This window comes from Coregonus lavaretus (genome assembly GCF_964263955.1).
Source record: "Coregonus lavaretus genome assembly, chromosome: 35".
NCBI classification, from domain to species: Eukaryota; Metazoa; Chordata; class Actinopteri; order Salmoniformes; family Salmonidae; genus Coregonus; species Coregonus lavaretus.
The window spans coordinates 6,349,573-6,421,661 of NC_140022.1; the positions used below are offsets into that span (position 1 = coordinate 6,349,573).

A 72,089-nucleotide genomic window follows, 5' to 3' on the forward strand; every position below is an offset into this window, starting at 1 on the left:
ATTAACAACCATGGCTATAAATGCAAAAAATCCCACTTTACTGAAGCACATGTTCTTCCCATCACTCTCTCTTGGTCTCTGCCTACTCACATGAATCCTCTCAGGATCCCTCACCCGGTACCAATCTTCCTCTACCACTCTCTTCACTGCTTCCCCATACAACACTTCCTGTACTACTCTAACCCTGGCAACCTCAATCTGCCTTCAGTCACCGGACACACACACACAACTTTCTGCACTGATACCACACTTTCCTTCATCTCATGCCCTCCTGCACACTTCTCACATCTATGCATCTCCCTCCTACACACTGCTGCAATATGCCCACAACCTTGACACCTAAAACATTGTCATATTTTCAGAACATAAGCTCTCATGGGATAACTGACACGTCCTACCTTGACCTTATCTGGTAACGACTCTGCATCAAAACTCAGCATAACAGATGTCTTCTCCGTTTCCCCACCGGATCTACGGCTCACCAAACGTTGGGCGTCACAGACACCGGGAATCTTCCATTTCAACTGCTCCTCCTCAACACTTAATGCTACCCCCGTAATCACTCCTTTCAACGGCACCCTGCTCCGGAGAGCAAAGCACGTCACAATTCTTGTCCCTAATCTCGTAATCCGGAGCGCCCTCTCCCTCTGGGCGGAGGAAACATAATAAATCATCATGAATCCACTCCGAGTTACCTTCACCAACTCAACAGTCCTCAACCTCTCCTCCACCCAACCTGACACCACATATGGATTAACCAAAACGCCAGGATCCATTATCTCTGCAAATCTCACTCCCACTGGGCCAAAATCATCCTTATCATCCTTGGGACGAGGCCCGAACTTGGTGGTCCTCGCCGCAGGTACTACACCCTCACTCTCAACAAGTTCCATCTCTGAACTACTGGAGCACGTATCTCTATTTGCAGATGTTGTACCTCAGACCCTAGTCCACATCATCTGAGTTTTTTGTGTTGTGCCTGCCATCGGTTGAGACACAACATGCTCTTGAATACAGGGTGGGTGCTATTTCATTTGGGTGTTAGGTAGCCTAGTGGATAAAGCGTTGGGACAGTAACAGGAAGGTCGCTGGTTTGAATACCTGAGCCGACATGTTGAAAACTCTGTCGATGTGTTCTTGAGCAAGGCACTTAATCCTCATTTTCTCAAAGGAGCGCCGTACTACTATGGCTGACCCTGTAAATCAACACATTTCACTGCACCTATCCAGTGTATTTGACAATAAAACAAAACCTTAGATCATGTAAAATGGGGTCTAAGCTACAACATATGCGATTGTGAATATGAAATAAAACGGAGTTCATTTACGTTAACGTTTAAAACCTTACATTTCAAAATATAATAATACTTTTCCCCCCAGAAATTATAGAATAGTTTCACAACCCTGGTTCTAAGCTTTTAGAAGCTCCTTAGATTCATGAACAGCACCAACAAGCGATGTGACACACTGGACCAAAGTTTATGGTACAGTGCTCAAAGACAATGTGCTGCTGGATTAAGAATGTAAATTATCTCTCCTAGATGACTTACTTGATTTACCTCTTGACTCCCTTGGTAGCATAAGGTGTCCACCATGACTCTCTCCACCTCTTTTCTGCGCTATGGCTTTTGCCTCTTGCCTGGTTTCTGTTGGTTATTTTGTTGGGTTGCCAGGATACAGTGTGGGAACACCTGCAGTGCTTACTATTTTCAGTAGATGGTCATGTTCAACCAGTTAAAATGTACCCAGTCAAAATGTGTAGTACTGTGTGTATCACTGAAAATCATGATGACACATAAGGACTAAAAAGTGCAGGTTATATTACACAGATTATATTAACGTTAGATTATATTGATGTGGTACTTGAGATGTTATAGAGACGTTGCTGAGATGTTTGTGTACACTGCCTCACCTCAAATCCCTGACTACAGTTTGTTTGTTTACAGCACTCCTAACTGAAATGAGAGGATGATGTCACAGGGGGTATTTGGAATCCCAGTAGAGTCCCTGTAGATGGAGCCATTTCCCTGATATGTAAACCCCATAGCACCAGGCCCTGGAACCTGCCTTAACTAACACCTATAGCCTGTCATAACACACACACACACACACCTTGCCATGCCATAACCGGGAAAATGAAGTGTCATCAAGGACAGACCATCTGAAGAGTTTTGTGATTATTGCATCATTGGTCCAGAAACTATGGCTAAATCATTATACATTATTTACTGGACATGTGTAGGCTATACCTTATCTCAAAGTTTTGTTTTTTTGTTGTTGGTTTAAGACAACTTTGGCAGGGTAACAATTCCTGTGAAGGCATTCATTATAAAAGTGTATTGCAAAAGACAACCTCTTGCCAGACAAATTCTTGCACAAGCATTACAGGCACAAATACCGTTATAAAATCACAGCCTGTGACAATTTACATGTGCTATTTTCCACTGTGCTTTTATTTTTTTATTTTTGTTGAGCTCTTTCTCACATCTGCTGTTCTACTTTACTTTCAACTGAGTGGGCCATGAGTCATACCTACTGTTCTACTTTACCTTCAACTGAGTGGGCCATGAGTCATACCTACTGCTCTACTTTACCTTCAATTGAGTGGGCCATGAGTCATACCTACTGCTCTACTTTACCTTCAACTGAGTGGGCCATGAGTCATACCTACTGTTCTACTTTACCTTCAACTGAGTGGGCCATGAGTCATACCTACTGTTCTACTTTACCTTCAACTGAGTGGGCCATGAGTCATACCTACTGCTATACCTTACCTTCAATTGAGTGGGCCATGAGTCATACCTACTGCTCTACTTTACCTTCAACTGAGTGGGCCATGAGTCATACCTACTGCTCTACTTTACCTTCAACTGAGTGGGCCATGAGTCATACCTACTGCTCTACTTTACCTTCAACTGAGTGGGCCATGAGTCATACCTACTGTTCTACTTTACCTTCAACTGAGTGGGCCATGAGTCATACCTACTGTTCTACTTTACTTTCAACTGAGTGGGCCATGAGTCATACCTACTGCTCTACTTTACCTTCAACTGAGTGGGCCATGAGTCATACCTACTGTTCTACTTTAACTTCAACTGAGTGGGCCATGAGTCATACCTACTGCTCTACTTTACCTTCAACTGAGTGGGCCATGAGTCATACCTACTGTTCTACTTTACTTTCAACTGAGTGGGCCATGAGTCATACCTACTGCTCTACTTGACCTTCAACTGAGTGGGCCATGAGTCATACCTACTGCTCTACTTGACCTTCAACTGAGTGGGCCATGAGTCATACCTACTGCTCTACTTTACCTTCAACTGAGTGGGCCATGAGTCATACCTACTGCTCTACTTTACCTTCAACTGAGTGGGCCATGAGTCATACCTACTGCTCTACTTTACCTTCAACTGAGTGGTCCATAAGTATTCCTACTGTTCTACTTTAACTTCAACTGAGTGGGCCATGAGTCATACCTACTGTTCTACTTTACCTTCAACTGAGTGGGCCATGAGTCATACCTACTGTTCTACTTTACCTTCAACTGAGTGGGCCATGAGTCATACCTACTGCTCTACTTTACCTTAAACTGAGTGGGCCATGAGTCATACCTACTGCTCTACTTTACCTTCAACTGAGTGGGCCATGAGTCATACCTACTGCTCTACTTTACCTTCAACTGAGTGGGCCATGAGTCATACATTTATTTTGTTCCTGTGATTTTCACTGCAATTTCATTGAACATTTCCACAGAAGTCACAGCTTTAGAACAAAAAGGAAGTTCAGCAGCTGAATACTGTAATCATGACATTTTACTAGAAGATAGTTACACTAATGGATTGACCAGAGGAGCAACTTTCACTGGGGACGGGGAGGGACATGTCCCACCACCATTCTGAAATTGTGTCAAAAAGGTCGGGTAGGCTGTTTGGAGAGTTTATGTCCCCCACTTCTAAAACCAAAGTTGCGCCCCTGGGATTGACCATTCATGTATATAATAACACACTAGGCCTAGCTGGAGTTGTTAGCTTGCACTTGTGGCAGCATGCATTATACTGCAATAGTAATTATTGATACAAGTTCAGAATGTAATCCTCTTGATGGTGCTGTGAGCTGTTGATTTCATTAAAAAACAAACAATGCAATTCATATTTTACAAAGACCATAGCTACAGTCAAAGTTATGTAATGATATGTTGTATGCTTTTCAGTATTTGATACTGTTAAGTTTCATCAATTGGTCCGGGAGAATTCTGCAACTGTTCAGGTGCTCTACAAAAAGTATCTTACCTCTGGTCTGCATCTTGAGGTGGTCTTAGTTTTATAAGACAGTTTTTGTTCTGACATGACAAGGTCACGATATGTACTGAAATATGAACCAACAACATAGGATATGTCAATATCAACATTACACAAACAACATCTACATTGTCAGCATACAACATTAAAATGTTAAACTATTTAAAACGTTTACATTTAGATGTAAATCTAGTACAGTATATAGAAATATGTATATTCATAGAGTTGATTTACATTATCCACCAAAGTAATATCCTAATTATTGTATGGCATCACAATAGCCTCAACCTTGTCTGGGTATTAGTCTTTTTAGCTAACATTCCACTCCTTGCCACTCCTGTCTTTGGCAAATAACAGGAGTGGCAAGGAGTGGAATTATAGCTAAAGAGACTGGTACCCAGGTAAGGAGTGGAATTATAGCTAAAGAGACTGGTACCCAGGTAAGGAGTGGAATTATAGCTAAAAGAGACTGGTACCCAGACTTTGCCCAGGTATGATTTGAAAAGGAAGGGTATATGCAGATTTGGCACCTTATTAAGCACTAGTTGTGAGTTCAGGATTTGGAAACTGGACTCTGGAGTAAATAGTTGAGGCTATGCGGTCTGGCCTTGGTCCTCTTGGTGGAGGTACCAGCTGTATCACTTCATACTGAAAAACAATGTGGATATGAGTGTAAACCACCTGTCCCTCATAAATGTAGACATGTTATGATATCCATATTCCCACTACAGATACTGACCTCTGGCCCGTCTGCCCTTTCAGGTGGTTCAGAGGTTGGAGGAGAGTCATGGTTCTTCTGGCAAGCAGCTCTCTTCCCCAGCACTGAAATGGTTAAAATTAGGCCTAACCACATAAATATGGAATTAGTAGGTACAGTACGTAAAAGCTGTTGTATGCATGTCACTGAGTACATCTTAAACATTGCAGTGCCTCCACACAAAATTACAGGCATATGCAAAATTACATGTAAAGGCAGGAAAGAAAGAACTTTAGAAAGAGCTATATCTGTATTAAACTATACATAAATGTTCCTAAACACACCTGACACCAATAACATCCGAACTTCATTCAAGACCCCAGATCCAATGAGAATACATTTTAGCCACGTTGTGTCCATGGATTGCTCTGAAGTTTCAGATTCAACTGAAATTGATAAACATACTATAATCAAAATGACTGCATTTTATTTAAACAAAATGTGATGAACTAAATACATTTTGTATAATTAAGACACCTTGAAGACTATTGAAATCACTATTAAATCAGTAGACAAATTGCAAACATGTTATCACTTACTAGGTCTACTTACTTCTGTTTGTTGTTTTTATTGATTGATTCGCAATCACATGATGTCCTACTACATGGTTATAGAAAATCACTTACTCAAAGTCAATGTATACGATCATAAAGAAAGGTGGACCAAGGCCCTCTTCATATATTTAAAATGTCTTTATTTATATGCCAAGTTCAATGGAAGAAAGATTTAAAAACTCTGACCCTACTACAGCCGAAACGCGTCAGAGTTTTGAAAATATTTGTTCCATTGAACATGGCATTCAAATAAAGGCATTTTAATTATATGAAGAGGGCCTTGATCCTCCTTTCTTTGTGATGACCAGTTGACCCCTTTTACCAAAGAAAGAGCACCTTCTAGACCTACTATAGTGTACACTAGCAGCGCTTCCTTTCCTTAGTTTTCCTCGATGTATACCATTTCTTGTCACTACAATTTCAATGTGTTATAACAATTATGTCACCGCATCATCAATTGACGAGGAAAATAGTCCACACAGTCCTTGCTGGGTTGTGTGTGTTATAAACATGAAAAAGGGCCTATTAAAAATATTTTACAGACAAAATGTTATCATTGAATACTATGTGCGCTTACTAGAGCGTGATGCCATTGCTGAACATGAATTGGTAGTTTTCTTTCTTTGCACAGTAGAACACTCCACAATCATCTACTGTTACATTCTGTATGACCACTCTAAATTCTGTTAGTAATAAATATTTCGGCTTTAACATACTGTATCATGTAAATAAGTAGCATGAGAACTCACACGGAGTATGGCCAGTGGAGGCTGTGGTTGGCTCTGTATGTACCAGTATGTATTCTCTGCACTAGTGGGTGGAAAAGTACAATTTATAGTCACATTGTGCCCAAGTTCCACCAGTGTGTCTGTCAAAGCCTCAGCTCCAACAGTTTTAAGACACCTAAGAACAGAAGAATCCATGAGAAACACTTCACTTAATATGTTAAATAAACAAGTAATGATCTTACAGAACAGACAGGAAACAATCTGTGACATCCTCAGAGCTGTGATCTTTGAGACAGAACTGACTTCCTCCTAAGGCAGACGTCTGACTGAACACACTGTGCCAGTGCTAACCACATGACCTAACCACATGATCTAACCACTGATTATGGATGTGTAGTGTGTGTGTGTCTGATTGACACTGGTGTGACCCTTGTACAGTATGTGGGGGGTGCATGGAGAATGAAGGAATGCAATGCCAGAGCTTTAGTGCTAAAGGTATTTATTTAAAATACTTATATGTAACAATAAAGAACGAAGGTGGGAGTTCAAAAAGTGTGGCACCAACAAATGCGTTAACATTGGAGCAATGACATTTTCACAGGCATGTACTGTAGCTTACTTGATTCCTATGATACAGTGTATATGTCGCGGTAGGGATTTGAATCCTGGTGTCCAACGTCTTGACCATTAGACCAAGAGGAAATTCCCTCTTGGGCCGAGGGTAACGCTGACTTTGAAATCGCAGGCAGGGCTCTCACATCCCCAGAACTTGAGCCAGACTCACGTCCGCTACATATGTATTGCTCAAGGAATGATATTCCACTTCTTCTAAACATCTATGCAGACACAGAGTGCTCCTTTTTCTTTATTTTTCAGGGACATGTCACATGTTGAAGTGTCAAATCCAATCAAATCCAAGATTATTTGTCATATGCAGGATACAGGATACAGCAGGGTGTAAACCATGATTTTTTAAAAAAAACTATCGATAAAGAAAATGTTGAAAAACGTTTTTACAGTAGGTATTATTTATATAAGTGGGAAAATACAGTGGGGAAAAAAAGTATTTAGTCAGCCACCAATTGTGCAAGTTCTCCCACTTAAAAAGATGAGAGAGGCCTGTAATTTTCATCATAGGTACACGTCAACTATGACAGACAAAATGAGAAAAAAAAATCCAGAAAATCACATTGTAGGATTTTTAATGAATTTATTTGCAAATTATGGTGGAAAATAAGTATTTGGTCAATAACAAAAGTTTCTCAATACTTTGTTATATACCCTTTGTTGGCAATGACACAGGTCAAACGTTTTCTGTAAGTCTTCACAAGGTTTTCACACACTGTTGTTGGTATTTTGGCCCATTCCTCCATGCAGATCTCCTCTAGAGCAATGATGTTTTGGGGCTGTCGCTGGGCAACACAGACTTTCAACTCCCTCCAAAGATTTTCTATGGGGTTGAGATCTGGAGACTGGCTAGGCCACTCCAGGACCTTGAAATGCTTCTTACGAAGCCACTCCTTCGTTGCCCGGGCGGTGTGTTTGGGATCATTGTCATGCTGAAAGACCCAGCCACGTTTCATCTTCAATGCCCTTGCTGATGGAAGGAGGTTTTCACTCAAAATCTCACGATACATGGCCCCATTCATTCTTTCCTTTACACGGATCAGTCGTCCTGGTCCCTTTGCAGAAAAACAGCCCCAAAGCATGATGTTTCCACCCCCATGCTTCACAGTAGGTATGGTGTTCTTTGGAATCAACTCAGCATTCTTTGTCCTCCAAACACGACGAGTTGAGTTTTTACCAAAAAGTTATATTTTGGTTTCATCTGACCATATGACATTCTCCCAATCCTCTTCTGGATCATCCAAATGCACTCTAGCAAACTTCAGACGGGCCTGGACATGTACTGGCTTAAGCAGGGGGACACGTCTCGCACTGCAGGATTTGAGTCCCTGGCGGCGTAGTGTGTTACTGATGGTAGGCTTTGTTACTTTGGTCCCAGCTCTCTGCAGGTCATTCACTAGGTCCCCCCGTGTGGTTCTGGGATTTTTGCTCACCGTTCTTGTGATCATTTTGACCCCACGGGGTGAGATCTTGCGTGGAGCCCCAGATCGAGGGAGATTATCAGTGGTCTTGTATGTCTTCCATTTCCTAATAATTGCTCCCACAGTTGATTTCTTCAAACCAAGCTGCTTACCTATTGCAGATTCAGTCTTCCCAGCCTGGTGCAGGTCTACAATTTTGTTTCTGGTGTCCTTTGACGGCTCTTTGGTCTTGGCCATAGTGGAGTTTGGAGTGTGACTGTTTGAGGTTGTGGACAGGTGTCTTTTATACTGATAACAAGTTCAAACAGGTGCCATTAATACAGGTAACGAGTGGAGGACAGAGGAGCCTCTTAAATAAGAAGTTACAGGTCTGTGAGAGCCAGAAATCTTGCTTGTTTGTAGGTGACCAAATACTTATTTTCCACCATAATTTGCAAATAAATTCATAAAAAATCCTACAATGTGATTTTCTGGATTTTTTTTCCTCAATTTGTCTGGCATAGTTGACGTGCACCTATGATGAAAATTACAGGCCTCTCTCATCTTTTTAAGTGGGAGAACTTGCACAATTGGTGGCTGACTAAATACTTTTTTTCCCCACTGTATATAAAGTGGGATAAGGGGTAGCTAGAATTCCTTCCAGACCTGGGCAGGAAATAGTTGTATTTTGTAGTTTATTTGAAAATACCAACTTTTCACTTGAGGTTAGAGTTTCAACTAGAAGGCAACCATTTTCTTTGATATTCAAATACAGGTCTCAGAAAACCAAATAATGTTTGAAAGTATTTGAATATATGCAAGTTATTTGAAAACAAAACAAAAAGTATTTGATGGCTGCCAAATATTTGATGAAGAACCCACAACTACAACAGATAGCTGAATTAGTCTAACTATATTATCATAAGCAAGTTTTAGAATGCTCTTAATCCTTGTTCACATTGGCAGTTTGAAGTGATTCAAATCCTATTTATTTGCATATCCGATCAGGAGTAATTGCCAGTTGGCTTGTCATAGCCGAGCATTCAGAGGTCGAGACAGCAGGTGCGGTAGAGAGTGTCGAAAACAGCAGGTCCAGGACAAGGTAGCACGTCCGGTGAACAGGTCAGGGTTCCATAGCCGCAGGCAGAACAGTTGAAACTGGAGCAGCAGCACGACCAGGTGGACTGGGGACAGCCAGGAGTCATCAGGCCAGGTAGTCTTGAGGCATGGTCCTAGGGCTCAGGTCCTCCGGGAGAGGAGGGAGAGAGGGATCACAACTGTTGCTCGCACAAATAAATCCACATTTGATACATTTCTTCTTAACCTTTCGTATACGACAGGTTCTAGATGCTAAATTATCTAGTAGTTACTGATTTTGTTAGCTATTTGTTGTAACATTATTTACAGCACATAGCTAGATACGGAAGTCTTGCACTGCACAACCATAGCATTACGCTGTCCCAATTTACTAGTATATTCGATTGTGCATTGTACACATTTGCAATTCATAAACCTCTTATGTATCACCAAACACCACAGTTGATCCAGAAATTATGTTTTTGTGGCGTAATTGGCTTTGCCTACACATAACACACCACTTATAGGCCTAGTAATAAACCTACCAGACTTGGTTTGCGCACCAAGAGTGCAAACAGGTTGGGCGTGAACACGCTTTCACCAATTTCCTGTTAACGCTGGAGGCGCCTCTGTTGTTGCTGGCTTCCTGCTGCTAGATTGATGTAGCAGTTTACTGAAAGCAGTTATCCCTGGCTTGCTAGCCAATATGAGAACATTGAATTGGTTGCAAATGAAAACGTAATGGCTTCTTTACAATGCTTCTTGTTTTAGTTCTTTAGCCATCTTTCCATCTGATTCAGCACCTTTGACAGTCAAGTAAGTTGGCTTGCTAGCTACTGTAGCATATATCTTAGCTAGCTAGCTATATTGGCTAACCAACTGGCTTTTAATATTGCAGGTAGCTAGCTAACTATCTCACATCCTCCAAAACAGCCTAAACAACAATGCACAGGTTCACTTGATTAGGAGGTGATGGAACATAGCTAGCTCTGGTCAAGTAACGTTAGTGGACGGACGCGCACTAACGACCTGGACCAGAGCTACAACATAGCTAGCTACAAGCTGGTCAGCGTAATTGGCAGCTCAGTAATACAGTAATTCTTCATTTCAGATGGCAGCTCCCTTCAAAATCCCCAAGAGAAAACAGCCACCAGAAGCTGACAGCATGCACATGCAGTCACCTCTCTCACGAGTCCAGGATACCTCCAGGCCATTCGAGGTATCCCATACCATTTCCATCTGAAGTGGACAGAGCCCCAATGAGCTGCATTTTCACACAAAGTGACTCATTATTTGTTAATGAATGTTGTGTTTATATTTGATCATGGTGATAAGTGAGATCGACATAGCTAGAAGGTATACACTGAGTGTACAAAACATTAGGAACACTTGTTCTTTCCATGACAGACTGACCACGTGAATGCAGGTGAAAGCTATAATCCCTTATTGATGTCACTTGTTAAATCCACTTCAGTGTGGATGAAAGGAATGAGACGAGTTAAAGAAGGATTTTTAAGCCTTGAGACAATTAGGACATGGATTGTGTATGTGTGCCATTCAGAGGGTGAATGGCAAGACAAAATATTTAAGTGCCTTTGAACGGGGTATGGTAGTAGGTGCCAGGGGCACCGGTTTGAGTGTGTGGAACTGCAACGCTGCTGGATTTTTCACGCTCAACAGTTTCCCTAGTACATCAAGAATGGTCCACCACCCAAAAGACATCCAGCCAACTTGACCCAACTGTGGGATGCATTGGAGTCAACATGGACCAGCACCCCTGTGGAACGCTTTCGACACCTTATAGAGTCCATACCCTGACAAATTGAGGCTGTTCTGAGGGCAAAAGGAGGTGTAACTCAATAATAGGTGTTCCTAATGTTTTGTACACTGTGTAACTAAAATACTCATGCTAATGAAACCTTTTGAGTTGGACATTGTTGCTCACACACACGTCTCCCAAAGTGCCTCCCAAATGACACCCTATTTCCTATATAATCTATGTACTACTTTTGATCAAAGCCCACAGGACGGCTTTGGTCAAATAGTACACCACAGGGAATAGGGCAGAGGAGGCTGGTGGGAGGAGCTATAGGAGGACAGGCTCATTGTAATGGCTCGAATGGAATCAATGGAACGGTATCAAACATATGAAAACCAAATATTTGGCTCCGTTCTATTACTCTGTTCTATTACTTCCATTCCAGCCATTACAATGATCCCGTCCTCCTATAGCTCCTCCCACCAGCCTCCTCTGGAACAGGGTGCAATTTGCGATGCAACCCCAGACTCTCTAATTTAAACCTAGCACTCTCAAGACACTTTAAAAGCTGTAGGTCAATGTACTATTTAGCCTATGAGTTAATACTTATGCTGAAACAACACTGTGTGTCATTTATCAGACAAGCTGGTGCAATGGCTCTTCCAATGGAAAAAAGCCTGAACAGGTTGGCTCTCTGAATGGACACATCTCCAGAGCTGGGAAAGTGAGGTATGTATAGAGATGGTCTGTACATAGCTCTGGTCCATAGCGTTCATGCTGTTGAGCTTAATGAACAGCATCAACAAGTGACGCGACTCACTGGACCAGAGCTTATTTGTACAGTGCTCAAAGACAATGTGCTGCTGGATTAAGAATGTCAATTATCTCTCCTAGATGACTTACTTGATTTACCTGTCCTAGATGACTTACTTTGATTTGGTGTCCATCATGACTCTCTCTCCACCACTTTTCTGCGCTTTTGCCTCTTGCCTGGTTTCTGTTGGTGATTTTGTTGACAGGATGCAGTGGTCATGGATACCTGCAGTGCTTACTAATTTCAGTAGATGGAGCTGTTCAACCAGTTAAATTTACCTGGTCAAAATGTCTAGTACAGTGTGTATAACTGGAAATCATGATGACAAAAAAAGTCCAGGTTATATTACACAGATTATATTACCGTTATATGGTATTGATGTGGTTCCTGAGATGTGAGATAGACTTTGCTGAGACTTTGACCACTGTTTACTTGTTTGCAGCGCTCATAACCGGCTAGTTCTGAGGGATGTATGTAAAGCGCGTCTTGGACCTAGCCATCCAGACAAAGGGAACTCCAGCCAGTCAACAGGCTTCCAGAGACCAGCTCAGACCCCAGAACACCGTCCAGTTACCAGCCAGAGAGGGGATTCCTCCGAGCACAGCAAATGGAGAGAGGCACACAGGTCCAGCACGCTGTGGAGATCACCCCCTCGCTTTCAGCTAGCAGTCAACAGAACACCTAGGAAGCAGATGGAGTCTCTGACACATGAGAAGCCACCTCACCTATCAAGCCCTGTGGCATCAACACATGAAGCTGAACAAAGACTCCCAGCAGCCTCTCCTTCCTGCTTAAAAAACGGGTATGTCATCAGGGCGGCAGGTAGCCTAGTGGTTAAGAGCGTTGGGCCAGTAACTGAAAGGTTGCTGGTTTGAATCACAGAGCCGACTACGTGAAAAATCTGTCTTTGCCCTTGAGCAAGGCACTTAACCCTAATTGCTCTTGTAAGTCACTCTGGATAAGAGCGTCTGCTAAATGACTATATAATATAATATAATATGCCATTTAGCAGACGCTTTTATCCAAAGCGACTTACAGTCATGTGTGCATATATTTTTACGTATGGGTGGTCCCGGGGATCGAACCCACTACCCTGGCGTTACAAGCGCCATGCTCTACCAATTGAGCTACAGTGGACCACGTAATGTAATAGATCTTGAAAAACTGATAAAACTCTAGGAATTAGAACCTAGTTTCTTTTTTTTATGTGAATTCACGTATGATTCTGCTTGTTCAGTTCACACTTGTTCTAGAAGTGACACCGACCATAGAAATCAATGCTTGGAATCATTTGGCCTGACTGTACCGTTGTCCTCCACTAGATGGCGCCCTAAGAGGGCATCAGACACGCTGTGCCGGGACAAGAATCAAGCGTCGCCACTGCTCAAGATGCGCCGTGCAGAGTTCACTGGTCAGTGTCACACACACATACCATATTTGAAGGACATGGCTCAAGTTCATATTTGAGGTGAAATCCTATCCTACCATACAATCTTTCTCACACATTCCAAAACAATCCCTAGACAATGCTCAGATTAGCCTGATGAAGACAATTTACCATTGTGGATGCTACACTGTTTTTGTGAAAATGTATTATTTGTCTTAAAACACATCTTTCTTTAATCTTGGTGCTCAGTCTAGGCTGTAGATCCACAGCAGTTGGAGGCCGCTTATATCTACATAGACCTAACCAATTTAGGTTCAAACATTATTGTGTAATCAGGAGTTTTCCTCGTTAAGTGTTTTGCTGGTGTTTCATGGAGCAGTGGGGTTAACATTTAGCAGGTGTTTCTGTGTCTAACCACCCCTTGTGTTTCCCCTCCTCTTCTACATTGTGTTGGCAAGCCTGACCATTTTCCTGGTTGGATAAACAAATGCTTAACTTTATGGCCTTGTTAAAAATGCGTTTGACTGCTTTTCTTTGAACTCTTTCTCGTTCAAGACGTGTCACATTTAGCTGTGTGCTTTAGCCGACTCGTCTGGGTATCGTTGTCATGTCATACATGTGGACAACCAGGCTACTGTCTCTTCAGCAAGGGTCAAAATGGAACTGTTGTGTTTTACTAGCTTATTTCGTTGGTTCGATTCCCGCTGGAGCCACCCACACCAAAATGTTTATCAAAGTCACTTTGGATAAAAGTGTCTGCTAAATATCATATATTTTATTATAATTTTTACATCTTCCCCAGGAGATTCACAACTGTCTGTGAGATGCAGCCCAGTGGAGTCGTCGGAGGATTCTGCATCAGAACCGTCTCCAGAAAGAGAGGCGGACAGTTCCTCAAAGATGGGTGACAGGCCCTCTGTCCCCCCGGGAGACCCAACATGGAGGAGACGTGACTCTGGGGTGAATGGATCTCCACCACAAAACACAGAGGTAGGGACAATGGCTGCGTCTCAAGTGGGACCCTGTTCCCTAGATAGTGCACTATAGTTAATAGGGGACCATTTGGGACGGATACACAGTTGACTGGCCTCAGGACTCACATAAAGATATGTCTAGTTGAAAACAATTGCTTGTACTTACTAGTCTGGTACATTAGTTATTGCGTTGGTCATAACCATACTTGTTAGCTAGCTAGGTTGTGCGTCGGCTAGCTTTTTCAGGCATTGTTTGTAAGTGTTGGCTAACTCAGTGTTGCTCTGTTTATTCACAACAGTGAACAGCCAAGTTGCTTAACTTCCGCCCTATACAGATAGTCCTGATTCAGCTGAGCTGGTATCTCCATGTCTTGCTACAGGATAACACCCCAGGGTAGCTTATTCTATAGAATAGTATAGACTCTTGTAAAGTGTGGCCATTGAAAACAAACTATATCAAACTATATGAGAACAAGTAGGTTACTGTAGGGGCAGATGCAGGCACACACATTTTCTTTTAGGAAATGAACCTTTTTTCTAGTTGATTGTAATAATTTCTGTTAGGTTAACCCCTGTGACTAGTAGTCCTACCTGGTGTGCTTTCAGAAGGAGAGGACGGGAAGCTCAGGATCACTGCAGGACAGGATCAAGAGGAGTAGTGGTTCATCAGGGACGCACCCCAGGGGAAGTGTCCCTGTCCCAGCAGGCCACCGTAGCCAGAGCTCAGAGAGTGACGACCCTCCCGACCGCCCGTTGACATCAGGGGCCAGAGGTGCATCCACAGGTTCCCCTAGACACTCCCCTTCCGCTGTGGCCTCAGTGACCCGGGCCACACAAGAGAAGCGGTTGTCCCTCAGCAGGTCTCCCCTCCCGGCTAACCCCAACCTCACAGACAGAGAGAGGAGGCCTCCAACCAAGTGTCTCTCCCTCCATCTCAGGCTGAGGAGGCCCAAGCCCACCTCCACAGAACCTAGTAAGTTGAACCACTGTTGAACCCTTCATAGCATATTGATAAGAACATGCAACATAAATCACGCATAGACTGGCGGTTTGACGTCACATACGACTCTGTAATATGAGTGTTGTCATACTGAACAAACATTATACACGAAGCAAAATACCCTCCTCACCCAATGTCGTCAGAATAGAATATCGTCCTCCACCAATGGCGAGGAAGCAGTTTTCAGCTGTATGTCTTAGTGGGGTTCAGGCCCATTACTTAACAGGCTGGCTAGTAGAAAGCAGAGCCTCAGGCCTGGCACCAGTGAATGGTCACAGAGTAGACTGCTGGAGTGGGACACACAAAGTCAGCCATCCTGTCTGTCAGTCAGTTGGTCTCCGTAAGAGCTGGGCACAGGCTTCTAGTTTGACTCTTATTGTTTGGCTGCTGCAGTGTTGTCACGATACCAGGATTTTGACTTCGATACCGATACCAGGTTTAGTATCACGATACTCGATACTAAAATGATACCACAACAACAAAAAGAAGGCGTATTAGCCAAAGTCACAGAATGGCACTTGATCCAGACAGATAAACTCAGCTGCTGCTCTGTTCAATCGTTGGGCATCTTTTGAGTTCAATATCATTGCATTTGAACATTTTTATGTCCATTTTTTAGTGACAGCCATGTATACATTAATAAATCAATTATACAATCATGCAATCAATTTGACTTTGTTTTTACCAATCTAACTACAAAACAACATAATGGTAATCATTTGTTTGAAGGGTAAATCTCTATTGATAAACTGGGGAAATCAAGATGTAGCCTAGGCCTATCCACAATACAGGCGAATCCATATTATTCAATAGGAGTGTGAGCATGCATTGAGTTATGGAGCTTATTTTAGCTGATATCATGGGGCTACAGATGACAAACAATCCTTTCCATTTAGGACTTATTTTATTGGCAACTGCTAGAACATATTATTTTATTGTACTGATCAACATTTGCATAGAAGAAGCAATATCTTATTTGATCAAAGTGTGCGGTGTCTCTTTAAGAAAGTAATGATGTCATTTGCAAGGCAGAATGTGGCTGTGGAATGTGACTTTGTGGCTATGGAAACTAGACCGGAGGCGAGGGAGACTAAGGGTGCGTTCGTAAATTCACTCTGGCTACTTCGATTTCAGAGCACTCTCGTCTGAGTATGCCAGAGCGCAGGATAACCGATGAATTTACAAACGCGCAACACCTGTTGAATATGACCGGTGTCACTCAACGTTGGCAAAAAAACACCATTAAATTGTTGCCAGCAGCACAGTTAGTCACCAACTCTCTAGACAACATGAAAACAGCCTAACCAGCTCTGCTAGGGCGAGTAAGATGGTCAGAGTGAGCTGTTCTCTCATTTGCGTCTGGAAGTAGCTAGCAAGCTAGCCAAATTTAGCCAGTTAGCTTGGGTGCTTGACTGCCGTTGTGAGGTCAGAACGCTTGGATCAACCCTTCTCCTCGGCCAGAGCGTCCAGTGTGCGCTCTGAACGCTCAGAGAGCGAAACACTCTGAATTTACGAACAGATAATCTGACAACGCTCTGAATTTACGAACAACCCAGAGCACACTCTGACACACTGGAGGCAATTTGAAGGGAAACTCCCTCTGTGGGCATGGTGCACCACCACCGTGGACGTTAGAATGGCTCCTCTGGAAGGACCTAAGCTCCACCCCTATAACCAACCCTAACCTTAACTTCTATGTGATATAAGCCACGTCCATAGCCATTGATTGGATCTGTGGTGTGCTGCATCCTTAGCGAGGATGTGTTCTAGCAGAGACCCATGGCCTTCCTCTCTCTAGCGGAGTCTTGGCCCTTCAAATCCCTAGTGATTAGGTAGTAACGAGTACAGGAGCCTCCATAATGATGACGCCATGGGGCGATAGGGAGCCAAGAAGCAGTTGGAAGAGAGAGGAAACTCAAGCTGGGTTTTGTAATTTTCAGTACAGGCAATATTTACCATAAATATATTTTTGTCAACATGGGGCTGGGACATCATCAGGGGAATGATGAGGACATGACATCCGATGAGGAGCCTCATCTGGTCCGCATTTGTTCCCTCTTCTCCTAATGGGTCCTAGTTACAGCTTTACAAGCTCTTTGGGGTCAAGAATGTGTAGCCAGAGGCAGACATGGGAAACTATCAGCTGTCAGCGGTGCTGAGAGATGAATGCCTGGCCTGCCTCCACCGCAGAGGGGTGGTTAACGTTTTTGAGGTGTGTGTGTGTGTTTGAAGATGTGTGTGTCTTTACGTGCACTCAAAGTGCTGACAAGGAAAAGACCATAGTGATAACGAGAGCAGACTTGGTTATTCTCAGTCCCCTTTGTCCCTCCATGTTAATGTACCATGCATGGTGGTAGAGAGAGGTAGAGTGAGGAGGAAGGAAGAGAGAGGGGGGGGGGAGGAGGGAGGAAGAGAGAGGAGGAGGGAGGAAGAGAGAGGGGGGAGGAGGAGGGAGGAAGAGAGAGGAGGGAGGAGGTAGAGAGAGGAGGGTTGTGAGGGTGGAGGGAGGGAGGAAGGGAGACAAGTAGTCACCCAGATTACTGTGGATAGCCAAAGCTCCTTATAAAGCCCATTAGTCCTGTGTCTGTCTACTGGCACCTGACCCACACTGAGCCAATCCCCTTCTGGCTCTGGCTCCCTCTGATGCTACCAGGAGCTCCTAGTCCCCCCTTAACCTAACCCATTGACTTTGCACTGAGCAGCTAACAGCCATCTCCAGCTAGGTCTCAATATTAGGAAGGTGTTCCTAATGTTTGGTATACTCAGTGTAAATGCAAAAAAAATACATGTTGGAGTTATTTTCATTAAATAAACAGACACAGTGATTTATTAGACATTCAGTGATTTAAAAATAACATTACAAAGACTACTTGAGAATTTTAAAAATGGTGAAAATGGCCCATTGCAATGTTCATCCTCCCTACAGTGTATTAGCTAATCATACATCAAAGGAGTCATCTAACATGCAAATAGATGCCACTCCAATCCCCTTAAGTCCTTCAATGACAGTCAGTGTGCCAGCAGCTCCTTCGTGAAGCCACCAATTGACACACTAATTAACACACTAATTTAAAAGTGACAGTCTCAGTAGGTGGTAGAGCATGGAAAGGAGCTCCAGCTCTCAACTTCAGTGACAGTCAGTGTGCCAGCAGCTCCTTCGTGAAGCCACCCATTGACACACTAACTAACAGTGTCTAGAATGTTCTGGGTGTAGCTACCTTTCACTTATCATTGAAGACCAACTTTTTCTTACATCCAGCTACTGCAACCGGCTCCTGGCCTGTAATATTCTCAGTTCCCATTGTTTGCATAACGACAGTGTATAATCACCATACTAAGTTGAGTGTCTCTGTTTGTCAGTTGTGCTATCCAGTGAGGATGAGGAGGGCCATGATGATGAAGAGGAGTGCCCCAGGCTGAAGACCCCACAACAGGGCCACAGCCCCAGGCAAAGCCAACCCACACCAGAGGAACATGTACCCAAACAGGTAGGAGGGATGCGGGGGCATTCCAGTACTTGCATATGTCTCCAATGATCATGGTACGTCATTACATGTCATAGGCCTATTCACTTTAATTGCATAGAATTCTAATTCTATGGTTGCCTGGACAAATAACATATTATATGGTTTTGAAAAATATTAGAGCATTTGACAGACAGAGAGCATCAAATTAGGCAAACAAATCAAGACAGACATTTTTATATGCAGTACTCAGAGAAGCCAGTACTCAGCGACGACAGTACTCAGCGACGACAGTACTCAGAGAAGCCAGTACTCAGAGAAGCCAGTACTCAGAGAAGCCAGTACTCAGAGAAGCCAGTACTCAGAGAAGCCAGTACTCAGAGAAGCCAGCTGTTTACAGACTTGAATTGAGAGGTCAGACTTGTAGAAGATAACATTGTAGCCTATATCACGACTTAGGTGAGGTTTGCCAGCTCTTGTCAGCTAACTGCCTATTTGTAACACGTGTAGAGGTTTAGCTAGCTAACAGACAGTGAGGATTGGGAAAGTGTTAGTAATAAAATAAACCAGTCTGGTGCTGTGAGATAATTAGTAGTAGAAAGCCTCATCTCAGTGGATGTTTTAGTAGAAGCAGATAACTCTGGTTAAGATCCAACATGTTTGTTATTGTGTTTAGAGGTGCAGTAGAGGAAGAGATGTAACCCCTGTTGTTGACCATCTTGAACAGAGCTTCTCATCTCTGTTCAAGGATTTCTATGTTGCTCAGTGCAGTGTAGATGAATGGCCTCCACCTTAAACTCCATCCAGCGTAACTTGTTGCACATGAAAGACAAGACATCACCAATTGAAAACATTCTAGGAAATCGTGGTGGATTAAAGCATTTGCTTCCAGGAGGGTCTTTTTTTCATGCCTGGGAAGAAATCTATTTAAGCAGTTGAGGTGAATATGAGGTGTTTTATGCAATGCTGTGAATGATTTAAACGTGTGCCGGTGCCCCTGTGTTGTGATTGGCAGGCTGTGGTTGGAGAGAAGGTCACGGGGTCACAGAGAGTATCGGAGCACAACCCTTGCAGCACACAGCCACTGCCTCCTATCATGGAACTGTCTTTCTCTACACTGCACGCTGGGGTGGTCCGAGCACAGGCCAATGGAAACCTGGTGGTAAGACACTTGGGCTAGTGGTGTGTGTGTCTAGGTCACTCTCTCTATCTGTCTCTATCTTTGTGTACACGTAGGCGCGTGCTTGTGTTCCACAGTCACAATTAGGTGTGAATAATACCTGTGTGTTTCAAATGTGTCTGAGTTGAAGCCTGTATGGATGGAAGACACAGAAATAACCAGGTTCTTTCCTCACCGTCCTGATTTCACATCACTATTTGTCCTTCTTTCTCTCTTTCTTCTCTTCTGTTGCACTGTCCTGAGCCGTACTTATAATGACATGTATCGCTCTCTCTCTCTCTCTCTCTCTCTCTCTCTCTCTCTCTCTTTCCATGCCCTCTTCCACATAGTTTCCCCCTTAATGTGATTGGCCCATCACTAGTTTTTGTTCCTGGTTTATATTTTAATAAAGGATATGTGTTTTCCAACGTCTTAATGGGCCACTCCTCACATATTACACTGATGGGATAGATGGAGAGAGCTGGAATAAAATAGAAAATCAAATATGTGTCACTACTTTGAACACTTCATCTCTAAACAACCTTGACTGGACATGCCAGTCTCTTGCTGTAACAATAACATGATAAGCAACTCAAGACCATAACTGGCAAAACATTGGCAGTTTATCACCAGGTGTTCTCCAAACTCCCATCAAGTCCATTCAAGGGCCATAAAATCCTATTGTGTTTGTTTCTTCCACTTTAACAAGCAATTAAGAAATAGTATGGTGCTAATGACAGAGTACCGGGGTGAATTAAACTGTGGTCAGTGAGTCCGGAGCAGTTACCTTATGGTCACTAGGTTACCGTGTCAAACTGTTGTTGTTTTCCACTGTGAGAACAGCAACACAACAGGGAAGTCCACATTGCGTATTTTATTGTATTTTATTTATTTAGCTGCTTTTGTCATGTCTGGAAACTTTCCTTCCGTTGTTGATGAACGAGACATGGTCTTTTTTTATTGACAACCCTTTTAAACAGAATGTATTATTCTGTTATGATTGGTATTGTTTCCATAGCAACCACACAAAATATGTCCAATGATGAATACCTATCCAATCCTTTCAGATCTACACAAATGCATCGGGTCTGGTCTAGGTGAATAAGGGCCTAGGGGAATAAGGGCCTAGGGGTCGGTCAGGACTGAGCGTCAGGGGTCAGGGGTCATTCTACCCTCCTTAGGACCAGATGCTTTATAATATCCCTCCACCTGTCTTCAATCTCTTCTCCTCCTTTACCTCTTCTCTAATCAGCTATTTTATTCATCCTCCTTTCCTCCCTTCATCTTATTACATACCGTAATGACGACATGTCAGCATTTTCCTCCTGCTAATATATTTTCATCTCCCTCCTCTTTTTATAGGTAACAGATGATGGCATCACTCTACCGCTGAAAGGTAATCACTGACAGCTTGGCATTGCGGTAGTGTGTGGGTCGTGGAGTAGGACCTAGCCTAATGATCAGATGGGGGAAAGATGGTAAAAAGGTCTCAATAATCCTCAGAGGGTGAAGTCACTGTGTTAGTGTGTTTTCATCTTTACTGCAACACATGCAGGGTCCTTCCCTTCCCCAGGGGGATCATATGGGCGCCATAGTCTCCCTGAGCCACCCACTGCCTGCCGCCCAGCCTCACACACCACCACATAGATGATGCCCCCCTTCTCCTCTCCTTAGTTGGCATCAACGTGGCACCATGTGGCCTGGCGTCATAGATTGAGGCCTGGCATCATAGATTGCGCCCTCAGTGTCTTTGTGATGTGACTTGGGTCAAGGTATTCAGATGAGTAGGGCAGCAGGGTCATAGCCTGAGTGCCAGTCTGTTTGTGCCATCATGCCAACTCCTTGGCACTCATTGTCACACTAAACAGGTTTGGCTTGACAATAAGCAAATGAGTTGTCAATGTGGGATCAGACTAGTGAAGTCAGACTGGCAAACACACTTCTGTTCTGAAAGTGTAGTGCTGAAATCCATTCTCTAGGAAGGAAAGGTAGGCGGCCAGTATGATGCAGAAAAACGTTAGTTACATGTAGAAGGATCAGATCAGCCTATTCTATATTGAAGCAATAAGGCCCGAGGGGGAGTGCCTGGATACATCCCTTAGCCGTGGTATATTGGCCATATACCACAAACCCCCAAGGTGCCTTATTGCTATTATATACTGCTTACCAATGTAATTAGAGCAGTAAAAGTCATTGTTTTGTCATACCCGTGGTATACGGTCAAATTTACCACGGCTGTCAGCCAATCAGCATTCAGGGCTCGACCCACCCAGTTTATAATATTCATTATGTGTAATGATTTAATTCCAGCCTGATGTTCCGTTAGGTAACCCATCTTTAATCCTTTATATAAATGTCATTACGGTTGGTCTTGTTATTGTCCCAGCCCCATGGCTTACCCTATTGTTTACTGTAGGTGAGCAGGTAACGACCCTGTTCAACTGTCTGTGACCATGTGAGGGTCACACACACGTGCCCCCATACACACACTTACACCTAAACACACACACACACCTCTACACACTTACCTGTTTGTCTGTGGACTGGGTTAGGGTTAAGAAGCTCAGCTTAGGGTTCTATTTACGTTTGGCGACGGTAGGCCATACTGGTTTGCACGACCTTTTCACCCCTCTTGACTCCAGGTGCTTCTGTGTATCTTACTAGTGTCCTAAGACGCTTATGTTGAGCAGGAGGTGGTCAGTTAGTGAGATCATGGTGCTAGTAACTCCAGGGTCTTGGGTTTTGGATTCTTAACCCCTGACAGTCAGTGTATTAGACAGGCTTTCTGCCTTCTCCAAAACACTATACGACCCTTAAATAAATTATTGAAATAATCCAACAGAAAATACTTCCCTGTCATCAGATATCCAGTATGATCAAAACAGAATAATTACACCCCCCCCCCCCCCTCTTGTCCAACAGATTCCAGGGTGTCATCAGAGGAGGAGGGGGGGGTGTCGGTGAGCCTGGTGGCGTCCCAGCTACGTGGGTACGCGGTGTGGGATGGAGGTCTAGCCCAAGACGGGAGTCTCTTCCAGGGCTGTCCCGGCCGAGTGGCCCCCTCCCTGCTCTTCCTCTGGGTGTCTGAGGCCCAGGCCAACCTGGTGCAGACAGAGCTCTCAGCCCTCCACCCCGTTACTCTGCCTGGTAAGACTACTGAGTCCACTGGGAGAAATTAATTACAATGTTAGTCGAGACTCGAGAGTCCATGTTAACTTTAGAAGAGCTCACTTGAAAAAGAGACGTCAATCTCAATGTGACTTCCCTGGTTAAATCAAGGATAAATGAATCTATTATCTAACATATTTTCACCAGATGTGGAGAATTTGATGCATGGAGAAAGGATAAATTGGGATTGGTGTTCCGTCCGATCCAGAGGTGGATTAAATGAGTTAAAGGTTCAATCAAGCTGTGAAGGTCAACAGGAAAACAAACTTCCCAAGGTTCTGCCTCCAAAACCTAAAGAAAGACAAAGAAGTGTAGAAGTGGAGCGTTGTCCTTAATGTGGGCCAGTTACTGAGTCTTAGTGGGCGGATCACAGCGCAGCACACTGCTATGATTCAACCACATGATCTAGAGGAAAGAAAGTCATCACCTGTCAAAGTGTGGTACAGTGTGTGTCTCTGTGTGTGCGTCCGTCCGTCTGTGTTAATGTGTGTGTGTGTGTGTGTTCCCTCCTATTGTGGATATATAGGTCAGGCCTGTCCGTTCCTCCTCCTGGTCCTAAGAGAACAGCTGGGTGATCTGCAGGCTGCTCTGCTAGCCTCCATGCTGGACGTAGAGGCCTTCCGTCAGGGACGCTCCTACGACCTGAAGAGCCCCCTGTCCTGGGCAGACGGCCTGGCGCTGATACACAGCTGTCCCCAGGACGCCCACTTCCTCACCCTGCTGGGGCAGAGCCTGGTGGCAGACCCCAACCCTGGCCTGGGGACAGCAAAGGTCAGTATAGTCACTCAGGAGCTCAGAACTGTGTGAGTATGTCTGTCTATGTCTGTGTCTGTGTCTGTCTATGTCTGTCTGGCTCAGTGTATGTGCTTGACAGTGTGTGTATACCTCTGTGCTCTTTCGTCCCCTGTCCCCCCGTTCTCTCCTCCCCTCTATCCATCCCTCTGCCTTAAGATGCAGGCTCACCCTCAGAGGTATAAAGTCATAAACCTGTTAATAAAACCTCTGTGTTATTCAATCCACTGTGAGTTCTGGGTGCTCAACATAACAGCAGGTTCTATGAAGGCCAGTTGGCGGCACTGGGTAGAAGAAGTGGCCCTTTCAGCACACACGTACACACACACACACACACACACACACACACACACACACACACAGTGTGAATGGCCCCTGACTCAGGTCTGATGAAGTGACAGTGTCCAGTGAGGGATGGAGATTGGAGGGATGGAGATTGGAGGGATGGAGATTGGAGGGATGGAGATTGGAGGGATGGAGATTGGAGGGATGGAGATTGGAGGGATGGAGATTGGAGGAATGGAGATTGGAGGGATAGAGGGATGGAGATTGGAGGGATAGAGGGATGGAGATCGGAGGGATGGAGATTGGAGGGATAGAGGGATGGAGATTGGAGGGATAGAGGGATGGAGATTGGAGGGATGGAGATTGGAGGGATAGAGGGATGGAGATTGTAGGGATGGAGATTGGAGGGATAGAGGGATGGAGATTGGAGGGATAGAGGGACGGAGATTGGAGGGACGGAGATTGGAGGGACGGAGATTGGAGGGACGGAGATTGGAGGGATGGAGATTGGAGGGATAGAGGGATGGAGATTGGAGATTGGAGGGATAGAGGGATGGAGATTGGAGGGATGGAGATTGGAGGGATGGAGATTGGAGGGATGGAGATTGGAGGGATGGAGATTGGAGGGATAGAAGGATGGAGATTGGAGGGATGGAGATTGGAGGGATAGAGGGATGGAGATTGGAGGGATAGAGGGATGGAGATTGGAGGGATAGAGGGATGGAGATTGGAGGGATAGAGGGATGGAGATTGGAGGGATGGAGATTGGAGGGATGGAGGGATGAAGATTAGAGGGATGGAGATTGGAGGGATGGAGATTGGAGGGATAGAGGGATGGAGATTGTAGGGATGGAGATTGGAGGGATAGAGGGATGGAGATTGGAGGGATAGAGGGACGGAGATTGGAGGGACGGAGATTGGAGGGATAGAGGGATGGAGATTGTAGGGATGGAGATTGGAGGGATAGAGGGATGGAGATTGGAGGGATAGAGGGACGGAGATTGGAGGGACGGAGATTGGAGGGACGGAGATTGGAGGGATAGAGGGATGGAGATTGTAGGGATGGAGATTGGAGGGATAGAGGGATGGAGATTGTAGGGATGGAGATTGGAGGGATAGAGGGACGGAGATTGGAGGGACGGAGATTGGAGGGATAGAGGGATGGAGATTGGAGGGATGGAGATTGGAGGGATGGAGATTGGAGGGATGGAGGGATAGAGGGATGGAGATTGGAGGGATGGAGATTGGAGGGATGGAGATGGAGGGATAGAGGGATAGAGGGATGGAGATTGGAGGGATGGAGATTGGAGGGATGGAGGGATGAAGATTAGAGGGATGGAGATTGGAGGGATGGAGGGATGGAGATTGGAGGGATCGAGATTTGAGGGATGGAGATTGGAGGGATAGAGGGATGGAGATTGGAGGGATAGAGGGATGGAGATTGGAGGGATGGAGATTGGAGGGATAGAGGGATGGAGATTGGAGGGATAGAGGGATGGAGATTGGAGGGATGGAGATTGGAGGGATAGAGGGATGGAGATTGGAGGGATAGAGGGATGGAGATTGGAGGGATAGAGGGATGGAGATTGGAGGGATAGAGGGATGGAGATTGGAGGGATAGAGGGATGGAGATTGGAGGGATAGAGGGATGGAGATTAGAGGGATGGAGATTGGAGGGATAGAGGGATGGAGATTGGAGGGATAGAGGGACGGAGATTGGAGGGACGGAGATTGGAGGGATGGAGATTGGAGGGATGGAGATTGGAGGGATAGAGGGATGGAGATTGGAGGGATGGAGATTGGAGGGATGGATGGATGGAGATTGGAGGGATAGAGGGACGGAGATTGGAGGGACGGAGATTGGAGGGACGGAGATTGGAGGGATGGAGATTGGAGGGATGGAGATTGGAGGGACGGAGATTGGAGATTGGAGGGATAGAGGGATGGAGATTGGAGATTGGAGGGTTGGAGATTGGAGGGATGGAAATTGGAGGGATAGAGGGATGGAGATTGGAGGGATAGAGGGATGGAGATTGGAGGGATAGAGGGATGGAGATTGGAGGGATAGAGGGAAGGAGATTAGAGGGATTGAGATTGGAGGGATAGAGGGATGGAGATTGGAGGGATGGAGGGATGAAGATTAGAGGGATGGAGTTTGGAGGGATGGAGTTTGGAGGGATGGAGATTAGAGGGATGGAGATTGGAGGGATGGAGATTGGAGGGATAGAGGGATGGAGATTGGAGGGATGGAGATTGGAGGGATAGATGGAAGGAGATTAGAGGGATTGAGATTGGAGGGATAGAGGGATGGAGATTAGAGGGATGGAGATTAGAGGGATTGAGATTGGAGGGATAGAGGGATGGAGATTGGAGGGATAGAGGGAAGGAGATTAGAGGGATTGAGATTGGAGGGATAGAGGGATGGAGATTAGAGGGATAGAGATTAGAGGGATTGAGATTGGAGGGATAGAGGGATGGAGATTAGAGGGATGGAGATTAGAGGGATTGAGATTGGAGGGATAGAGGGATGGAGATTGTAGGGATGGAGATTGTAGGGATGGAGATTGTAGGGATGGAGATTGTAGGGATGGAGATTGTAGGGATGGAGATTGTAGGGATGGAGATTGTAGGGATGGAGATTGTAGGGATGGAGATTGTAGGGATGGAGATTAGAGAGATGGAGATTAGAGGGATGGAGATTGGAGGGATGGGGATGGAGATTGGAGGGATGGAGATTGTAGGGATGGAGATTAGAGGGATGGAGATTAGAGGGATGGAGATTGGAGGGATGGGGATGGAGATTGGAGGGATAGAGGGATGGAGATTAGAGGGATAGAGGGACGGAGATTAGAGGGATAGAGGGATGGAGATAAGAGGGATGGAGGGATGGAGATTGGTGGGATGGAGATGGAGATTGGAGGGATAGAGGGATGGAGATTGGAGGGATGGAGGGAAGGCTCATTGGGCAGCGTTAGGTGGGGGTGGGATCACTCCCAACCAGCTGCAGAAGTGAGCTTGGTCTCTATTCCCTCACAGGTCCTAGAAGGATGGAGGAATTACACAGGCAGTTAGAAGGGATCTGGGTGGGCAAATGTGTGTGGGTGTGTGTGTGTGGCGGGGGTGAAATGTGATTGGCGGGGATTATGTTTGTGTTTGTGGCGGGGGTGATGTGTGTGTGGTGTATCTGGTCCAGGAAGGAACGTCAGGGTTTTTGGGGCCAGCTGGCATAGACCAAAGTAGGCCACCTCGTTGGGGTCTTTATGAGCTGGCTCCCTAGTCCTCATCTGTCCAACACACACACACACACACACACACACACACACAGAGTGAGTGGGGTCATCCTCTTCCTCGCTGCTCTTCGTCATCAGAGCAGACCTTGACTTCATCACCTCGACCGTCCTCGTTCTCATCACCTGCCAAAACGTTGAATTTGATCACTTGTTCCCCTCGTCCAAAAGACATTGGAGGAAAATCCCCCATGCAGTCAGATGTATCTGTAGAGTAAAGTGTGAGGTGTTTAAGTGGGGTGACGACTTCTGCAGGGTGATTCTGTAATGCCTTTCTGTTCTGTTCTTGTTCTGATCAGGGGAGCCCCAGTCGGACCAGAGGGAACCACAGAAGCAGAGAGCGTTACTCCAGACACCAGGGCCTGCTGCCCACCAGGTGGGGGCAGTATATCTTTATTGTTATGGATGGTTTTCAATTTAGAATATACTACCTGTTAGTATGAGTTGTTGTTGTTCTTGTTTACACATGAACTATTGGATCTCTCCATCATCAGGTTGATCCAGTACCCACCACTCCCTTCTAAAGGAGGAATCACCGTGACAACAGAGGACCTTGACTGTCTGGACAGTGGCCAGTTCCTCAATGATGTCATCATCGACTTCTACCTCAAGTGAGTTCTAGTGATCTGCCTGTGGACCAATGTTTTTCTCTTATAATTTGAACATCTTAGCCAGCTAGCAGACGTGTAACCAGTGATTATACAAGGGGTGGGTCTAATCCCGAATGCTGATTGGTTAAAACCGCAACAAAGTACAATGAAGCAAGACTAAGGGGACTTTTCTGACCAGCATCCCATTGACAGGCTGACTAGCCAAAACCTAAAACTGACCCTTACTGTAACTAAACCCTAACATGAACATCATTTAACATATACGGAAATTGATTATCAGTTTGCATGTCAGCCACGTCCCTTTAGTTTAGCCCAGCCACACAGCAGGTGAATGTACAGCAAAACCTCAACATCTTCCTGTCCCCTCAGGTATCTTCTCCTGGAGCGGGCCCCGGGGCCCCTGGCTGAGAGATGTCATGTCTTCAGCAGCTTCTTTTACAAGCAGCTGACCCGCCGGGACACGTCCCTGGAGGAGGAGGCTGCCATCCCGTAAGGAGATCAGCGCTCAGCGTCTTTTAACGGCTTAGTGGGCGTCTCGCCTCGGCCTCGCGTCACATGGCGCCGCACAGGGGGCTCATGTTTGGCGTTATGCTCATGGCGGCATGCTCTACGTGTGCTGGCGGCTTAGTCACATGCTAACGATATTAATGATGGTGTTGACAGAGACGTTAATTTGACTATTTCTAAATATGTTGGATATTCTACCTGAACTCTGATGGAAGGAGTAGTGTGCGTTGCTGTAAAGTGTTCCCCTCTCCTTCCTCTCAGGGCCAGGGACAGGAGACACCAGAGGGTGAGGACCTGGACCCGCCATGTTGACATCTTCAACAAGGACTACCTGTTTGTGCCTGTCAATCACCAGTGAGTGAGATTAATACACACTCACTCACTTACTCTCTCTCTCACACACACACACACACATACATACATACACACACACACACACACACATACACACACACAGACACAGACACACACACACACACACACACACACACACACACACACAGAAGGTAGAGCCAAGACTTAGACCCATACCAGCACTGTTTCTGTCGATCTCGCAAAGCGGAACAGATTATTTCCTGAGGAGATGCGTGTGCCCAATTAGCCCATGGTGGTCCAGCACTACACTACACTACACTATAATTCACTACACTACGCTATACTATACTACACTATACCACACTATACTACACTATAATACACTACGCTATAATACACTACACTATACTACACTACACTATACTACACTATAATACACTACACTATAAAACACTACACTACACTATACTATACTATACTATACTATACTACACTACACTACACTATACTACACTATAATACACTACACTACACTATAATACACTACAAACACTATGCTACACTATACTAAACTATACTATACTACACTATAATACACTATAATACACTACACTATAATACACTACAAAACACTATACTACACTTCACTACTGTACACGTCACGACACCACACTCCCCTGATTGGGGAAAACAGTGCTCTTTTCTTCAGCCTTCCCTCTAGCTGCCATGGCTCTGACAATGAGACTGGAGCGGAGACAGTGTCCAGGCAGGGCAGGGCTCCAGCATAGTGGAGATGAATGGATGTGGCCTGAGCTGTAGTGTAGTCTGTCGGTCGGTCTGTCGGTCGGTCGGTACTAGTCTCAAGGCTGCACCGGAGTTGAAACAGCCTCTGTCACGCCTGACAGAGACCGGGCCGTATGTGCGTACCTTCATTCATATGGCTGTGGGTTGATGAAGGTCTGGATGGAGTGCTGCACAACATCACGTTCCCTTTTCCCTCAACTCCTCCCTCCAGTTTAGGACCATAGTAGTAGGGTTTTAGTCTACATACTGTACCTTCTGTCCCCAGCACAATGATTTAGAACCCCAGCTCAGTCAGTAGAGCATGGCTCTTGCAATGCCAAGGACTGTAGGTCCGATTCCCGCTGAGGCCACCCATAGGAAAAATTTATGCACCCATGACTGTAAGTCGCGTTTGGATATAAGTGTCTGCTAAATGGCATATGTTATTATATACTGCAGACCTATTTGACATATCTTAATGGGTTTTCAATAAGCAGCGCTGAAAAAAGCAATAATGACAATAGCTCGCTGACTGATGCGTAGCTGGAAAATGAGCTAAGCTCCAGATACGGATTTCTATTCTGACACGGTATGTTCCAGTATGTTCCTATACAAGAGAATCAGGCCAGGCTAGGATAGGCGACACCCACCATGTTCAGAACACAGCCAGGCCAGGCTAGGACAGGGGACACAGCCAGGCTAGGACAGGGGACACAGCCAGGCTAGGACAGGGGACACAGCCAGGCTAGGACAGGGGACACAGCCAGGCTAGGACAGGGGACACAGCCAGGCTAGGACAGGGGACACAGCCAGGCTAGGACAGGGGACACAGCCAGGCTAGGACAGGGGACACAGCCAGGCTAGGACAGGGGACACAGCCAGGCTAGGACAGGGGACACAGCCAGGCTAGGACAGGGGACACAGCCAGGCTAGGACAGGGGACACAGCCAGGCTAGGACAGGGGACACAGCCAGGCTAGGACAGGGGACACAGCCAGGCCAGTACAGGGGACACATCCAGGCTAGGACAGGGGACACAGCCAAGCTAGGACAGGGGACACAGCCAGGCTAGGACAGGGGACACAGCCAGGCCAGTACAGGGGACACATCCAGGCTAGGACAGGGGACACAGCCAAGCTAGGACAGGGGACACATCCAGGCTAGGACAGGGGACACAGCCAGGCTAGGACAGGGGATACAGCCAGGCTAGGACAGGGGACACAGCCAAGCTAGGATAGGGGACACCCACCATGTTCAGATCACAGCTGTATATCTATATATCTAGATGAGAATGTAGATATGACCTATGCAGATCTCTGTATCCCCAGTCCATTACGCTTTCTCTCATAGAATAGGATGGGATGAATTGTAGTGTCCCAGAGGAAAGATTGTCTTAGACACACAGTACTGCTGTATACAAAATAAATACTGTACATTACACACTCTACATAATACATACATTAGACGTTACCTTATCATACACATTGAACACTTCTCATATAGCCACATACATGATACATTGCAAATTCCTGTATATCTGATTCCCTTATGTCTGATTCCCTTATGTCTGATTCCCTTATATCTGATTCCCCAGAGCCCACTGGTACCTGGTGGTGATCTGTTTCCCTGGCCTGGAGCAGGCCCAGCATGAGGAGTGGTCCGGCCCAGCCGGAGTAGAGGCCAGTGGGGGGAAGAGGAAATGCCAGCCCCAGGCTTCAGCTGGGCCTTCTCCAGGGCCCAGCAACCCCAAACTGCAGAACGGAACAGGTGCGTTGGACAGCCCTGATGCATTGTGTGTATGTGATATTTACCTTGGCAGAATCTCACTTCTCTCTCCAGGGCCTTGTAACAGCGTTTCTAATCGGCCCGGGTTGTGTTCGCACATTTTCTTTAACTCTAATGATCAAATTAACGTCGGGTTAGATTGTTTTTATTTTAGCTCAATATTGTTGGAAGATAGCTAGGGGGCTTTTTATGCTGCGATGTCAGTCCCAAACGACCCGTTAAAACCCTATGTTAGGCCTTATGTTATTATATACAGCTGCAGGTCTAGCGTGCCCTCCATACCCAGCCAAGAAACATAGAGAAGCAGAGCATGAACATTTGGCCATAACACCACAGAAGAAAATAAAACAGTGGCTAAACATTTGCTGCTGATTAAAAGGGGGCTGTGTGTTTGTTTGTGTTTGTGTGTGTTTGTTTGTGTTTGTGTGTGTTTGTTTGTGTTTGTGTGTGTGTGTGTGTGTACGTCCTTCAGGTGGAACAGGGGAAGCCAGAGGGAAACCTACATTGAGGCCCCACAACCCACCAGTAAATATCAACCGCTTTTCTAAAACAATTCCGATTTTATTTTATTTTTTAATCAGATGTTTTGAGCATGCGTGCAACATTCTAAATTACATTTTCCCTCCAATTTTGAAGGAGTGTACCCAAGATGGTTGTCAGAAGGAGACCATCATTAAGAAGTGAGTGCATTAACTGAGTTCATTGGCTGTACTTCCTCCATCTATAACAGTGTATGTAATATCACTGGGTTGTTTTCTCTCTCTGTAGACACTGTATTCTCATCATGGACTCCCTGAAGATCTCTAACCATGAGAGCATCTATAAGCTCTTGCAGGAGTGAGTACTCTGTGTGTGTGTGGTTCATCTCTGTATGTGTGTATGTTTAAATATGTGTGTGTACACTAGTTCCAATCTCTCCCCTGCCTGTCCTCTCCAGTTACCTGCATGTAGAGTGGGAGGTACGTAGAGGAACATGTAGAGACTTCACTGTAGACAGTATGAAGGCTTCACACTGTAGAGTCCCCCTACAGGACAACAGCAGCGACTGCGGCCTCTACCTCCTGCAGTACGTGGAGAGCTTTCTGCAGGTACGGCCCTCCCCCTCCAACCTCACACACTGAACAACAAGCTGACATCAACCATCCATTTCATTGGCACTTTTCTGTCTGTCATGGTCTTAAGACACTTGATCTGAAATGATAACTGACTGTCCCATGCATGACATCACGCCCTAATCCAAACCTCTGGTTGGCTCACTGACTTTCTCCAGAACCCAGTGGTGCACTTTGACCTCCCCCTGCGCTTGGAGCGCTGGTTTCCACGGCAACAGGTGTGGAGGAAGAGGGAGGAGATCCGGAGCCTGGTGATGGAGCTGCACGGTCGTCAAGGCAACGGCGAGAGCAGCTCCAGGTAGCCAAGCTAGCTACCTTAGCTCCACATACCTGACCAGCAACGCACTACAATACCCCAAAACTGTGAAGGACTTTTATATTTAAAATGTACAATAAATGTCATATTTATACTATTTTTGTATTACCATTTTTATAAAATGTCGCAGGATGTTTGTTTCTCACCTGGTATGTAATGCGAATATTCAAAATAATAGGATCTTAAAATTGAATAAAATTGTTAATTTGTAATGTTTCGTTTTTTATTGGCTTATAGAAGAGAGCATTTGGAAATTACGTTATTACACATGGATATGAGTGAGCACTAAAATCTAGTTTGCTGAGCAAAGACGTAACTCATGTACCCATAACAGGTTTATTTTTCTTTTTCAAATGTGCTTATGACTCACACATAAAACCACTATAAATATTAAGGTCAATATTACTCAGTTATTCCTGTTCAGTGTGTCAGGCTGTTGTTTTTGACCATCAATCATACAGGACTCCATATGCACCTGATTGTTTGCAGCTGCTAAACAATAGTGGTGTCACTACAGACAAGTCAAAATGTTGGCAATGTTTTAGTTTTGGCTCCACATGTAGCTGTTTAGTTCGTAAGAAAACCCCAATGTTCCTGTGGGGAACACTGTGTAAGCTTACACAATGACTGTTTGTAATATGATAATTAGAACACCACCTCTCCCCTGTTCTGTTTACAGGCAGACTTGAACTAAATTCCCCTCAATGATTGAGCTGTATGAGAGTCTAGGGACCTGACTCACTCTGTCATGAGAAACAGAAATACCATTCTACCTACACAGTAAGAAAAAATATGTTTGGTTTGATTTCCATTTGGGTTTCTGTTTGTTTTCACGGTGTAAACATTGACTTGTTAATGGCATGTTTATAATGATGTATTTATAATGTGGTATACTCCTGGATTAGAGAATGCCCCAAAGTCTACCTAGCAACGGCTGGACAGAACTCTCTTCTGTCACCATCACAATATTTTAGAGCGAGAATTCCAGATATTAACTTAGTTGTTATTGTGTGTTTTTCACATGGGCACAGTTAATAGGTTTCTCAGTTTGCTTCGTTAACACTGTAAGTCTGATAGGATATGCGCTTAAGCATATGTACTTAATTGGGATAATCGGAGTCTTTGGTGCAGCCCCTCATGGTAATACCCACAGCATGTGGGCCCCAGACAGAGACCTCTTAGACAGGACAGAGCCCCCCTCCTCCGCTCCCACTGCTGTTGGAAGGGTAAAGGTCATCCCCCACACCTCCCAAATGAGTTGGGCCTACCCCTTTCCTATCCACCCCATCCACATCTCTACCCCATTGATTTAGCCACTGTCAGAAAATGGCCCCACTACTACAGTATAAAAACTTGAGTCTGTATCAAGTCTTCCATATTGTTGTCCTAATACTATAATTATGTTGGCTTTAATTCTGTCTTATAGTTCAGTTAAAGCCGTATAGTCAAATACAGTAGCCGGTTTGAAGGTTTAAATTGTGCTGTTAAGGTTGACTGGTTCACTATGGATGCAATATGGGGCTGGGTTCAAGGGTTCCATTGAATGAACCAAGGAAATCCATACTGCTTAACTGGTCTTAAGCCTTCCAGCCTACAACTACTTATGCATTGTTTTAGCGTCTGGAGATCAGGACTGAAGTCTATGTCCTTCCAATAGAGAGGTCCAGATAGTCAACAGGTAGTCTGGAGATGTGTTTATAGAGAACTGTGTTAAAGCAGTTTGAAGTTAGTTTTGTTTTTATTTACAGGTAGTTTAACTCAATTTAAATCGGCTAACATCAAATCTACTTTGTAATGACAATAAAGAAACTCCACCATCAAGTGACTTTCACTCAGTCTTCATTATGAACAATAAATGTGAACTGGCATGTTTAGATGAAAACACAATGACATGTTGGACAAAATAACCATGTTTCTTGTTACCTTTTAGTTATTTTTATGTAGAGTGTGTAAGTCAGCAGGTGGCCAAGGTCAAAGGTTATTAGGTCACTGTAGAAGACGTTTAACCACAGATATCTCTGAAAGGGGGGGGGTGTCTGCTGTTGTTATTTTCCCAGAGGTCAGGGCGTCGGGGGGGAGGGACCATGTGAGGTGAACAGCCGGGAACCTACCAACCATGTCAACAAAGACGGGAACCACAGAACACCGACCATATGGGACCTCTGATGGGAAGAGGATTTGGGGACTGAGGAGCTCGGCTGTTGGCCCTGGCCCTCATTCATTTGGACGGATTCCTAAATGTCACCCTATTCCCTGTGCAGTGCACTACTCTTGACGAGAGCCCTATATGCCCTGGTCAAAGGTAGTGCACTATCAAGGGAATAGGGTGCTAATTGGAACACAGACTTGGAGGGCGTCTGCTGAAATGTGTTGCCTGAGGGAGAGATTCATCCCCAGGTAATTAGCAGGGTCCCTGCTGGGGCCAAGCAGGATTATAAATCATTACCTGTATAAGACTGCTAGTCATTTCATTACATGGTGGGTCAGTGGGGGTCGTCTGCTGAAAGGAAGTGTTCGTTAAGAGGATTTTGGACAGTAAATTGTAGCCTGTGTTGAAAAGAAGAATAGAACCACAATCATTTAATTGTGTTTAATTTTCAAATGACTTGTGGCGCCTTGTCAGCATCAATGAGATTAATTTGATTGATAAGTATTCATTTGACTTGAGCTGCTGTTATTGAGTATTAATGACAGCATTGTTACGATGAGTATGCCTCACACTCAAATGTGTCCTTGCTTACTGTGGGTCACCATAGTTACAGACTGAATGGAATGGAGGTTGGGTCTGGGGCCAAAAGCCACTGAGGTAGGATTGGGCACTTTACATTAATCACTGTTGACATGTGTAGTAGTCCAGTTCTCTGGGCTTGGCCTTGTCTGTCTGGTTATGTCCCAAATGGCACCCTATTCCATATATAGTACACTACTTTAGACCAGTGCACTATATAGGGAATAGGGTGCCATTTGGGATGCAGTCTCTGTCTTGTAGAGTAGACAGTAGGCTAGGCCATGATGAGGTAACTGTGCTCCACTAGGGGCCACAGGAAAGCTAATCTTAGGCGGACTGCTGGATTAGACAGATTTAGCTAGTGCTTTGGACAACGATGGCTCTCTAGAGCCCTCCTCCTGTTCTTCTGTAGTCTCTTCGTAGAATACCAGCTTCCAATACCAGCATTTCTGCAGGGGTCCAGACCTGTTGACCTTACGCAACTTTATCATTCCCCTGGCTACATTACATAATTTTTCAAAGGCTGCTGGTAATACAGTATTCACATGGTGAGACACACCTTTTCTTCTGTCCATTCATTATAATCTACAAGGCAAAACTGATCCTAGATCAGCACTCTATCAATACGTGCCGTGGTGTGTTGTAATCCAGTATGTTTATGTTTGACTTTGTCGTTACATGTCCTTATTGGTTTCCATGAAGTCAATGACCTATGTGAATATCTCATTGTGAGGTTAGCATTACAGGTCTATTCATAGAGGCATTGGTTTTTTTGCCTTGCAGGACAGTGGTATTATCTTGATATCTGGACAGGAGCCCAGACCTAACGAAGACACTGGCCCATCTGCTGATCACATTATCCAGTAAACCATGTTACCATTGTTGATTCACCGTTGCCGTAACATCACCGTCGTCAGTTGAGTGAGTGTCCAACTGTAGTCTGGCAAGAGACTAATGTCAAGGCAACGAAAAGCAACAGATAGTTTAATTATAGAGTATATTCTGTGTATACTGTTTAAGTATAATTATTTTGCTAGCTGTCTACCTCTGTTTTTAATTGTATTTATTGTTCCCTGATCTGTTGATAATATGTCACCTGACTATACTGTGAAAACAACAAAGTTAGCCGTTTGACACAGAGAGAGCTCAACTGTATACAGGTACTTGGAGAAAGCTAAGTAAATTCAAAAGCAGTGATTCATTTCAATACCTGAAATGTATTGAGTTGAGATTGAATTGACCCCCAGCACTGGTATAGACTGAATCAGTGAAAATGACTAAATAGTCTTAAACTGGCAACATAAGCAGTCCAGAGAGAGTTTTGGGGGTGAGAGTGAGTAGATGAAGGTGAGGTCATAGAGGGAGCCCCCCTCTGAGCCTTTGTCCTTTTCAGACTCCACCTACCCTTCTATCGCTCACTTCCAAATAAGCCTCATCTGTCAATCAGGCCTCACCAGAGAGAGAGACCACCTGGCTGCATTGTTATTCCCTAGTCTCAGCCACCTCACCTCAGAAACCACCTACTCTGCTCTCTGAGAAGGCATGCAAGGGCAGTTATTCACTAATGACCAGACGCGCCGGGCGTGTGACAGGTCTCGACCCGATCCCAAGCCCAGAGACACGCACATCCTAACTGGAATGAACCCAATGCACTATTCCAAACCCTTGCCCTTAATTGAAGTCCTATTGACAGATGTCAATTGTCTGCCACAACAATGTTACATGTTGTGACTACAATAGACAGACAGACAATTCCGTTTGCTGTTCTGTTCTGATTTCCTCTGTCCTGAAGGGTATAAGCACCTTTCCAGTCAGAAAGGATAAGTAGCATCTAGTCACCTGGTTCTACCCCCTTGAGCTGCACTGTCCTGCTACAGGTCAGAAGAGCTTATTGGCAGCAATGTTCATTACTCACCACCAAATCAGCCTCCCGGGAAGATTGTATGTCTGTGTTGTGGTACAGCAAGCCCAAGTTCCACAAACACTGACCTATACTGACTCACCTACACTTACAAATGCAGGATCTTAATTTGAGCCAGTTTGCTACAGCAGGAAAATTATCCTGCAGCAACAGGACATTTAATTTATGTTGATACATTTTTCGGGTAAATCAAGTGTGACATTTTAAAGTGGAAATTACCAACTTTAGAAGCCTTTTTCAAACTTGAATGCACTACAAGTTTGCATTTCCTGCTGTGAGGGAAAATTCTCAACAACAAAAGAGTGATCAAATTAAGATCCTACATCTGTACTCACCTAAACTTAGACTGACCTACCTATACTTACTGCTGAGCGTGATGACATTGGGCAGAGAGGTTTCAAGATTGCCCTGAAAGACAGAGACAAAGGACACATTCACAGACTCTCTCTAGCTTAAACGAAGGCCACAATCAATTCGCGGTGATTTTGAACGCATTTCACATTTGTTGATAAAGTCACCGGGAGAATCACATTTCACATTGTGAATCTCTGCAATATTGTAAATATAAAAGGAATGAGGAAGTAATTAATTAATGTTTTAATAATTTGGTCAGAAAGTCAATCATGTCACTTACATTAGCAATTTATAGGATATAAAGTGTGTCCAAGTAGGATAAGTTCTTATTGCATGTTTTGCAGCTCTGAAAATATGCAATTATGTAAAATATCTGCCTGAAGATTATTAAATTTTTTCCATCACTATCCCTATTCCCCACATAGGCCTACACAGATTATTCACAAGTTAAACAACCATGTACTGTTAGACTAAGGTCTTGCACAGCCACCACTAAAGCTTATCAAATAGGATTAGGAAGCAGAACAAAATCTCTCGCCAAAGTCCCATCTGCTTACCTGAGTAAGGCTGGGGAGCTGTCTTCAGCACTGCAACCACATCCCGTTACACTGGGGGATAGCCTAGCCCCACGAGGAATAACCTGAGGAATAGCCCTATTTTTACACCATGCTATCAAGTGGATGGACAACAGTTGATGAACTGAGAAGGATTGAGAAAGTTTGATCTAGACTGGGACTGCATCTTGGATCTTGGTTCTTTCAGAAATGCCGGGGCGAACGAGGAACTGTGCTTTGTGGGTTGTGTCTGCCATCCTTCTGACAGGATACTTTGAAACAGGTAGGTACAGTAGAGGATTTAATGATGATTCTGTTTTCCTTCTGATCACATTTATAATGCACAACTGTCTCATGTACTTTTACAGATGCGTCCCATGGGGTTGCTATGGATAGTGGCTTGGTAGACCCCTCTGGGATTTCAAACCAGCTGGTGTCAGATAAAGGTCTGGAGGCTTTGGCCCACAAGACATACGAAGGAAAGGGTGCTATTTCTAGAAAAAAGCGGAATATTCTTTTTCCCAGTGGAGTGAAGCTTTGTTCTCAAGAGACTGTAGACCAAGCGATAGAAAACCACCTCAAGTACTTTCACCAGCGAGGTAAGCTTTTTCACGACTATATCTCATGGGCACTGGGGATTCATTCTGACCTGGAGTCTATTCACCTACAAGCTTTGTTGTTCAGCCAGATTAATTGAATTCCTGTCATGCATACACTCTGATACAAAAGGTTTTCAAAAGGGTTCTTCGGCTGTTCCCATAGGATAACCCTTTATGGTTCCAGGTAAAACCCTTCTGGGTTCCAGGTAGAACACCATTTGGGTTTCATGTAGAACCCTCTGTGGAAAGGGTTTTACATGGAACCCAAAAGGGTTCTACCTGGAACCAAAAGGAGTCTACCTGGAACCAAAAAGGGTTCTTCAAACGGTTCTCCTACGGGGACAGCCGAAGGGCCCTTTTAGGTTCTAGATAGCACCTTTTTTTCTAAGAGTGTATGTAACAGTAGGCTACTCCTTTTATTATATGGCTGTCTGTGACTTGTTGCCGATTTTATATGCATTTATTGTAGTAACACAACCATCATATACCATCAGATGTGTGATCATCAAAGTGAATACAACTTTCTGTGATGATCACATATTTGATTGGGAATGGACAGGTGGTGAAGATATATAGGTTTTTGTCAGGTAAATGTGTGCTCTTTGGTCACCTCCAACATGAACCATGCAGTAACTAGTACTTTTCCAGCCTCATTATTAAAGCCCTATGGTCATCTACGTGCATGGCTTCCGCCGTTGAAATACAGCCCTGTGTTACCATTCTCTATCAGTCATTTGTTTGAAACAATGGTTCAGAACCTTGTTGGAACTCAGGGGACATTACTAGAAGTCAATTGATTGATACGGGTAAGGGGCAGGTTTCAGGTGAAGCCAGGCAGGGAGCCTGGCACCCGACAGCCTTGCACCAGGGTGCCCATCTGTCAGTTCAACCCGAACACGTGGTGCTCCACCTGGGGAAGCTTAGAGAGAAAGCCCCAGTCCTCGGTCTGAACCCTGCCTCGCTACCGAAATAGTAGTCCTCTAGACATTGATCAGATGAGCCATGCTGCCAGGAAAATATGAGATCCCTCAGGCCTGCTCCCGCTCGCTCCTCTACCAAGGGCTTTCTGGTTGTCCTCAGCCTCCAAACCTGAAATGTAGCCTACAGATGTGGCCGCAGATTGAGAGAAAAATACAGTTTTTTTGCCAGTTTGTTTTTGTTCCAAAGCAGGGATTCTGGTACATCATTGTGAAAATTACGTGCAGTACCACATGTCTAGAACTGAATAGTAATTTCAATGTCAGCAGTGGTGGTGAAATGGTGATGCTGTCTGGAACGTGGGAGTATATGTGTGTATGGATCAAAAAATTACCTCACATTTCCATGATTGCCTTCATTTTTCATAGCTGTCCGTTGGAGAGATTGTTCCTGTCAGGATCGCTGGCTAAATCTGAGCTAAATGGCAATGTTTGTTTTGGTTGCCATGTCGTTGTACTACAGGGTACTGTTTAAATCTATATTGAATATTCCTATACATAAAGCAGGTCTTCTTCTACATCTGTCTGTGTCACAGAGTGCAGCCTCTGTGTCACATGTATCTGTGTGAATCAAGGTTGGGGTCAATTCCATTTAAATTCTGTCCAATCAAGAAGTACACTACAATTCCGTGTGTGAAAGCTAGTCTCTGACCCCATCCTGTGTCTGTGTGCCAGTGTGTCAGGAGACAGTGTGGGAGGCGTTCAAGATCTTCTGGGACCGTCTACCTGAGAGAGATGAGTACCAGGCCTGGGTTAACTTATGTCAGGATGGAACTGTCAGCGTGATGGAAATTGGCAGGAACTTCAGCCGATCAGAGGAACACGTCTCTCTTGTTAGGGCTGTGAGTGAGAATTTTGTACAATTTGATATGCAAAACATTACGGATATTGATATGTGTGTGTGTGTGTGTGTACACAAGTGTGTGTAGTTTATTGGTATGTGATGGAGAAGCTTTATTTATCAATGAATTCTCTTTTTATTTCAGAGAGTGGCGATGACTGCTGCTCTGAATAGGTGAGTTCCAAACATTCTAATGTCTCTGTGAGATACTGGCACTTGCATTCTGTCACAACGCGAAAGAAGTACGTGCCTGAGTCCCGTTCAGCAGGGTGCAACGTTACAGAACGTTCAGATCACTTAGAGCAGACATGTTCAGAACGTTGCATGCCGCTGAACGTCTCACACGTTACTCAACCCCAACCCCTCATAAGAAACATTGTATTTACACCACTTCCATGTTCTCCTAATCCCCCTCCCATCCACGCCAGCGAGCCCACAAGCTCAGGGTCCAAAGTGTGCAGGTAGGCCTGTTCACAACACTAAAGCCTGCTGTCTTCATGCCCAGACAGCTCTATAGAAACACTGCTATGTTGTATGCTATCCATACAACAGGGATGTAGTCCCGTGTAGCTCAGTTGGTAGAGCATGGCGCTTGCAACACCAGGGTTGTGGGTTCAATTCCCATGGGGGAATGGTATGAAAACAGTATGAAAATGTATGTAAGTCGCTCTGGATAAGAGCGTCTGCTAAATGACGTAAATGTACAAATGTAAATGTGATGTCACAGCAGCATCAGTGAACCACACAGCTCTGTAGAAGTGCTCTGCAGACAGCTCAACCTTTCCCCTCCTCGCTTCAACCAGCTTCATACAATGATGACATTGTTGTATGATCATAGCCACTGCTGTAGACAGCTTGCTGTGCCTGTAATGCATGTAGACAGTAACAGCAAAGTAGCATAGCAGGTCTGTTTTCCAAGGAGTGAGAGGAAGAAACAATAGGCCAGCAACATGTAATACCTGGTAGTTACATACAGGGGTACAGTGTAACAACATGTAATACCTGGGAGTTACATACAGGGGTACAGTGTAACAACATGTAATACCTGGTAGTTACATACAGGGGTACAGTGTAACAACATGTAATACCTGGTAGTTACATACAGGGGTACAGTGTAACAACATGTAATACCTGGTAGTTATATACAGGGGTACAGTGTAACAACATGTAATACCTGGTAGTTACATACAGGGGTACAGTGTAACAACATGTAATACCTGGTAGTTACATACAGGGGTACAGTGTAACAACATGTAATACCTAGTAGTTACATACAGGAGTACAGTGTAACAACATGTAATACCTGGTAGTTACATACAGGGGTACAGTGTAACAACATGTAATACCTGGTAGTTACATACAGGGGTACAGTGTAACAACATGTAATACCTAGTAGTTACATACAGGAGTACAGTGTAACAACATGTAATACCTGGTAGTTACATACAGGGGTACAGTGTAACAACATGCAATACCTGGTAGTTACATACAGGGGTACAGTGTAACAACATGTAATACCTGGTAATTACATACAGGGGTACAGTGTAACAACATGTAATACCTGGTAGTTACATACAGGGGTACAGTGTAACAACATGTAATACCTGGTAGTTACATACAGGGGTACAGTGTAACAACATGTAATACCTGGTAGTTACATACAGGGGTACAGTGTAACAACATGTAATACCTGGTAGTTACATACAGGGGTACAGTGTAACAACATGTAATACCTGGTAGTTACATACAGGGGTACAGTGTAACAACATGTAATACCTGGTAGTTACATACAGGGGTACAGTGTAACAACATGTAATACCTGGTAGTTATATACAGGGGTACAGTGTAACAACAATGTATACCTGGTTTTGATTTGCAAAATTTCAAAGATTTGCAAATGACATCACAACAGCATGAAAGCCATTTGAACAGGTATACCAGTTTTAAGTACTATGTAATTATTGTAATGACGCTGTACATACCTGCGTAACTGCCATGTTATTACACAGGTATGAGGGGTACTTATTGTAATGTGGAAGTTACTGATTGATTCTCTCTCTTACACAGTCCAACATGTTGAAGTTACTGATTGATTCTCTCTCTCTTACACAGTCCAACACGTTGAAGTTACTGATTGATTCTCTCTCTTTTACACAGTCCAACATGTTGAAGTTACTGATTGATTCTCTCTCTCTTACACAGTCCAACATGTTGAAGTTACTGATTGATTCTCTCTCTTACACAGTCCAACATGTTGAAGTTACTGATTGATTCTCTCTCTCTCTCTTACACAGTCCAACACGTTGAAGTTACTGATTGATTCTCTCTCTCTTACACAGTCCAACATGTTGAAGTTACTGATTGATTCTCTCTCTCTTACACAGTCCAACAGCAGCAACTCCACCAGAGGAAGGATCGGCCACCACCCAAAAAGGTTTACCTCTTAACCTCAATTCAGTGTCTGGGCAATATTCATTATTCAGTCTTTTATGCCATCTGTTGATCAGTGATAATATAGCTAGACTATTAGACTACTGCCTGTAGTGTAGTACTGTCTTGGGGTCATTGTGGGTGCTGCATAGGGCTACCGTAGCCTGATCAAGACACATGTTGCTCCCAGAATAGGCCTGTAATCCTTCTTAATGACACCCCACATTGTCAATGGAGAGTGGATAGACGGACCGTTAGACTTTCCTAAGAGATTGTCTGAACTGCTTGTCTGAACACACTACTTTTCAATTTCAGTGCCAGACATGTTCCGCAAGCAATTCATTGATGTCATGTAGAATGTTTTCTTATATAATTGTATTCTGTATCACGTATAATACGCCTCTTTTTATTCATACTTTTACAGTATTTGTTTCTGGGTCCCTTCTTGTCTTCTTCTGTAGATGATGAAGTCATTGTCATACAGCCAGACACCTTCCCAACCTTGCGAGGAGACGTTGACGTCATTCCTGTCACTACTGCAGAGCCAGCTGAGGAGGTCACAGAGATGGTCCCACCAGGGACTACTGACGATGTGACTGAAGATGCTGCCATCGACGTCACCTCAGAGACTGACGAGACGATACATGAGATCGGAGAGGACGCCACTACCGAAGCTGCCTTCGACGTCATCTCCGAAACAGCAGTTGAAGTCATCGCTGAGACCAGTGATGATGAGGCTGTCCAGGAGGTTAATATGGCTGCTGTTGAGGAAACATCCGATGCTACCTCAGATGACACTGTGGAGATCACATCTGAACCTATTGTCACCGTCATCCACGAGCTCATTGATGAGGTCATTGAGAAAATGGATGAGGAAGTAATCTCAGATACACCACACAATACTGTGGAGGAGGCAGAAGAGGCCGCAGCAGAGGTCCCACCAGAGGCTGCCATTGAGATCCCTATAGAGGTCCCATCAGAGGCTGCCATTGAGATCCCTGCAGAGGTCCCTTCAGAAGCTGTTATCGAGATCCCTGTTGAGGTCCCATCAGAGGCTGCCATCGAGATCCCTGTTAAGGCCACAGACAAGGATATCCCAGAACCTGAAATTAAATTTATTCCAGAAACTTATTTGGAGGACATTTCTGAAACCACTTCTGAAGCGCCTTCAGAGGCTGCCACAGATATCACGTCAGATACCATAGACAAGGAGATCACGGAAGCTGCTACAGAGGTCACTTCAGGCACCATAGATGAGGAGATTGCAGTGGCTGCCGTAGAAGAAGACGTCACTTTGGAGACCACTTCAGACATTGCTACCGAGGCAACATCAGAAGATACTACAGATGAGGATATTCCAATAGAATTAACTCCAGAAATGTATCCAGAGGACACTTCAGAGCCTGAAGCTGCCATGGAGATCCCTTCAGAGGATTCAGATGGAGACGTTCAGGAGCTCCCTGTCAAGGTCACCTCAGAGACTACAGTGGATGTTGCCCCAGAAGACACTGAAGAGGAGACCCCTGAGATTTTAGAGGACGCTATCTCAGATGCCACAACGCATTTGATACTCGAGGCTACCGAGGAGATCACTCCAGAGACTGTACTAGAGGATACTTTGGCCACTACTACTAATGAAGTGGTAATAGAGGTTGGTCCAGAGGAAGAAGTCACTCCAGAAACTTCAGTAAAGGCCATTCCAGAAGATGTAACAGAGATCACTGAAGAAGCAACATTAAAGGCTGAAGTCACTCCTGAGGCTGAAGTAGAGATGGAGGAAGTTACGGTGGAGGTCACCTCAGAAGCCACTTTGGATGTCACTCCTGAGGTTGAAGTAGAGGTAACTCCAGAATATGTAGTGGAGGAACCTCCAGAGGCTGAGGAGATTACAGAGGAAACTGCAGTAGAGGACAATCCTGAGGTGGAGGTAGAGGTAACTCCAGAGTCTCCTGAAGAGGTTCCTGAGGAAGCAGAAGAGGTCCCTTTGGAGACTGCAGTGGAAGACACTCCAGAGGCTGTAGAAGAAATCACCCCAGTGACTGTAGAGATAACTCCTGAAGCTGCTGTAGAAGACACAACAGAAACTGTAGAAGAAATAGTTTCAGAGAATCCAGAAAAGATAACACCAGAACCTTCAGAGGAGGATATTCCAGAACCTTCAGAGGATGAAATTCCAGAACCTTCAGAGGAGGAAACTCCAGAGGTTTCAGAAGGGGTCCCGTCTGAGGCAGTAGAAGAGATCATTTCAGAAGCTACAGAAGAGGCTTCCGAAGAAATCATTCCAGAAGCTACAGAAGAGGCTTCCAAAGAGATCATTCCAGAAGCTACAGAAGAGGCTTCCGAAGAAATCATTCCAGAAGCTACAGAAGAGGCTTCCAAAGAAATCATTCCAGAAGCTACAGAAGAGGCTTCCGAAGAGATAATTCCAGAAGCTACAGAAGAGGCTTCCAAAGAGATCATTCCAGAAGCTACAGAAGAGGCTTCCGAAGAGCTCATTCTAGAGCCTTCAGAAGCTGCAGCGGAGATTACTACAGAGGCTGCAGCTGAGTCCACTCCAGAGGCTAAACAGGAGGCTGCTGTGGCAATTACTCATGAAGTCACCACTGAAATGGGAGTTTTGATGGACACAGAGGAAAACAATAATGGCTATCGTTATAGGGTCACAGAAGAACCAGAAGAAACAAATGATGACTTCCTAGGGATTCAAGATATCATACAAGAGGTGGAGAACGCGGTAAGCAATGATGAGGTTATTATTATTGCAATCAATGAAATACAGAATCAATAATCGAATTATTACATCATAAAGGATAGAAGCCTTCTTAAACACACAATAAGAGAGGCGCATCAGCTATAGACTACAGGCACTGGCTACTGAAATGAATGAGAGTGAAGTGATATAGTAATGATGTGAGCTGTTTGTCATCTGTTTGTGTGTCCTGTGTTCAGCTGGGCAATGAGATCGAGGACATCATGATGAGGCCTTCCAGACCCATGAAGGAGCAGGTGGTGGAACTCAGCATCCAGCTGAAGGGAGAGAACTACAACGACGCCCTGAGAGACCCTTCTAGCTTCTACTACCAACGCGTGGCCAAACATTTTACCCATAAGGTACAGTACAGTTGGTATACTGCTGTCCCCATGCAGGCTCTTGGTAAAAGCAACTGTTTGGTCAACAGGCCTCATCCTTTTTGACACCCGCTTTTGCTTTTGTTTCCTTACTTTTGACAGTGTACAAAACATTAATGAGTTGCACTGCCTTTCGCCCTCAGAACAGCCTCAATTCGTCGGGACATGGACTCTACAAGGTGTCGAAAGCGTTCCCCAGGGATGCTGGCACCATGTTGACTCCAATACTTTCCGCAGTTGTGTCAAGTTGGCTGGATGTCCTTTGGGTGGTGGACCATTCTTGATACACACGGGAAACTGTTACGTTGCAGTTCTTGACACGCTCAAACCGGTGTGCCTGGCACCTACTACCATATCTCGTTCAAAGGCACTTAAATCTTTTGTCTTGCCCAGTCACCCTCTGAATGGCACACATACCCAATCCATGTCTCAAATGTCTCCAGGCTTAAAAATCCTTCTTTAACCTGTCTTCTCCCCTTCATCTACACGGATTGAAGTGGATTTAACAGGTGATGTCAATAAGGGATCCATCTATGTCATGGAAAGAGCAGATGTTCCTAATGTTTTGTACACTCAGTGTATAGTACATTACATTATTAACTCTTGTGTGTGCAGAGTACAAACAGAAAGTTTGGAAGAGGTTGAAAGATATATTGTTTTTTTTCTACTGTATCTATTTACTGTAAGTAATCAGCTTTGAAATGTTGTGCTGTTTGTCTGGGCTTGCCGGCTATATACTGTATCCACTACAGAGCGAACAGGAAGAAAGCTGCCTGGAAAACTCAGAGGTACACCAGTCAGTGTGACAGCTCTTGAAATATGTCCTCTGCTGAGAACCCAAAGTGCTGGACGGTGTATTCCCATCGTTGGAAGTTGCCACCTCACATTTTGGGATTTCCTTCGGCAGAGACAGAGTTTATGTCAGAGCAGAGGCCATTAGTTAGAGACATGGGCTATGTCCCAAATGGCACCCTATTCCCTATATAGTGCAGTGCTTTTGACCAGGGCCTGATCAGAGCCCCATGGGCCCGCGTCAAAGGTAGTGCACTAAATAGGGAATAGGGTTCCATTTGGGACGCAGACATGCAGAGAGGATCAATAAGTCATCCTAATAGAAACAACAGGACAGAGCCTTCCTGCTCCTGGCCAAGAGGAGAAAGAAGGGAGGTGGCACAGAGTCAGATTGGCACCATGGCTCTCTCCAAAGATCCTAGAGGATAGCCTTAGCACACAGACAGGCGGCACATGGACTTGGACAGGGGACTGACTTGATTTCTGTCGATTGATCATACTATGTGGTCCTGGACTGAGAATGATATTGCTAACAAGTGGCGTATGGCTCTGGGCCAGCACAGAGTAAAGGATTGACAGTATTGGGGTATACCTAGTCATGTCTGGAAAACAGAGTGGATATTTTTCAAACTCCAACTTGACATTGTAATTCGCTAAGTTTCATTTTCATCATTCTCATCTAGATTGAAGATGCACTTGAAAGGTTACCAGGATTCAAGAAGGTCTTTGTAGTTGAATTCAGGTAAGCGTCATTAACAGCTATAAATCCATTGATCTACTACCTATAAATCATACTATTTCATTTAACAGGCAAGATGCTATTTCAATATCAAGTTCTAATATTTATTTGTCTTTTCCAAATGTGTCCAGGCCTCAGAAGGACCTCCAAAGGTAAGCATATTTTCCTTCTTCTGACACAAGTAACTGTCTCACCAGGTTTCCATCCAATTGGCGACAGATGTTCATGCGGATATTCTAAAATCTGCATAAAAACCACATGCTATTTTTAGTTTTTTTCCATCAAATTGACTTGTTGTGGATAAAACGATGTGCCTGATGATGTAGTGCACATGAAAATAACTTTTGCGGTTAAATTCCCATCTACCGAATAAAAAATAAATGGGTTTCCGTCACATTTTCAACTCTACTGATGGTTTTGTCACAGCAAATGTTACGTTACATAGCGAATGTGCCCACTATGGTTTTGGCATGTGCGCTCTAGCCAACAGTTAGCATACAGTATACAGTCAGCTAGCATACAGTAGTATACAGTAGGCTACTTTAATGATGAGATTATTATGGATAAGAGCAATACTTTTCCGAGGTGTAGTAGGAGGACCACACAAGTAATCATCGCGTTTACACCGCCATTTCTCGCATAATACATTTTAACGACACAAAAAGATCCCACCTTGTCTAGCGTATTTTGTTTCGTCAACATTTGGAACATTTACCGACAAATTTGCCTTTCCCATCAGACCGTCGTGACATTTTTTATCCAACATGTACTTTACTCGCATAAAAAGGTTGGATGGAGACCTGGTTACTGTTATTGCATTCACATGTCTGGATTTATGACTCATAAATCCATGACAACGACCACTGATACGCACATTACAGTTCATGACGTCCTGGAGAGTGCTGTAATAACAGGCTAAATACCTGTGTGAAAGTGCACTGGAGCATGATAAATCCATCTCATTGCGATGCTATCACTCCCAGTTCAACCATTATGACTGCACAGTTGAGCTAACCCAAATCCCACAGAGTCCATCTCACATGTACATCTACTAATGGGATATACATGTGCATCTGTGTCTGGCTGAGCCAAAGAACCAAGCCTTTACTGTACCTACTGTATGGTTTGATGTTCTCTGCTTGCTTGGCACAGTCTTCAGATCAGTTGTTCCACACTATGTTTACGAGAATTACAAGCATACTTCCAATGCCTGTCAATCATTATAGCTCAGTGCATCGGCACCATTGCAGACACAAAAAGCACAAAAAACTAAGCTAAAATGTTTGATTCCTTTTGGCCACATGTCACATTTGAACTTCTATGTGTTTTTTATTAGTTGGCATCATGCCATTTTTACCTGCCTGTCTTTATATTACACAAGTGCTCTGCAATGGACTTTGCTCCAATTGACCGTTAATGGCCTTACGATGGTCAATCGCCCCCTAAGTGGGGTAAGCCCCATCGCTCACCGCGCTGGCCACCTGCCGGTCATGATGATGAGATTAAAGGCAGAGCTTTATGACAAGATCAATTTTCTCTCTTGACTGTCAACCAGCGGAGGCTCCAGGCCAGATTCCCTCGCAGGTTTAGCCCCGCACTGGTTTCCCCTACAAACTGGCCTTGTGGAAAACTGCACGTTGCGAGCACAGTGAGGCCTTTAAAACACCTTCGGCTCTCCACAGTTTGTTCTGCAGGTCATATAAAGCCCTGTTAGCATGCAGCCTCTAAACGTAGCTGCCAGGGAATTAGAGCTGAGGGAGAATTGGGCTGTCAGGGGGGAGAAAGTGAAGATGGTCATAAACTGACCAGGTTCTCCCACACTAGGCAGGCAGTGGAAATATTATGCCTCAGAACGCAGTATCTAGATCAGGATATAGCTTCTCCAAGCTAGGACCTCTTTAAGCTAGGACCTCTTTAAGCTAGGACCTTTTTGAGCTAGGACCTCTTCAAGCAAAGGACCTCTTTAAAGGTCCAATGTAGCCGTTTCTATCTCAATATCAAATCATTTCTGGGTAACAATTAAGTACCTTACTGTGATTGTTTTAAATTAAAATAGAAAAAAAAGAAACAAAAATAGCTTCTTAGCAAATAACAATTTCTCAAGCGTGAATTTCGCTAGGGCTGTTTGGGAGTGGTCTGAGTTGGGAGGGGAAAACTGAAAACTAGCTGTTATTGGCAGAGAGGTTTGGAACTCTCTTTCTTATTGTTCTATTAACTAATTTATCGCATGGTGATGTAACCATGGACAGGCATAAGCTCCATACCACCAAATCAGGCAGTCTTTTCAAACAGCTCTTATACTAAAAGGGCATTATCATAATTTCACAGTATTATTCCAACCTCATTGTGTGGAAATATCTATAAAACACAGGAAAATCACGTTTTTGACTGCACTGGGCCTTTAATCTAGGACCTTTTTAATAATTAAGCTAGGACCTCTCCAAGCTAGGAACTCTTTAAGCTAGGACATCTTTAAGATAGGACCTCTTTAAGCTAGGACCGCTTTAACCAACCCTGGTGAGTAAACTCACTAACTTTCCTTAATTTCTATGACTTGTTTTAAGTTTTTCAGCTCTTATAATGTTTTGTTATGTCTAACATAACATGATGTCTTACTGTGTGGCATCTATTCAACAGACTAGGATTAAATTGTGATCGCTGTGAGAGCATTTTAAAATAGTGTTACAATGTATTATGACTGCATTATAATGCATTATACCTGTGGGCTCTAAGTAAAGTGTAACAATCATTTCTACTTGAGACATTTGAGCCATGCCCAGCAAACATATCCAAGATGAGAGCACCCCTCTCTGTTCCTCAATGTGTCTCAATGTCTCTCTCTGTTCCTCAATGTCTCTCTCTGTTCCTCAATGTATCTCTCTGTTCCTCAATGTGTCTCTCTCTGTTCCTCAATGTCTCTCTCTGTTCCTCAATGTGTCTCTCTGTTCCTCAATGTGTCTCTCTGTTCCTCAATGTCTCTCTCTCTGTTCCTCAATGTGTCTCTCTCTGTTCCTCAATGTGTCTCTCTCTGTTCCTCAATGTCTCTCTCTGTTCCTCAATGTGTCTCTCTGTTCCTCAATGTCTCTCTCTGTTCCTCAATGTGTCTCTCTGTTCCTCAATGTGTCTCTCTGTTCCTCAATGTGTCTCTCTGTTCCTCAATGTCTCTCTCTGTTCCTCAATGTATCTCTCTGTTCCTCAATGTGTCTCTCTGTTCCTCAATGTGTCTCTCTGTTCCTCAATGTGTCTCTCTTTGTTCCTCAATGTCTCTCTCTGTTCCTCAATGTGTCTCTCTGTTCCTCAGTGTGTCTCTCTCTGTTCCTCAATGTGTCTCTCTGTTCCTCAATGTGTCTCTCTCTGTTCCTCAATGTGTCTCTCTCTGTTCCTCAATGTGTCTCTCTGTTCCTCAATTTCTCTCTCTGTTCCTCAATGTGTCTCTCTCTGTTCCTCAATGTGTCTCTCTGTTCCTCAATGTGTCTCTCTGATCCTCAATGTCTCCCTCTCCATCAACTCAATATTTCTCTCTATCAAGTCAATATTTCTCTCTTTATCAACTGAATGTCCTTCCTCTAGGGGTATGTTGGCCGTGGTAGTCCACTACGCTGTGACTCTGGAGGTGGACGGGGCAGGTATCAGTAACGAGACCATGAACTACATCAACCTCCAGTCCAATATGGTGGAGAAGTCTTACCGTGACGGTGTTGAACGCCCCACCGTGGTTTACACCATCACAGACTTCAGAAACTACATCACTGAAGCCCTGCACAAGGAGAACTTCATGAGCAACACCACTCTGGATGTATACCCTGACTCACGGCAGCTAGAGCCCGGTAGGCCAACAGACCGGCTAAACTGTAGCTCTAGTACAATTAAGTGTGTTAGTCATGTAACTAAATATTGTGCAGAGTGGAGCGCTCCAGGAACAGGGTTGGTGACCACTGCTAAATAAGGCTTTAGTGCTGTGATTTGTGTGAAAAGGTAAAATGATTCTCCAGTTGATTTGTGTATGACTGTTTTATTTTCCAGTTGATAACTTGTTTCTGGGAGGGAGACCCACCACCAAACCGGAAGAGTCCAATGACATGATGGTGAGTGAGTGTCAGTTCACTGCTACACATTCTCTTGAGGAACGTATTGCATACGTTTAACAGTATAGTCAACTGAATATGTAGTTGATGACATTGCAAGTTCACTGTGTGTTGGTTTGTAGGCTACACTAAAATGAATGCAATGAAAGTCATTAGTTGCTAAAGTCGCTTTGAAAAATTGAAGTCATACCCAGCTGCCTCAGTTCAGTAAATGTCTGTAAAAATAGTCAAGTCCATTTTCCACAAAACTATTCTCAAGACGCAAGTTAGCATGCCATATTAAGCAAATAGTTGTGTTCAAGAAATATAGATAGAAATCTGGTGGAAATATGACAATTTATTATGCCGAATGATCCGCTTTTCTCACAGACTGCACTGTAATTACAAAGACACATTTGACTGGAAACAAACTTAATAATCTCAGAATCTACTCGCTCTGTTTTTTCCCCTCACACTTTGACAACACTGGCACTTTTTTCTCATCCCTTATTAATCTTATTTACAATCTTGTTTTGGCTGAATGCCGTTGTCCAATTTGTCTTTAGGACCATGTGTTCTCTCTCATTCTCTCAGGTAATGGCAAGCTTCCTAGGGTCTAACACAGGCACATGGCAGTTACTGGTAGTTAAAGAAAAGCACATCTGAAGTCCATTCGTTATTTAATGGGTCCACTTTGACCGAACAGAACTTTATTGTTATCCTTAGGGCATAACAGAACGTTTTGTTTATCCTATGGTGAAAGACAATGAAGCGCTGCTCATTTGGATGACCTGCTCTACTGATGTGAACACAACCCAGTTTGACAGTCACAGCCCATTTTCATTGTGGAAGATGAAGTGTGTGTGTGTGTTGCTCTGTCTCTTGTGCAGGAGATACTAATATAGAACGTATGGTGAGGTTAAAAGGCCTGTGCTGTTGCATTCATTCATATAGGTCATATATTGCTAGCGATGTATATGTGAATTTCACTCAGATTAAGTTTGTTATGAAGTATTTTGTGTTTCTGAATATTTACTTTGTGAAGCACACATATCTAGGGCTACATCTGTATCTGCTACAACTCAACCTTGTGAGAGAGAAAAACACAACTAATCTGCAGCTGCAGCTGGGGAGGCACAGAGGGTCGGATTTTGTGTTCAAATGTATTTTCTGCGTGCCAGTGCAATTTCTTTCCACTGAAGTTAGTCCGGATAGAAGAAGGATGAATTTCCACTGTAATTCATTGAAGATGTTGAGGATCATTGTTTTCCACTTCTTCACTTGACTTCTATAAGGACTGTTTAATGAATGCGTGATCATGTCTGTCATCCTATGCATGTGCTTTTTGATCTGTGCATGGGAAAATGTAGGTATTTCTGCGTTTATGTAGGCATGGGTGGTGTAGGTCTATGTATGTCTATTTAGGTCTATGTAGGTCTATGTAGGTCTATGTAGGTCTATGTATGTCTATGTAGGTCTATGTAGGTCTATGTAGGTCTATGTAGGTCTATGTAGGTCTATGTAAGTCTATGTAGGTCTATGTAAGTCTATGTAGGTCTATGTAGGTGGGTGTGTGCATCCTTGGGGCATGGCCAGCCCAGGTGTGTTTTCCTGTCAATTCCCGTATAGATAGAGGATTTAGGATTATTTTCCCTCTAGCCTTCCTAATCCACGTATATTCTTGGCATTTTCTCTGTCTGCCGTGTCTGCCAGAATCCCGTTTGGGCTAAAGCTAGACAACAATACACGTGGACGTTCATTTATGTGTGAGTGACTAGAATTCTACGTACGTTTCTCTTACGTTAGTAGAATGTAAGAATAATTTCATTGCACTTTTATCAGCCTTTGTCCTTTCTTCCTGGTGTGTCAGGACAATGTTTTGGCTGCAGAGAAACCACCAGATGCTCCTGGCCAAGACTTGGATGTCAGCGACATCTTCCTGAAGAAGGATGATTTTCTGTTTCCTGTGGACTCGTTGAAGGGCTCCGGGAGCATGGTGGCCAGTGAAAATGATGTGTTCATTCTGGATGAAACCACCTTGCCACCCAGCACTCTCCCTGCAGAGAGTGAGCAGTCCTGTTTCTACCTCCTAAACCACGACACGACATTCACATCACCTTGTATACTGTCAAGCATACAGTAACACACAACCCAAATAGAGTTTTGAAACCATTTATCCATTGTTTATCTCATGGATTCTCCTATATTCTGTGTTTTCACTCTGTTTCCCTTCCCTGAAGAGAGGGGGATTCCAGGTTCAGTAATAAACCATGTGTTTTTCCTGTTTTTCTAGATAATGGAAATATTGAAGAAGAGGGATTTATTCTCAGCAACACTCAGCAAAGCTCTGATACTTCCAATGGGGATGGTGTGGGTGGTGCTGGAGGCTCCTTTATCTCCTCCCCTTCACAACCGCAGACCACAGAGGCCCCGGTCCCGGCACCTCCCAGAGTAGATCCAGATTTGGATGCTGGCTCTGGCTCTGGCTTCTCGGGGGATGACCAAGGGGCTGACGTCTTCCCATGGTTGCCTGTGACAACTGAGGAGACGGACTACGTGGAGGAGGAAGGGGAGGAGGAGGGTGATTCTGTGGTGGGGGAGGTGCATTTACCAGATCCAGAAGTGGAACCGAAGGAGGAAGAGAAGAAGGAGGAGGAGAAGAAGGAGGAGGAGAAGGGGGAGGAGATCACCGAATCTGTCCTGACTGAATCTCCAGAGGATATGAGTCCTTTTGAATCCCATCCAGAATCTGCCCCAGCTGAGGAAGAGCCACAAGGGCCTTTCTTGGACAGACTGCCTGTGACCCAGGACATTAGTACTCGACCTGACTACACGACCACCGCTGAAGCCCCTGTGTTCTGGACCGCAGAGACCCTGACCGTGGAGCTCTCCATACAGACACTGGAGGCATCTGGGATGTATGACGATTATTACCCAAGTGAACCGTTCACCATCATAGCACCAGTCACTGATGATCCCTATCGTCAGTATTACACCACTGACGCCCGCGTGTTGGAAGGGCCAGCAGCTGAGACCCATGGTTCTGTTGAAGTGCTGTCAGAGCCAACCAGTCCAATAGAGGTTGAACTCCCCACAGTCGCAGAGTCACCTACCTTCATAGACGTGGAGCTGTTCACAGTCAAAGAGTCCATCTTCGATATGATCACCGCCGAACCACCAGAGATCGAAGCCTTCACCGACAGACCTTTACTCTTGGTGCCCGATCCTCAGGATGAAGGTGGAGAGGTGGAGATCTTGGAGGAACAGGGGGCGAAGGTCGCAGAGCCCTTGGCCAGACTACTCCCAGCCCTTGACATCTCAGAGGAGGACCTAGCTGAGGATGAAATCCTTGTTGTGGCTGTAGCTACAGCAGCCCCGGAGGTCATAGAGTCTCATAGCATCTTATCCCCTGAGAAGGAATCTCCCTTCACTCGTATAGCCGACTCTGTACCAGAAGAGGAGGAAGCCACACACCATCCAGCCACCACAGAAATAGCACCACATGATGACATTGAAGTTGACCATGAAACATTTGAAATCTCTGAGACACCTGAAATCGCCCCAACGATCCTACCTCCATTCTTCCAGCCCACATTCAGACCCACAGAAAACCTGCTTGAGGCAGCAGAAGAAGAGTCAGATTTTAGCATTGAAGATGTTAGCATTGAAGATGGAGATGTTAGCATTGAAGATGGTGATGTTAGCATTGAAGAAGGATATTTTAGCATTGACGATGGAGATGTTAGCATTGAAGATGGAGATGTTAGCATGGCGCTAGCACCCACTTCCCCAGATCACGACACATATGACCTAGAAGTCGGCACTTCAATCCACGCGGTTGAAGACTACGGACCAGACTCCCCCACGCCGGAAACTGACCTCACCTTCAACGTGTACGACGGGTCGAGTCACATGGACGGGGACAGCAGCGGGTACTCCAGCATCGCCCATGGGTCAGACGTGGGCAGCATCGCCATGGCGACCAGCCCTGGCAAGGATCTGATGGTGTTCTTCAGCCTAAGGGTGACCAACATGATGTTCTCTGAGGACCTCTTCAACAAGAGTTCCACAGAGTACAAAGCCCTGGAGCAGAGGTTCCTCGAACTGGTATAGGATAAATGGGGTTATCTGTGATAACATTGGGGTATGGGGGCCATAATTGTAATATTGCAAGTTCAGTATGCATAGAGTAGGCCTACTCAAGTCCATTTTACAATTTTCATAGCTGTGAATATTGTAATATGTTACACATAATGGATTCTGTAGTAGGCTTCAAAGAACTTTACATTTAACTGTTTCCATTGTTATTGGATTTGTCACAAGTCATACAGTACCTATGGGAGACAGTATATATTGGTGTTTTGGGAAGCATAAAGTAACAATGTCTCTTTCTCGTCTGTAGCTCGTCCCTTACCTGCAGTCCAACCTCAGCAACTTCCAGAACCTGGAGATCCTGAATTTCCGTAATGGCAGCATCGTGGTGAACAGCAGGGTGAAGTTTGGGAAGCCCGTCCCTCGGGGCGTCACCAACACTGTCTACCTTATCCTAGAGGACTTTGCTAACTCAGCCTTCCAAACCATGAACCTCGCCATAGACAAATACTCACTGGATGTGGAATCAGGTAAACCTCAGCTGCAAACAGATACTTGAGTCTTGAGTGATGTTACTCTGCAGTGAAATGTATGAAATCATGTCAACAAGTACTCATTGTTGTGAAGCATTTATTGACATTAATGCCCATTTGGTGGAGGATCTTCTATAGCTGAGGTTTCACAATTGGATCTTGAAAGATGTGTAAGTCGACAACAGAAACAATGGCACGCTTGGTGTCAACTTAGCCCCTTGCCAAACTGACCTAACCCAAAGTTCTCACATTAACACATCAGCAGGAGATTGCTGTATTTTCCCAACACGTTGTAACTCAAAGAGCCCACGAAAATAACATAATGATCTCAATGTGTCAATGACTTTGATACTGTAGCCCCGGGGACGGTTATCTCATGTGGTTGACACTTCTGTTTGGGCTAGGGTTGCAAAATTCTGGGAACTTTCAATCCATTTCCTGGTTTTACCGACATCCCGGTTGGAGGTTTCCTGGAATCAGGAGGGAATAAGCAGGAAATCCGTAAACCTCCAACCAGGATTTCTGGAAGACCTGGGAATTTTGCAACCCTCGTCTGTGACCAGCAACAGTACTGTACGGTATGTGTCATACTGAGGATGAGTCACCATGGTGTTATTCTTTAAGGCCGGCTGGGTCATTACAGTATAATCTGTGTTGTTGTAATCTGTCTGAGCCAATCATAATGCTTAATCATCATGTCACACATTACTGTAAGGTCTCCACAGGGCGTCGGATTAGAAAAAGACAAAGGTATTTGTGGGGTTAAGGGTTACGTTTAGAGTTAGAGAGTTAACGTTCGAGTCAGAGTTAGGGCAAGAATACTTCCCTCCTTTCTAGAAAGGTCCGATAGTGACAACTAAAGTGGTCTGGGCACGTCATCATCAGCCAATTTACGACTAAAGGCTGAAACATTCTAACATATTTTTTGTGGTGTATTTATGTGTTATTTTAGAATTAGTGGGTTTTAACCACCATCACCAGCACAGTCAAACCCCCATCCCTGAGTCGCCAGGTTCTCAGACGGTAGAACTGAGGTCACACAAAACAAGTTTGTTTATGTTTTCTTTGTCATTGCCAGGCAACCAGGCAGACCCCTGCAAGTTCCAAGCATGTAATGAGTATTCGATGTGCACGGTGAACCGCTGGTCCGGGGAGGCGGAGTGTGTGTGTGACGCGGGTTACTTCAGCGTGGACGGACTGCCGTGCCAGAGTATCTGTGGCCTGCAGGAGGACTTCTGTCTCAACGATGGGAAGTGTGATGTCATCCCTGGCAAGGGAGCCATCTGCAGGTGGGTGGGAGTTTAGTTTAGGACACTGACATGATGAATTCACTATAGGGTTGTGTGTGTGTTTGTGTGTGTGTGTGTGTGTTTGAGATGCATATGGTTCTAATGCTGTTCTGTGTGGTTCTAGATGTCGTGTAGGAGAGAATTGGTGGTACCGCGGGGAACACTGTGAGGAGTTTGTGTCAGAACCTCTGGTGGTGGGCATCGCCATAGCGTCAGTGGCTGGCTTCCTATTGGTGGCCTCTGGGGCAATCTTCTTCCTGGCCAGGACTCTGAAGGACAGTTATGACAAGGAGGATTCAGAGGACCCTCTACGGTAAGCAGCACACTCATAAACCCAGAGGGAGTATGAGTAAATCAAATTATTTACCTGCCCTCTTGTATTTACAGAGAAATTACAATGTGCAATGGACTTTAAGATATCACTGCAATGTTGCTTGTAGAGTGATGTTATATGATAATATCTTGCCTTAGCTTGCCTAATAACTAGGTAGTAGTACTTAATTGGGTCAAGAAACATAGAAATACTATACTGGTGTGTAGACAGACAAAAATTGTAGATGCTTGTCCTGAAATGTTTTGGTTAAGTGAAGCTTTGTGCATTGTTAACGGGGTGCTTGACCCAGAATCTGTCTGAGAGAAAGAACTATGTGAGCGTGATTAGCGTCTCAGACTTCCTTGGCAGCCATGTTGTTTTTGATTAACCAATCAGGACATATTTATTGAGAAGTATCAAAACAGTGCTGATTGTGTTTAGAAGCCCCGAGTTGCAGGATCAACAGTATGTGTGTGTGTGCGTGCGTGCGTGCGTGTGTGTGCATGTGTGCATATGTGCATGCATCCGTGTGTGTGTGTGTGCGTGCGTGAATGTGTGTGTGATTGTTTTATGAATCAGTGTGTGCCTCGGCAGTTGCCCTGAGTTTAGCCTGCCTGCTTCTAGTGACACAAGGCCTGGTTTCGACAGATAGACCTTGGGCCGATGCCCATGTTAGCACCATGGGGCCTTCTAGCAGGCCCGCCCTGCAGTCTCCCACTGTTACCAATAAACAGTCCACAGACTCTTAGATTGGACTCCTGACCAGTTCAGTGTGTTTCTCATATGACTGTTTAGTTCATAGAACATGGCATACTGTATAATGTAAAGACTGTATCTGATGAAGCTGCAGTGCACAACACTTCCTGTTCAAAGGTTGGAACATATGTTACCAAAACGTTTCCAAAAGGGAAATTACATTCCTGTTTGTGCCGATTGTGTTTTATTTAGTACAGTGCAGATTGTCAGATGTTGCTTATTACAGATATGGAGCAGCAGCTGAAATGAGCTACAGGCAGCGGGGAACTCACAATGAAACTTCATCTTTGGTAGGAATGTGTGTGAGAGAGAGGGCCTTAAATTGAATTGAATTGAGAGAGGGATAGAGAGAGAGGGATAGAGAGAGAGAGAGAGAGAGAGAGAGAGAGAGGAAGAGAGAGAGAGAGAGAGAGAGAGAGAGAGAGAGAGAGAGAGAGAGAGAGAGAGAGAGAGAGAGAGAGAGAGAGAGAGAGAGAGAGAGAGAGAGAGAGAGAGAGAGAGAGAGAGAGAGAGAGAGAGAGAGAGAGAGAGAGAGAGAGAGAGAGAGAGAGAGAGAGAGCGATACATGTCATTATAAGTAAAGCTCAGGACAGTGCAACAGAATAACAGAATGTGTCTGTGTGTTGCATGCCAACGTAGGTTGATATCAGGTTGGTATCCTGTTTAGAGTGGACAGGACACAATGTCACTTCCCACCCACTGGCATAGGTCATCACTTATCGTGCCAACCCCACACGACCGTGGGTGTGTTTGTACGTGTCACTCACTTGGCCGCACCACACGTATAGGCTGAAATGTTGTTGTTATTGTTCATCATTATTACCGGTAAGTAGACAGAACGCATCTTTCTCAGTGGTGTGACATCAGGCCCATTTCTATTGCACCAGAGAAAATGTTCCTGCTTCCATCGTTTTTTCCATCGTTTTCAACAAACACCTTAATAATTCTGCTCCTCCCTGTTTTACAGGGATCGGGACAGTGTGCCATCCTTAGAGAGAGCCACCAAGTTCAACCCCATGTATGAGAGTGATGTGGCCACCGCAGAGTACTACAGACGGTACGAAGACGACGTCCCGCACCACAGTACGGGCAGCGCAGACACCTCTGTGGACGTCTGCAGTGACGAGATACTCCACATCTACGACAACTCCGAGCTCACCAGAGAGGTACGTAGAGGCTGTCTGAGTGGTTGACTGCTGGGAGGACTGTAAGGGAGAGGCAGAGAGAGTTGGCAACAGACTGGCTCTATGGGGAATGTATAGGCAGATCATTCCAGGGATCTTAACGTTGTTAATGATATTTTTCAAGTAAATACAAGAAGGTTATAGCTAAAGTGTAAAGTACTGTGAAACTGTTTGTACTCATATGGTAATTATACACTGGAGTTCATTATACATACATGTAGTTAGGTAATATGAAGTGTTACCAGAGAGCTTTATCAACAATCAACTGCAGGCCTAAATAAGGCACCGTAACACGGGTGTATGAGATTCTATTTTCACCCTGAGTCTTCAGCTGCAGTGCTTATGGTGGAAGAGGAGCGCTAGCCCAGACACCAGCCGTGGGCAGGCAGTATGGAAACCAACACAAATCCATCCGCCCTTACATCAACCCCTAATGTTACATCACTCACTCACTCACTCACTCACTCACTCACTCACTCACTCACTCACTCACTCACTCACTCACTCACTCACTCTCTCTCTCTCTCTGTCTGTCTCTCTCTGTCTGTCTCTCTCTCTGTCTGTCTCTCTCTGTCTCTGTCTGTCTCTCTCTCTCACTCTCACTCTCACTCTCACTCTCACTCTCACTCTCACTCTCGACTCTCACTCTCACTCTCTTCACTCTCCTCTCTCTCTCTCTCTCTCTCTCTCTCTCTCTCCTCTCTCTCTCTCTCTCTCTCTCTCTCTCTCTCTCTCCTCTCTCTCTCTCCTTCTCTCTCTCTCTCTCTCTCTCTCTCTCTCTCTCTCTCTTCTCTCTCTCTCTCTCTCTCTCTCTCTCTCTCTCTCTCTCTCTCTCTCTCTCTCTCTCTCTCTCACTCTCTCTCACTCTCACTCTCTCTGCAGCAAATTCAGGACCGCCTAAGGATAATTGAGCTGTACGCCAAAGACCGTCAGTTTGCAGACTTTGTACGGCAGCATCAAGTGTAAGTTGCTGCTACTCAGTGGTGTAAAGTACTTAAGTTAAAATACTTGAAAGTACTACTTAAGTAGTTTTTTTGGGTATCTGTACTTTACTTTACTATTAATATTTTTGAAAACTTTTACTTAACTACATTCCTAAAGAAAATGATGTACTTTTTACTCCATACATTTTCCCTGACACCCAAAAGTACTCGTTACATTTTCAATGCTAGGCAAAACAGGAAAATTGCCTAATTCACACACTTATCAAGAAAACATCCCTGGTCATCCATGCTGCCTCTAATGTGGCAGACTCACTAAACATGCTTCGTTTGTAAATGATGTCTGAGTGTGGGAGCATGCTATCCGTAAATTAATAAAACAAGAAAATGATGCCGTCTGGTTTGCTTTATATATCGAATTTGAAATTATTTATACTTTTACTTTTACTTTTGATACTTAAGCATATTTTAGCAATTACATTTACTTTTGATACTTAAGTATATTTGAAACCAAATACTTTTAGACTTTTACTCAAGTAGTATTTTACTGGGGGACTTTCACTTTTTCTTTAGTCTTTTTCTATTAAGGTATCTTTACTTTAAGTATGACAATTGGTACTTTTCCCACCACTGCTGCTACTGTATTCTTTCTTTCTTTCTTTCTTTCTTTCTTTCTTTCTTTCTTTCTTTCTTTCTTTCTTTCTTTCTTTCTTTCTTTCTTTCTTTCTTTCTTTCTTTCTTCTTTCTTTCTTTCTGTCTGTCTGTCTGTCTGTCTGTCTGTCTGTCTGTCTGTCTGTCTGTCTGTCTGTCTGTCTGTCTGTCTGTCTTCTTACTGTCTGTCTATGTGCTCAGATGGTAAATGGAAGTGGGTATAGCCAGACTACAGTAGGCTGGCCCACCTGATACACTAAACCTTCCGCTAGCTGGAGATGATGTACTTTCAGCGTAGCGCTGAGTGGTTAGTGCTGAGCGGTGAGCCAGGGTTCAGACTGTGAAATCTCTCCTTACGTTGGGGTTGGGAGGACAGGACAGGACAGGACACACGTCCTCTGTATGGTCACGGTCACCCCAGACCTTGGAGAGGGAACACAGTAGACTAGAACGCAACAGACTACAGAGGCCTTTCTGTCTGGCCTGGTCTGTCTGTCTGGCCTGGCCTGTCTGTTTGTCTGTGGTGTGACTGGAACAGGATACACACTTCATACAGTATAAGAACCTCTATACAGGAAACGTCTCCAGTCCAGACTAACAGGCTACCTGTTCCAAAGCCATTAGTGGAGCTATTTAGACCTTCAGTTGTAGAGTTTCTCTTTCACTGGCCTTGTGTCAGCTCAGTTATGGTCTGCATCCCTACAAAGTGCACTATGTTTTTTACCAGAGCCTATGGGCCCCGGTCTGAAGTGGTGCACTTTATAAGGAATAGGGTGCCATTTGGGATGCAGCCATGGTCCGTCTCTTTCTATTGAAGGTTCTAGAGTGCGCAGCAAGTCAGACAGAGACACAAGCAGCTGGGGCCGTGGGGGCGTCAGTCATTCACCTGTTCCAGGTATTGAGTTCCAGACAAAAGCACCACTGCAGGATGGCCAAATACTGGTTAAGTTCCTTCCCAGCTGTAAACAGTGGAAAAGGAGAAGAGTTGAGACAGTCAGAACCGGGATAGCCAGGACGGTCAGTTCAGGTACACTTCTGATCTAGAGATACTTCGGCCAGTCTGCTGTACAAAGAGAAGACAGAGTCTTTGTGAAAGGCAGATGAAATGAAACCCAGTAAGGATAATAGGTTGTGGGCCTGTGTAGAGCCAGCCAGAGGAGGCAAACAGACCAAGAGAAAGGAGCGGGTTGGAGACGGTTCATAGGCTGCATCAAACAACACTAATTTGTCTTTGAGACAGAAAAATAACACTTGAAAGTTGATATGCATCCCAAGGGTTTATGTGTTGGGTACGGTAGTGTGATTTGTGTGCCATTTTGGGCCACATCAGTCACTGTCAAAAGCCTCCATCTAATCTACTCCTGTTGTGTGTGTGCTAACAGAGCGATGGACAGAAGAGCGAGCTCTGAAACATAGGAATGCTGGAGAGCCAACTGATCACTGTGAACCTCAAGGTACTTTTTCTTTGATTCCTGTCTAGAACGGTCATGGAATAGCTTGTCTTAAATATACTTTTATACTATATTGTCATTGATTCCAATAGGCAATGTGTAGGTGTTGCGATATTGGCTGTAGATGGTAGTAAGCCACAGTGTGTTCTCTTAGCTGGGTTTGATAGCTATAAACTATCAACATTTAAACTGTTAACCTCCCTTCTGACAGACTACAAACTATGTACATTTAAACTGTAAATCTCCCATCTGATAGCTACAAACTATCTACATTTAAACTGTAAACCTCCCTTCTGATAGATTAAACTATCGACATTTAAACTGTAAACCTCCCTTCTGATAGACTACAAACTGTCAACATTTAAACTAACCTCCCTTCTGATAACTACAAACTATCGACATTTAAACTGTAAACCTCCCTTCTGATAGATTACAAACGATGTACATTTAAACTGTAATCCTCCCTTCTGATAGATTACAAACTATGTACAGTGGGGAGAACAAGTATTTGATACACTGCCGATTTTGCAGGTTTTCCTACTTACAAAGCATGTAGAGGTCTGTAATTTTTATCATAGGTACACTTCAAAAATCCAGAAAATCACATTGTATGATTTTTAAGTAATTCATTTGCATTTTATTGCATGACATAAGTATTTGATCACCTACCAACCAGTAAGAATTCCGGCTCTCACAGACCTGTTAGTTTTTCTTTAAGAAGCCCTCCTGTTCTCCACTCATTACCTGTATTAACTGCACCTGTTTGAACTCGTTACCTGTATAAAAGACACCTGTCCACACACTCAATCAAACAGACTCCAATCTCTCCACAATGGCCAAGACCAGAGAGCTGTGTAAGGACATCAGGGATAAAATTGTAGACCTGCACAAGGCTGGGATGGGCTACAGGACAATAGGCAAGCAGCTTGGTGAGAAGGCAACAACTGTTGGCGCAATTATTAGAAAATGGAAGAAGTTCAAGATGACGGTCAATCACCCTCGGTCTGGGGCTCCATGCAAGATCTCACCTCGTGGGGCATCAATGATCATGAGGAAGGTGAGGGATCAGCCCAGAACTACACGGCAGGACCTGGTCAATGACCTGAAGAGAGCTGGGACCACAGTCTCAAAGAAAACCATTAGTAACACACTACACCGTCATGGATTAAAATCCTGCAGCGCACGCAAGGTCCCCCTGCTCAAACCAGCGCATGTCCAGGCCTGTCTGAAGTTTGTCAATGACCATCTGGATGATCAAGAGGAGGAATGGGAGAAGGTCATGTGGTCTGATGAGACAAAAATAGAGCTTTTTGGTCTAAACTCCACTCGCCATGTTTGGAGGAAGAAGAAGGATGAGTACAACCCCAAGAACACCATCCCAACCGTGAAGCATGGAGGTGGAAACATCATTCTTTGGGGATGCTTTTCTGCAAAGGGGACAGGACGACTGCACCGTATTGAGGGGAGGATGGATGGGGCCATGTATCGCGAGATCTTGGCCAACAACCTCCTTCCCTCAGTAAGAGCATTGAAGATGGGTCGTGGCTGGGTCTTCCAGCATGACAACGACCCGAAACACACAGCCAGGGCAACTAAGGAGTGGCTCCGTAAGAAGCATCTCAAGGTCCTGGAGTGGCCTAGCCAGTCTCCAGACCTGAACCCAATAGAACATCTTTGGAGAGAGCTGAAAGTCCGTATTGCCCAGCGACAGCCCCGAAACCTGAAGGATCTGGAGAAGGTCTGTATGGAGGAGTGGGCCAAAATCCCTGCTGCAGTGTGTGCAAACCTGGTCAAGACCTACAGGAAACGTATGATCTCTGTAATTGCAAACAAAGGTTTCTGTACCAAATATTAAGTTCTGCTTTTCTGATGTATCAAATACTTATGTCATGCAATAAAATGCAAATGAATTACTTAAAAATCATACAATGTGATTTTCTGGATCTTTGTTTTAGATTCCATCTCTCACAGTTGAAGTGTACCTATGATAAAAATTACAGACCTCTACATGCTTTGTAAGTAGGAAAACCTGCAAAATCGGCAGTGTATCAAATACTTGTTCTTCCCACTGTACACTTAAACTGTAAACCTCCCTTCTGATAGACTACAAACTGTCAACATTTAAACTAACCTCCCTTCTGATAACTACAAACTATCGACATTTAAACTGTAAACCTCCCTTCTGATAGATTACAAACGATGTACATTTAAACTGTAAACCTCCCTTCTGATAGATTACAAACTGTATACATTTAAACTGTAAACCTCCCTTCTGATAGATTACAAACTGTATACATTTCAACTGTAAACCTCCCTTCTGATAGATTACAAACTATGTACATTTAAACTGTAAACCTCTCTTCTGTCTTTCCTTTCAGAAACATGCCTTTGTCTTTGACTTGAGAAAGAGGAAAGTATCTTCTGTTGCCATGGTGCTTCTGATGGACTCTGCAGAATGACCAGATGAAGAGGATGGATATTTAAAAGAACGTCTTCTGTATGAGGCGTGATGTGCTGTTGCAACGTGTCACTGACTCTATTTCTATGACCTGACTTTTTTCTAAAGTTGGAGTGTATTGTAAATACTTTTATTTTTGTTGTTTCATTTTTTTCTTCGATCCTCACAGCCATCACCTTATCCTATGAGCTAGCCTCCTGCTCAGCTATCCATCAAACATCTAGATACAGTTACTGTCAAAAAGGTTCTCTGCACTGTTCCTCCTACTTCATTTGTTGTGTCCTCAGTTAGTTTGGACGTGTGGGTCCCTTCCTGCTCTGTTCTCCCTAAACATGGTCTTCTTCTTCTTCAGTGCCTTCACTTGGTTTCAGTTAGCATTGTGGGGTGTTGTGTTAGCATTGTGGGGTGTTCTGAAAACGTGACGCGGCTGCTGGCAGGACCCTTGAAGTTCACTGGATGTCACTGGAAGGCTAATGTCCTGCATGGAAACTAACTAACTACTGGTTGAATCAACGTTGTTTCCACGTCATTTCAACCCCAAAATTCAATGTGATGAAGTTGAATCCCCATGGAAAACTGTTTGGAATAGAAGAGACATCAAGAGAATTTCGTATTTTTTTCACCCATCTTTTAACCTAAATCCAATGACATGGTGAGATTTTTTGTTGATTTCACATTGAATTCACGATAGTTGACAACTCAAACCAAATGTAAATCAATCAACTGACATCTGTGCCCAGTGGGTACTGACTGGATGGCACAGGCTAGCGCGATATAGCCCACCACTGAAATGATGAAATATCCTGGTTGCTGTATTTACTTGAACATGATTTGTAGATAATAAATGTAGACATAAATTGATACTGTATTTAACTGTTGGAATGAGTATAGATTGATTAACTGGAATTGTGATTGTTAGTAACCCCTCTTCGCCATACCCAATAGCCCATGAAGACATCGGAGTTTTCTAATTTCTCAAATCTGATATCTGCTGCTTTGGGTTAGTCCACGTATCCATGGCGATCCCAAGCCTTTGTATATATCAGGAGTCGACTGTATTCATCTATATGTTTTGATGAACCAAATGTCCTCAACCCGTTGAAAAAGGGGTTAAATGTGTACGTTGTCTCTTGATGTGTTTTCTATGTTTTTTTCATAGTTCGAGATTAACAGGACAATGGTGTTATGACCTGTGTTGTGTATGTTAGACTTACTGGTTGAAAGCCAACAGACACTTTCTGTAATAAAATGTTAATATTTTTTACAATATTATAATGCATATGCCATTTTATCAAGCAAATCTATATTTAGCAAGTGTTGATATCATTGTACACTGAGTATACCAAACATTAGGAACACCTTCCTAATATTGAGTTGCTGTACAGTATTGGTTTGTTCTGGGCTGAAAGTAAAGCGGCCAATTTCAATAACATTCCTTTACGTTTGCTCTGTATATTTGCAGTGCAAACATTCTTGGCACACAGATCACTCCATGCTGAATGAAGGTGACGTTTAGGTAATCTTTGAGATTGGCAGTCTGCCAGCATTGGACACAGCCAGTAGCTCACTTAAATACAGGGTGACAAGTAACCTTATCACACAGCTAAGGTCACACTTAAGAAAGCTATTTGCTCAGTGTAGAGGCTTACAATGATTTAAAGTAACAATGACTTACAGTGATTAAAATCCAATGTTGTTTGTGTTCTTGGACATAACATGTCTTATTGCTGGGATAGAAATGCTTTTGTTTTCTTCCGTCTGTAGAAAAATATTATTCCATTGAAAACGTGAATGATGATACAGCTGTCATTGAGTGTGTGGCCCGTGTCAAGCTTAGCGAGAGGACAGAGTTGAGCAAACGGTTGATGCCTTCTCTCCTCAGCTCCCATAAGCCTCTGCTCTTTGGAGGGCAGGAAGTTGGGAACTCCTCTCAGCTGTCAATCAAAGACCATGGCATGACAACCCACTGACAGAGAGGAGATGAAGGGAAGGAGAAAATATAGTGTTTACATAATGTACCCAACCCTAACCCTGTACACAAGTCTAACCCTACCTCTAACCTAACCCTACCGCTAACCATAACCCTACCTCTAACCCTACCGCTAACCATAACCCTACCTCTAACCATAACCCTACCTCTAACCTAACCCTACCTCTAACCCTACCTCTAACCATAACCCTACCGCTAACCCTAACGCTAACCATAACCCTACCGCTAACCATAACCCTACCTCTAACCCTACCTCTAACCCTACTGTACCTTCATGTCCACATCCCTCTTCAACCCTAACCCTAGCTTCATGTCCACATCCCTGTTCAACCCTAGCCTCAACCCTACCCAAACCCTTGCATGGAACATCCATGTCCCCTCTGGGATGTTTCATCATCATCATCATCATCATCATCATCATCATCATCATCATCATCATCATCATCATCATCTTCTTCTTCTTCTTCTTCTTCTTCTTCTTACGACTCGACTATTGTGTGTCAACTTCTTGTCTAGATAATTTATGGAACCCTCAAACAAGTGAACCCATGCGTGGATGGGAAAATAAGGAATTACGGTATATTCAATGGACTCCCCGATGACATAGAAAATGACTTCCACTAGATGATATGCTAGCTATGCTAGCTTCCAAAACCACAATGGCTTTAATAACAGCTCTCCCCCATGCATAGTCTCTAAGTATCCATAGCACCGATAGAAAACAGTGCTATCAAGTCTTACTAAGGGGTCCCAGTTGCGACACAGTCGAGTCACTGAACTACATGCACGTCATGCAAAAAGGAGATTTATCAACCAGCTGTGCATGTGCTTGGGATTCAGGACTAAGGGAAAGGACATCGGGTGTAGCTCAAATCTGATAATCTAGTACTTCTCCAATGATGTGAATGCCATGACGCCAGTAGAGAAGTGAGTCATCACTTTGATGGACCAGATGGGCCAGATCACCTCGTGTTTTCTTCTCCTTGTGTTTTGAAACACAGGAAGACATAGTGGAGTGACTAGAGTTCTTTATAATAAAGAAGTTTTAGCTTAAAGTTGCACTATGCAGAAATTACTCCACCATTTCCTGGTTGCTAAAGTTCTAATAGTTAGCACAGATACACAATGTAAAGACAAGTCCTTGCAGTGAAATTGTGATGCTATAATCCCAAACATTGTCAATATATTATCCTTAAAAGGAGAAAGCATAATCAGAGAGGAACGTTCATTATTCATTTATTCAGGATAACGTAAAGCACAATCAGAGAGGAATGTTCATTATTCATTTATTCAGGATAATGTTTGAAGTAAAGATACGAACGTTCTCTCTGTGAGCGTTCCCCTTTCAAGGATTTGGCCACGAGTGCAGAGGTGCTGAAGGAGATGGTTCACTCTTACAGCACTACTGCACAGTGTCCTCTGAAGGACGTCTTTCTCTTCCTCCTCCTCCTCCTCCTCCTCCTCCTCCCTAATCTCCTGTGGGCAGATTCTCCCCTAAAATGGTCAAATAAACTACGTATCTCACAATGATGTTACTGCCCTTTGACAACTGACCCATAAAACTTCTTAATCACAAAGATTTGAAAACAAATCTGACCCTGGAGGTAGGGTCATACACTACATGACCAAAAGTATGTGGACACCTGCTCGTCAAACATCTAATTCCCAAATCATGGGCATTAACCTCTACGGGATCGGCTTCCCGTATATGGGACGGTTGAGCTAACGTGTGCTAATGTGATTAGCATGACTGTTGTAAGTAACAGCAAACTTTCCAGGACATAGACATGTCTTATATGGGCAGAAAGCTTAAATTATTGTTAATCTAACTGCACTGTCCAATTTACAGTAGCAATTACAGTAAAAAAACACCATGCTATTGTTTGAGGAGAGCGCGCAACAACAAAAAACATATCACAGCAACTGGTTTGATACATTCACCTCTGAAGGTAAATAATGTACTTACATTCAGTAATCTTGCTCTGATTTGTCATCCTAAGGGTCCCAGAGATAAAATGTAGCATAGTTTTGTTTGATAAAATCAATTTTTATATTTAAATGTAGGAACTGAGTTCTACAGTTTGAACCCCTGCTGTCTCTGGCTCCACACCCACCCCGCCCGGCCATCTAGATGTGTGAAAGTTAGTGTATAAGCTAATGATCCATCATGTATGACATTCCTGGGAGTGTGTAAACTTACATTTTGTATTACCATATAATTTTTGTTTGTTCTCTGTAGTTATGTACTTGAAAATGTATCAATTGATCAATTCGGCACATTTGGGCAGACTTGATACAAAATAGTCCAGTTTTGCAATGCTTCACTGGACCAATCTGAAACTTTGCACACACCTACTGCTGCCATCTAGTGGTCAAAATCTAAATTGCGCCTAAACTGAAATATTATATTGTGGCCTTCTCTTGCATTTCAAAGATGTATTATCTTTTACCAGATCTAATGTGTTGTATTCTCCTACATTAATTTCACATTTCCACAAAATGTAAAGTGTTTCCTTTCAAATGGTATCAAGAATATGCATATCCTTGCTTCAGCTCCTGAGCTACAGGCAGTTAGATTTGGGTATGTCATTTTAGGCGAAAATTGAAAAAAAGGGTCCGATCCTTAAAAGGTTAATATGGAGTTGGTCCCCCCTTTGCTGCTATAACAGCCTCCACTCTTCTGGGAAGCCTTTCCACTAAATGTTGGAACATTGCTGCGGGGCTTCCATTCAGCCACAAGAGCATTAGTGAGGTCAGGCACTGATGTTGGGCGATTAGGCCTGGATCGCAGTCGGCGTTTCAATTCATCCCAAAGGTGATCGATGGGGTTGAGGTCAGGGCTTTGTGCCAGCCAGTCAAGTTCCTCCACACCGACCTCGACAAACCATTTCTGTATGGACCTCACTTTGTGCACGGGGGCATTGTCATGCTGAAACAGGAAAGGGCCTTCCCCAAACTGTTGCCACAAAGTTGGAAGTATAGAATCATCTAGAATCTCATTGTATGCTGTAGCGTTAAGATTTCCCTTAACTGGAACTAAGGGGCCTAGCCCAAACCATGAAAAACAGCCCCAGACCATTATTCCTCCTCCACCAAACTTTACAGTTGGCACAATACATTGGGGCAGGTAGAGTTCTCCTGGCATCTGACAAACCCAGATTTGTCCGTCGGACTGCCAAATGGTGAAGTGTGATTCATCGCTCCAGAGAATGTGTTTCCACTGCTCCAGAGTCCAATGGCGGCGAGCTTTACACCACTCCAGCCGACGCTTGGCATTGCGCATGGTGACCTTAGGCTTGTGTGTGGCTGCTCGGCCATGGAAACCCATTTCATGAAGCTCCCGATGTACAGTTCTTGTGCTGACGTTGCTTCCAGACGCAGTTTGGAACTCGGTAGTGAGTGTTGCAACCGAGGACAGACAATTTTAACGCGCTACGCACTTCAGCACTCGCCGGTTCCGTTCTGTGAGCTTGTGTGGCCTACCACTTCGCGGCTGAGCCGTTGTTGCTCCTAGACATTTCCACTTCACAATAACAGCACTTACAGTTGACCGGGCAGCTTTAACAGGGCAGAAATTTGATGAACTGACTTGTTGGAAAGGTGGCATCCTATGACGGTGCAACGTTGAAAGTCACTGAGTACTTCAGTAAGGCCATTCTACTGCCAATGTTTGTGTATGGCGATTGCATAGCTGTGTGCTCGATTTTATACACCTGTCGGCAACGGGTGTGGTTGAAATAGCCGAATCCACTAATTTGAAGGGGTGTCCACATACTTCTGTATATATGTATATATATAGTGTACCTGTACTAACTCTGGTAGTGTTGATCTCCTGTCTAACCCTCTCTACCACTAGAGGGCTCTCTACCACGTACACTGAAGAACTGAAGCACAGTGTACAGTAGGCCAGGGTTGGACATTACAGTAGACTGGACATTAAGTCTTCTCCACAGGAGCATTCTCCACAGGAGTACTGTAGTAGTGTCATGATCAGAGAGCACGAACACAGAGACATCTAAATTAGACTGTGCCTCAGGTTCAGGTTCGAGTCTGCATGGGGATTGGATTCAGTACAGAATCAACTCTATGACAGGTGATGATTGGCCCACAGGCCCACAGCTATCAGAGCCCTCTTAATCCACCAATCAGAAGCCAGTAAATTCACCAATCACCTTATTTTATACCAATCACTTTCTGCCTATATGGTCTGGGTCTGAACTGTTCAGTGCTCACTGTCTCCTGCATGGTGTTTCCATGGTAAGGAATGAATTAAGTGCATCTTAAAGTGCTTAGGGGGTTGGCAGTCCCTCTACCCTCTCGGCAGACAGGCAGGTCCCAGCACCCC

General features: G+C 44.3%; 1 protein-coding gene across 3 annotated transcripts; it reads left to right on the plus strand.

Moving 5' to 3' along the window:
* Window positions 1-10,080: 10,080 nt before the first annotated feature.
* Window positions 10,081-34,777, plus strand: senp7b (SUMO specific peptidase 7b). Of its 3 annotated transcripts, none has more exons than XM_084152675.1 (22): window positions 10,081-10,257; window positions 10,553-10,660; window positions 11,841-11,929; window positions 12,457-12,816; window positions 13,337-13,425; window positions 14,204-14,391; window positions 14,982-15,348; window positions 18,736-18,863; window positions 19,855-20,001; window positions 21,361-21,394; window positions 22,921-23,145; window positions 23,693-23,937; window positions 27,830-27,906; window positions 28,025-28,141; window positions 28,511-28,630; window positions 28,910-29,002; window positions 31,340-31,512; window positions 32,003-32,055; window positions 32,167-32,210; window positions 32,299-32,367; window positions 32,468-32,618; window positions 32,801-34,777. In XM_084152675.1, the coding sequence occupies exons 2-22, from the start codon at window positions 10,553-10,555 to the stop codon at window positions 32,942-32,944; spliced, it is 3,021 nt and encodes a 1,006-aa protein (XP_084008801.1). In that variant the 5' UTR covers window positions 10,081-10,257; the 3' UTR covers window positions 32,945-34,777. The 3 variants fall into 3 exon arrangements, with proteins under 3 accessions (XP_084008801.1, XP_084008802.1, XP_084008803.1); XM_084152676.1 differs by having other exon boundaries at window positions 10,081-10,179; XM_084152677.1 differs by having other exon boundaries at window positions 10,169-10,257; window positions 14,985-15,348.
* Window positions 34,778-72,089: the final 37,312 nt, after the last annotated feature.

Bases quoted from the DNA above. Each gene is read 5' to 3' on its own strand.
- senp7b (XM_084152675.1), top strand. From the start codon at position 10,553: ATGGCAGCTCCCTTCAAAATCCCCAAGAGAAAACAGCCACCAGAAGCT. The intron at 14,392-14,981 runs GTAGGGACAATG...GTGTGCTTTCAG, and splicing joins CTCCACCACAAAACACAGAG to AAGGAGAGGACGGGAAGCTC. The intron at 28,631-28,909 runs GTAAGGAGATCA...CCTTCCTCTCAG, and splicing joins GAGGAGGAGGCTGCCATCCC to GGCCAGGGACAGGAGACACC.